Genomic DNA, 72,089 nt, shown 5'->3' on the forward strand with positions numbered 1-72,089 from the left:
CCACCATCTTTATTTCTCTTCTGGCTCTCCCACTATAGCGTGAGCTCCACGAAGGTGATGATTTATATTTATTTTGTTGTCTCCTGTTTGTCTAGTGCCCAGAATTTCTGCCGCATAACACGCACCCAAATACTTGCTGAATAAATGGACAAAGTAATGAAGAAAGTATGTTTACTTTGGTTTAAAGAAAAAAGTTGTAACCATCAGCAAATTAAAATACATCTTGACTTTGCATGCTCTAGATTTCACAGAAGAGTTGCTTCTCAATTAATTTTTCTACAATGACGCCAACAATGAATACGAGTCTCCCTAATCAAATTCCTGCTACCATACTGTGTTACCCCAGCTGCAGGTCATTCCTTTTATTCTACCTGTGACACATACACAACCAGACATGTCGTAGGACCCGCGCAGCTAATTAGCTGACATGGTTTAATCACCACCACACTCACGAAGGCCTGTTAATGAGTCACAAAACTGTTTCTTAACCTAAGTAAAGTGATATTTTATTAGTGTGAACTTTTCACTACCCCTAATGGTGGCTTTTGTTTGTTTATATTTAAAATGTTTAGAAAAAGGAAGCGCCCTTAAGGAAGGCAGCCAAATAAATAACTTGAATGCGAGAACAGAAGGTAACTGGAGCACCCCATCAATCTGTTATCACTGACATATATGAACTACCAACATTCAGAAAGAAATACGTATGTGCAAAAGGAGAGTAGAATACCTTCCGTGAGCTTGAAAGGTCGTAAATTACAAAATTGCCAAGCTGAATGGGAGACAGTGGTTAAAAAGCCATGTATTTCCAGTAATTTTCTACTCTAAAAGAGCCTACAGAATAAGCGTTGGCACTTGAGAAATTTTCTCTGCCCTAAACTGACTACTGCCCTAACTTTTTATTATTCTATCATTTTCTGACTCCCATTAACCCAAGAAACTATCAGCCAAAACTAAACAAAACAAAACCTACATGTTCATTAAACATCACCAATACATTTTGGAAAAGATGTCTAATTTTATGTGAAGTGTTTAATATGTCATGAATATAGCATATAAGTTAATAGGAAATAAATAACATCTCCACTTGGTCAAGGACTTTCTGAATGCAGTCATGATGTAGGACTTCTTCCAACAAAAATTTTTGTGGTCTTCCCAGCAAAGTAGTTTTAAGAAATAAGATACAGATCAAGGCAAATGAACCACAAGCACAGAGTTCAAATTCTAAGTTGACATCATAATCATATATCTGTAAGTGGAGACATAAAGTATCCTTATTTATAACAGGATTTCACTGGGCCATAGGAAAACTCTCAGTTGGTTCTGCCTATGATCAACAGCATGCACACAGCTAAGACAATGAACTCTACAGAGAGTGCAGCAATGAAGGGGACAAAATGGGAACAGAACCTACAAACCTCACTAACCCCATACTTTAATCATCTGTCCCAACAAGCAAATGAGTGTCACAGAGAAATGCAACTGATAAACCAAAAATAAAAGTACTAACTAGTTCCAGGCCTAACCCTACAAATACCAAAATTATTTCAAAATTTATACCATGGATTTTGATCTCTTAATAGAACACAATGAAGATAAAATCAATATATGGAATGAGCAGCATTTTCTTTTATCAGCAATAATCTACTTTAAAACTGTATCTATTCACAGTATTTCTTAAAAGGACAAAAAAAATTCTGCTCAGTCATAAATGGAAGACCATTCAATGCTCTTGAATAAGATAACCTAATATTATAAAGATGCCAATTCTTCCCCCAAATAAGTCTATATATTAAATGCATCCTAGTTGTGCTGTTTTTAGAAACTCAAGCTCTAAAATACATGGAAAAGAGTAAAAATCCACAAATAGCTAAACGAACTTTGAAAATGGACAAAGAATGGAGAACTTGCCCTACTAGATACTTAAATTAACATCACTATTTGGAAGAGGAAAATTAAGACCACAATGAGTTATCACTACACATCTAAACAGCTAAAATAAAAATACAGTGATAATACACAAATGCTGGCAAGGCTGCAAAGAAACTCAATCTCTCCTACATGGCTTGTGGGAATGTTAAATGGTGTAGCCACCCTGGAAAACAGTTTGGCAGTTTCTTCACAAACTAAAGCTACACTTACCATACCACCCAGCTATCACATTCCAAGGCATTTATCCCAGAAAACATGAAACTTTATATCCAAGCACGCATACACAAAAATGTACAAAAATGGTTCATAGCAGCTAGCTGTATTTGTAATAGCCCAAAACTGGGAACAGCCCCAAAGATCCAGGGTTAAACAAATTGCAGTACATATATACCATGGAATGCTACTCAAATTATGCAACAATTTGGATGAATCTCAAAAATTACCTCATGCAACAATTTGGATGAATCTCAATCTCAAAAAGCTTTATGTTGTGTAATTCCATTTATATGGCACTCCTGTACTGATAAAATTATAGAGATGGAAAATCGATTAGTGACCAGGGGTAAGGGATTGAAGGGGGATGGATGTGACTAAAAAGATATAGCAGGAAGGGATCTTCATGATAATGGACTCTGTCTCTATCTTGATCGCAGTGACAGTTACAAGTATCTACACAAGGGATCAAATGGCATAGAACCACTTTCAGGCACTGTACCAGTGTCAATTTCTGGATTTTGCTATTGTACAGTAGTTGGATACAATGTAACCATTGAGGGGAATTGAGTGAAGTTACATAAAATGTAACCATTGGGAGAAATCAGACCTCTTTGCACTATTTTTGCAACTACCCGTGATCTATAGTTATTTCAAAACAAGGCTAAAAGAATATGGGAAGAATTATTCATGTAGGGAAAGAAAAATAATACAAAGCACTGTGTGAAAACCATATGGTAATAAAGCAAGAGGAAATAAATAAACCAAGGGAACAGAATAGAATGTTCAGAGTATGCAAGAGAACTCAATCTATAATAAGTGTAGCATCCCTTATGTAAGGGGAAAAGAGAGAATGCTTCTAGGAAAACTGGCACACGACATGGAAAATAAACTGGATCTCTTCCTTGTGACATATTGAAAAAAAAAAGACGGGATGCACTAAACTTATACATTTCAAGGAAAACTATAAAGTTAGTGGAACATAAGAATAACTTTATGGCATATAATTTAGGGAAAGACTTCTCAAAACCCCCAAAGCACAAACCATAGAGCAATTTTTAAAAATTTGATTACATCAAAATTGAAGCTTTCTGTTCAATGAAACGCATCATGAAAAATGTCACAGACAAATGATAGGATACAAACAGGTATAAAGACCAGTATCTAGGAAATACAAGGAATTTCTGCAGATCAATAAGAAAAGGAATAAAACCTCAACGTAAAAATGAGAAAGAGATGAACAATTTTACAAGAGGGAAAACCAAAAAGATAAAATGCACATGAAGAAATGCTCAACTCCTTAGTAATAATGAAATGGAACTTAAAATGAGATTTTTATTTTGCATCAATAGTGTGGAAAAAGTAGGACATGGGATAACACTAAGTACCTGGGAAGATCTAAGGACACAGACAGGCTCAAGAATGGCCTGCAGGAGAACGGCCCATTGCGGTTTGTTCTGGAATACAATCTAGCAGTCCTTTGATAAAACATGAACGCACTATGATCCGGAAATCACGTTACTGGATACGTATCTCAAAGAAAGCATCATAAGGGCGCCTGGGTGGCTCAGGCAGTTGAGAATCCAACTCTTGGTTTTGGCTCAGGTCACCAACCTAGTATCATGGGATTAAGCCCGTATCAGGTTCCATGCTGAGCCTGGAGCCTATTTAAGATTCTCTCCCTCTACTCCTCTTCCCTGCTCTCTCTCTCTCTAAAAAATAAAAATAAAATAATGAAATAATAAATAAGAAAAAAGAAAGCATCATAGAGTCTATTATAGCACTGTCTATAGTAGCAGGAAAATAAAGGTAAAATGGGTATCCACAAATGGGAGAGTAGATATATAACCGGTAGTAGATATAGTCTCTGAAATACTCTGCAGCAGATGCAATGGACAGTGACACATCTTTAAAACGTGGTAGGAGGAAGAAAAATTTTCAATATACTGTATGATACAGCATAGATGATGTATAATATATAACATATAACATGATATCCCTAAAAATTAAAAATATACGGGCACCCAAACCAACATATATTTAATAACACCCACAAACAGAAGGATACATATCACACACGTTAAAATGGCTTCCTAGGGGTCGATGAGCAAGAAAATGGAATGGGAATCGCAAATAAAAGACAATGACTGGGAAAAAGAACAAACTAGCAGACACACCTTGAACAGCCAATGATGATCACTGAATTGAGAAAGATTAATTCAATCCCCTGCACCTGAGGTCCAAAACAAACTTTAAGGGCTCATACCTAACAGAGCACCCTACTAAAGCTCAATGTCATCCCACCCTCCTCATGACAAAGGCATTAAAACTAGGTCACTCCTCTTTAAGTTTTTAATGTTAAGCCTGTTACACGGATAAACCACTCCACTTACTTTGCTTCAAAACAGAACTTGTATCCAAGATGAAAATAAAAGGAAATTGTAAGATACAAGGCGCTCTACTTGAATTTTAAGTTCCCACAATGATACTCAAATAAAGCAATGCCCAGTCCTTTTGATTTACCTAATTATCAAGATCTTTTAAAGTTCAGCTACATACAGGTGGGAATAAGAAAAAATAAAGTGTATTGTCTAGTTTTTGTAGAGCTTTGGACTGTTTTCAAAATAAAGACAGACATTTAAACAAATGAATGTCTCCATAATAATGAATCTTGCTGAAATTAATAAGGCATTTACTATCTATTTATGTTGTCCTTAGTTTGAAAAAACTAAGACCTGTTATTTTCCATGAAACCAAGGCAGTTTTCGATTCTTTGTAACTTAAGGTATTTCAGTACATTATTTTTACTTTTGAACTGCCTTCCACCTCCATTGTCACAAGTAGCTTATAAAGCAAGAAAATTTGTGTGTTACACCAAAATTTCAAAAAGTCAATCAATTTCTATTAGACAACATGCGATTCTTGCCATCTTATCCATTAAGTGCTAAGCAATAAGCATCTGAAAGTGTCACAACCTGCCTTCTTTGGCTTATGGCAAATGTTGCTATGAAAGCAAGCTGTATCTCTCAATGAATCCTAAAATCAGCAGCATCAACATTGCCAATGCGGCCTATGATGCAACTGTACCTGACATAATTTCAAACTAAAAGAACGATCAAATTCTGCCTAGCACCTCAGAAACTGACAAAGCAAGTGAGTCAAAACATAAAACGAAAGTTTTGGATCAAAGGCAGTGTTGACTCCAAACATCCAGAACGCTGGGACCCAAAAGTAAGTGGGAGTAGAGGGTATCCTTAGACCAAGTCCTACGGCAAAGCAGGGCGAGCAGGTGGCACCTCAAGAATGAAACTGTAACAGACGTCAGTACCTTAGGCAAGAACGAACTAGAGAGGAGGTCCAATAGGTAAGGAAAGGCCGGGCTTACCCCCAAACAAGCGCATTATCCGAAAGCACCGTCAATAACCACCCACCCATCATCACAAACCACCTCACTCCGTTTAGATTGCCAGTGCGGGCAGGGAGGTCCCATCCCAAGACCAAAGCCAGTGTCACCAAAAGCAAAAGTCATACACCAGGTCAAGGAGCCCCCAAAGACCCCTGGCAGAACCCTCGCTCCAGGCAAATGCGCCTAGCTAGGGGCCTGAACCTGCAGGCTGGGCAAAGAACAGAACTTCCATCAGCAGCGCTCCAACAGCTGGCGCCGCCCACGTTCAGATCGGGCTGTGACCCTTGACCCCCGGCCGCCGACCTCCACTTTGCGGGCACATCCCACGCTAGGGCTCCCCTCCCTGGGGTGGCTGGAAAGCCCCCTTACCTGTCACAGCTTCATCTCATGCCGCGATGTGGTCTGTCCCACCGCCCGCGGGCGCCCCAGCAAAGGTGGACAAGGCGAGAACGTTCTGTGGGGAGGACGTGGGGTACTCAAATCAGGGTAGGCAAACCTTTGGGACCGCAACCGGAGCCCAGCCGGCGTCTCCCCACCGAGGCTGCAAGGTGCCGTTGCCGCCGCTGCCGCCGCCGCCGCTGCAGTAAATCAGCTGACACCCAACTGCCGTGACTTTCGGCGCAACTGTCGCAAAAATGAGGGGGAGGGAAATGATCATCATTTCCATACTTGCCTGGCCCAGGAAGAGCCGGAGAAGCTGGCCCCGTTACCATGGAGACCGAACGGCGGCTAAGGCTGTCGACTGTGGGCAAAGACTGCACGATCGCCATTTTGGTCGTGGGAAGTCTGGTCTAGGCTCTCATCTCGCCTCGCATGTCCAGGCTGGGAGGACCAAGATGGAGGGAAGAATGAAATGGCAAGTCTAGGTGTTCCCAGGATGTTGCAAGTTTACTCTTCTGCCCGCGAGACTCCGTCCAGAAACTTAGTGTTAGCTCTGGAACTTGTTTACCGTTTCCTTCTGACCTCGAATTTAGCTGTTGCCCACGACGCAGAAGGCCAGAGGAGGAACTCTGCCTTTCGACCAGGGGAAGTCTGACCTTGTGCAACATTCCTGTAGTGGAGAGGGAATGAATGTACACTCCGTGTGTGGGCGGTAGAGCCTGGTGGAGCGTGAGATCCGCATTCACAGAGGCTTGTATTGGGATCCCGGGTGCTCCACTGCGCACTGTTCGTGTCACCTGGGGCATGATGCTGCTTCTCTTTTTTTCTCCTCGATGTCCCCGTATAAAAAATAGGCATAATCTCATGGGTGTCCAGGAGGTTAAACGAGCTCAATAAATATTAATTATTTATTATGCTTGCCTCTCTTCCTCCCAAATATTTGTTGAATGCATGAATAGTAGCCAAGGAAAAAACTGGTGCAATGCTGGTGGCCCATGGTCAATTATGTTAAAAAGATAGAGAAGCTAATTCATTCCATAGCTTTGTTTTTCCTTCATAATCTCACTAAAGGATTTATAGGGCAAGAATTCTATTGCAGTCCTCACAAGTAAAATGTGTGTAGGAATCACCTGGGGAGCTTGTCAAAATGAAGTTTCAGATTCAGGAAGTCTGATCTGAAGTGAGTCTCTGAGATCCTCCATTTCTACCGAGCTCCCAGGTAACGTCCTTTGCTGCTGGTCCTTGGACTGAACCTTGAACAGCAAAATCCTTTTGGGATGGGTCTGAAGCAGGGGATTAGAGGATTAGAACAGGGCAGAAACAACTCCCTGAGACAGGATCATTTCCTTGCTAATATATCAAAAGAGAGCTAGGGGTTGGTTTGGTCAAAAGGCTTCCTATCAATTTATAATTCCTGCAAATGACAAACTTCTCCCTTTCTTTCCAGTTTAGACAGCCCCCCTCCCTGGAACACATCGCAGACCCATCAGTGTTCTGGGGGGCATACCCCCTTTTCCTTCACTAGGCTGTTTAGCATTCTTTAGGTCTAGCGTGTTGTTTCCTATATGCTGTTTATTTGTATAGACCAGCTCTGCTGCCACTCTGAAAAAAACTAAATTCCAATGTTGACCAGGGAAGTCAATAGAACACTTGAAAATCAGCAATTCTGAAATTGTCTTATACCACAAATTGGGATTCTACAATTTTCCTCAACTTTTGACTACCTGCCTTACAATCACATAGGTGCAAGGGAAGAGCAGGGAAATGATGTTAAATAGAAGAAATTAATTCCTTGGATATCTGGTTCCATATACTCACTCCCTCTGTTGTGATGATGAATACATTTAAACTGTTAAATTCATAATCCCGTTTACAATTTATAAGAACTATTTGGAAATAAAGGAAGCACAGAGTGGTTACCACAGGACGAGCTTAGACTTCATTAAAGCTTGTTTGGTTTGTAAAGGAAATCTATAAAACATCTCTCCTAGATAAAGCTTTTATTCAACAAATATTAATTAAACTTACTATGTTTCAAATACTTTCCTAGGAATACAAAGGTTAATAGGAATATTAGTGAGAAGCTTTCAGACTACTAACACTCTGGCCCCTCTCTACCAAATTTACAAAATGTATTGCCAAAGTCTCTATGTAAGTACATGTGTGCAATCCCCTGAGCCACAGAACTAAAATAAAGATTCAAACATTAATGATTAAAATTCTTCTGGTTCAGAAAAATTCACACATTTTTATATGCACATATATACGTTTCACATGTGTGACCTTCCTGAAAGTTAAGATTTTTACCTTCAGTAAGCTGATCCTGAGTATATTTTTTGAATAAATTATTAATTCCTGTCATTCTGGAGGAATTATACAAAAATCTTAAAAGATTTACAGAAGCAAAAATTGCAGTTCAACATATATTTATTGAACCTTAACCAGAAGCAAAGCTACAAAAGCAAGAGTTTGACAGGTTCGGTTCTATAGAGGGAAATAGGCTCTGCTTCTCCCCAAGGCTCACAAACAAGGAATTCTCTAAACATTGGAAAGTGTTTGGGCAGCTGCAAAGAATGGAAAATCTGCTCCCACACAAGATGTAAGGCTAGAATACAGCACAGTATGAGAAATAAGGAGTACGAAAGGAGTGGTGGTGAAGAGATGAGTTACTTCTAGGTTGAGGTGAGGAAGGATAATCACATTAGACTGCATAGAGGTCTACAAAAACAGATAGGATTTAGAATAGGAAGCACTGGGAACAGAAAACAACTTTGTTGCTAGTTTTGAAGTGAAAACACAACTGTGTGCATACATATATATGAAAAGTAAAACATGAGTGTGAGTATGGGTATATATAACATATATGAAATACAAGCCATGAATATATAGAAACACATATATAATAAACAGAAAGTTAAATTGGAAGTGAAGTACAGGGGACATCAAGTAGATGTAAAGGGAAACTGTGGTATTAAGGCTTAGGTATTTCTGCCCTGTGAGGGACTCCTTCAATGGGTCCATCTTGCCCTGGAATTCTCTCATATGTTGATACAGTCTTTCTCAGATTCAGCCTAAACTCGGTAATAAAAAATGACATGGTAAAAATAGAATAAGGTCAGATAAGGAGAGGCCTTGAATGTCCTTACAGGCTTTGGGGTTTTATTCCAAAGGAAATGAAAAGGTACTGAAGATCTTTGATGGATACATAGAGTGGTGTTTTTCCTAACAACACTGCATTTGCTGTTATTGCTGTATAACAAATTTTCATGAATTTAGTGGCTTCAAACGATGCACATTTATTGTCTCAGAATTCCCATGGGAAAGGAGTTCAGGCACAGCTTAAGTGGGTCTTCTGCTGGTGATCACACAAGGCTACAATTGATAGGTTTGCCAGACCGCAATCTCATCTGGAGGCTCAACTCAGGAAGAATTTAAATCTGATTCATGTCCTCGTAGATAAATGACTAAGGACACTCAGGTCCTATAGGCCACCTACAGTTCTGTGCCACCTGAGACTTACCAAAGGCCATTCACTGCACGGCAGCTTACCTCTTCAAAGCCAGCAAAGAGAAGCTCTCTCTAGTGTGTGCAAGAAAGATGGAGTTACATAGCTATAGACATAGATAAATCTGTAGATAGTGAGTGACAGCCCATCACTGTTGCCATATTCTCCTGATTAGAAGCAAGTTGGAGGTTTTACGTGTGTCCAAGAAGAGATGATTATACAGAGTGTGGCTCACTGGGCGGTTATTGTACGATCTGTTGGCCACAAAAATCAGCTGGCAGCAATGTACCATTGCTGGGAAAGACAGAGAGCTACAAAGACAAATGAGAAGCTGTCATCATTGTTGTTTTAGCCAAAAATGTATGGTTGTTACCAGAACAGAAACATAAATGGAACCCATGGGGTAAGGGTCAAAAATTTCCATGTGCCATGTTTTAAAGTTACGGGCTTAAAAAAAAAACTAACTTAAGTATTACTCTGTCTTTAGAATTTGGTAGTAATTACCCTATAACATACCAATACTTCCTGGACTTCCTAAGTTCCAAGTGAGTTCTCCAAAGGGCAAGGAGATTTGTTCCTCCGTTTTATAAATTTCTATCTAGTGATCTAACAGTGGCTTCATTATTATTGTCATTTCTGGGTTGTTTCATGTGTGCTGCTATTTTTTTTCCTCTAGATTATAAATCTGTGGTTTGGTGTTACCCACAGGACCTAATACTTTGTTAATTCTGTCCTTTCCTTAGTGGACCCATTCGCCTAAAAGTCATGTCCTGATTGGGGGCTTCATGTTAGTACTGGAGGTCTTCACACTTTATCATGTTGCAGCAGAATAGTAAGGTTTTTTTTTAATGTTTACATATTTATTTTTGAGGGAGTAAGGGAAAGCCAGAGAGACAGGGAGACAGAGAATCTGAAGCAGGCTCTGCACTGTCAGCAGATCCTGACATGGAGCTTGAACTCATGAACCATGAGATCATGACCTGATCTGAAGTCATATGCTTAACTGACTGAGCCACCCAGGCGCCCTGAGTATGTGTTCTTTGCATGGTTTTGTGTGGTTCTAACTCTTTTAGGCTCCCCTTTGCACTTTCTTACGTGACACAAAAGTCAGCTGGTGAGACTTGTCTTTTTTTCCTGTCTCATGACTTCTGCTAAATCAAATGATTTCTTCTAAGTAACAGGATGTCTTTTTCTAGAAATATCTCTATTGGCTCCATACTTAACACCTTCTAGGAAAAAGTGAAGGTGTTAAGGTTGGGGGTCCTTGAGCTCCTCACAAATAAGGGTTGGGAGGCCCCTTACCAAGCTACCAAGAGCAGCAAGAGGAAACTAGGATAGTAAAGATGGCGGTGATGACTTGTCACGTCCTGCAGCAACAAGGGCTGTAGTCTGTCCTACTAACCTCTCTCTTCTTTTTCCTGTCAGGATAGGAGGACTGCCAGAGCCCTGGAAGAGTTGTTGCCCAAAACCTGTGCGAAAAAGAGGATCCATGTGTCGCGAAGAGTGGACCGTGGAAGACACAAAGATGCAATGCCCAGATTCTCCTTCCGGGAAAGTCCACTTCCCAGCTCCATGGAGAGAGTTTGCTTCCTGCTCCCGCTGTTAGCTTCTTCAACGTCTCCTCATCTTTTCACCTGGGGTTACCTATTCTTGGGGCCACCTTGGCAAATATCTGAGCACGGCAAGTCAGCCCAGAGCACACTCTTCCTGGGGAGTCCCCAGTCAATGATTAGCAAGATGGTGGGCCCTCCTTCTCACTCTACCACCTTCTTCTTCCTCTTCTTCTACTTCCACTACTACTACATCTCCTGTTGCTGCTGCTGCTGTTGAAATTTTCTGTCCATTTGAATTGTTTCCAATAAAAATTCACATGAAAAAGAAATAAAGTTGTAATTTAAAAAAGGGGTAAGAGACAGATATCAGACACTGCAGTGTATATACCTTTTTGTTGATACTGACTCAAGTAAGCCACAAAATAAATTAGGACAAAATGGGGAATTTTAACAATGAGTGGATATTCGATGATATTAAGGAAGCATTGTTAATATTTTAGGGGTGATAATGGTATTTTGGTAATGATTTTTAATTAGTTTTTTAAAAATGTTTATTGTGGATAGAGAGAGCACACACAAGAGCAAGGGAGGGGCAGAGAGAGAGAGGGAGACAGAGGATCCAAAGCAGGCTCTGTGCTGACAGCAGAGAACACGATGTGGGCCTTGAACACACAAACCATGAGATCATGACCTGAGCTGAAATTGGATGCTTAACCTACTGAGCCACCCCAGTGCCCCACTTACTATTTTTTAAAGGAATCCTTATCTTCTAGAAAGGTAGGCTAAAACACTACAGATGAAATTATATGATGCCTGGCATTTGCTCCCCAATAATCTGGGTGGAGGGGGGGCAGTGGCTAAGAGTTAGTACTTTAACTTAATTTCTATTTTAATAAGATAGTACTTTCTTTTACGTGTCTTAAACATAAATTGCCACGGTGGAAAGCATCATTTATTCAGCACCCAGTGGCATTGGGCACTGTGCTGAGCTGGCCATGCAGGTAGTGCAAAGACCAGGTTCTGTGGTCAGATTGCTCACAGCCCAGCAGGGAGACAACTACATCTATCATAAGTGCGATGCAATGTGAGAAGTGCTGGGCTTTGGTACTTTTTACCAGTTGGGACTGATCCACCTACCTCCCTTCCAATTCTAGTATTCTGAACATTGGTGGGAAATATTGTGTAAATGACCCCTTCCTTAATGTAGAGAAGCTACTAACATACGTTTTATTTTCATTGAATGTCTTCAGTGCGTGGCCCTCAGTGGTACTGAGAGTATGCACATATTGCCACTTAGGAGTGGACTGATTGATGAGGATGTGTATGTTCGGTGTATGTGTTTGCTCAAGGGCATGCCTGAGAAAGGGCTTTGGACACAGCAAAAGGCTTTAGTGGAGGACATTTCTTCCCTACTCGTATACTCTAGCCAGACGATATCTACTATACTACCCCAAGCCAAAGAAGAACTCTCCTTATGAGTGACTAAGTGAACACATAGTTATGTGTAGCCATGTGTAGTTTTGCAGTTTCAAAGAGTTAATTCTAATCCCCAACACATTCTTTAAAACAATAAAAATATGGATTTTTATTCACAGGCTGAAGTGATAGAAATATTTGTCTGCCTAGCCTTCTTAATAGCACCTCTAGGCACTTTAATGACTTCTGAACCTCAGATATAAATTTCAGGATAAAAAACTATTTCCCATTTCCGGGAAACACCCATAACTGACTCAGAATTGCCGGCACCTTTTTCAGGAGGAGATTTATGACAGTGATGGGTCACTTTGTGAGTTCCTAGAAAACTCATTCCTCCAAGACACTGCCTAGTATCCAAAACTAAGGAATATAGTGATGGTGGGACAAATGTCTGGGGACTTGACAGTATTACTTAAAGAAGCATTCGATATCCAAGGGGAAATCATACTCTTTTGACTGAGAGACACTGCGCCACCTAGGGACAGCCATGGGAAATGGTATTCAATTTTCAGTTTCAATAGTCAACACCTAGAAAGAGTTTAGAAATTATGAAGAAGGATGTCCTTTCTATTTAATATTTATATTACATAAATTACATATTTTCTCTCAAGACCTTGGGAATAAAACAAAGATCACCTAAAATAATTTTTAAAATAAATTACCCACTCAATTAAAGAATTAAGCTGATATAAAACATTATAAGATTGCTAATTCTTCAGGAATTAGGTAACAATAAGCTATTAAGAAGATGTTATTTTTATGCAGAATTTTGGGGGAAGTTGTAACTCTGATAAGTTAATTGGGGGATTTCATACGGTTTAAGGAATTCACCAATAAATCTGTATCCTTGGGCTTCTGCAAATAGATATTATTTAAAGTTATTTATTTAAAGAGGTATATTATATTTATTTATTTAAAGATGTATATTATATCTCAGAGGAATTTATGAGGACTTTTTTTTGTGGAATAAACGTTCTTTCTTCATTATAATCTTGCTATTACTTTTCAAAAAATCAGAGTGGTAGTCCCCCAACTTTTTACAAGAAGACTACATTTAAAGAAAAACTAACATCAGAGATCATATGGTTATTGCATTGTGCCTCACCAACAAGCACTCAAATATATATGAAACTAGAAAATTGTGCCTTTCTTTTCTATCATGAGAGTTCTTTTAAATGACTAGAATCAAATTGAAAGAATTGATTAGGGGGCGCCTGGGTGGCTTAGTCGTTTAAGCGTCCGACTTTCGCTTAGGTCGTGATCTCGCGGTTCGTGGGTTCGAGCCCTGCATCGGGCTCTGTGCTGACAGCCAGCTCAGAGCCTGGAGCCTGTTTCAGTCTGTGTCTCCCTCTCTCTCTGACCCTCCCCGGCTCACACTGTCTCTCTCTCTCTACTAGAAATAAATAAAACATTAAAAAAAAAAGAAAGAATTGGTTAGAATCAAATTGGCTCAGAAAAGGTGGATGGGGGATCAAATACACTTAGAAGCTAAACGTATACAACTCTTACGAAAAACATAAGGGAAGGTCTTTCTGGAAGGGAGAAGGGGAGAAGTAAAAATCCAGCGAGAGACGTCTGACCGGTGCACCTAGGCAGATGGGTCCAGAGGCAGCTTCAAACAAATGGTCCCAATGCTTGAGGTAGTCACATGAAACAGAAAGGGCTAGACTTCAAGAGGGTATGTAGAAAAATAGTGCCCCTAGACGTCTACACTCCAAAGCCCCAGTCCCACTCTAACCCAGAAATGTGGTACAATTTCTAAATCAGGCAGAGAGATGAGGTTGTTTTTGTTCTAGTTGGACACAGAAGGAGGATGAGGATTCAGAGTCAAAATGAACTTGAGTTATACACACAAAAGAATTTCTTTTACACCTGAGTTTTGTGGACTGAGTCACACTCGTACTCATTATGCTTCCTAGCCATTCATTCATACGATCAATACTTATTTTGTATCTACCACATGCAAAGGGCTATGGGAGAAAGAAAGTCATGGATGACGTATCTCTATTATATCTATTTGTAAATTTAGCAAAGTGAGCTCATGGCAGCTACAAGTCATGATAGAAAGCCTTCCTCCAGTGACTGACTGAGCCTGATTAAAATGAGTGAGTCTAACGCAAATGATAGTCTTGAGGAGTTGAGAGAAAACTCATGAGTCATTTCTGTGAATGAAGACGTTTATGCATTTCCTTACTATGTTTATCTAGGCCTCAATATTAGAACATATCACTTTATAAAGCATCCTCTGCTCATTCCAGCTGGAAATGTTCTCTTCCTTTTCTCAACCACTATGGTATGTTATCTATAGTTCTTCTTTAGTACTTGCCACATTTTATCTTGTATTTTAAGCTTTTGTATAAGTGTCTTATCTCCCTTTTGTTGTCCCTGAAAGAAAGGTGTTTAAAGCATTATCACAGTATCTTGTACACACTAAATGCACAGTAAATGCTAAATGACAGTAGACAGGTAGCATCAGGTAATGTTTCCCAAAATATGGACTCCTCGCCTCAACTACCCTCAATGCCTGAGAAAATTCAGATTCCTGGGCCATGCACCAACACTACTAAATCAGACTCTCTTGGTCTGAAACTGGCAACCCTCTTTCTTTCTTTTTCTTTCTTTCTTTCTTTCTTTCTTTCTTTCTTTCTTTCTTTCTTTCTTTCTTTCTTTCTTTCCTTCCTTTCTTTCTTTCATCATCAAGTTTGTTTCCATATAACACCCAGTGCTCATCCCAACAAGTGCCCTCCTCCAAGCCGATCACCCCCCTTCCCCCCTTCCCCACCCCCATCAGCCCTCAGTTTGTTCTCAGTATTCAAGAGTCTCTCATGGCAGAAACCCACATTTTAATGGACTCACTACCATTTGAGAACTATGGACTTCTGTATATAACAGTTAGAGTAAGATGTAAGATGGCAAATAATAGGTTTCATCCTGAGTGCTGACTCTGGTAGTGGGCGCTACTGAATGGAAATCTGGGGCTGAGGCTAGATAGACCCTGGCAAATGCTGTCATCTAATCGTGATACCCAAAAAGTGAGGGATGGAGTGGGGGAGCTTATGTGCAGCATATTTGGCATTTATGAATATGCTAACCTCAGGAATGGAGAAAGTGTACCATCCTCTTAAGAATAATCCCATGGGGCATCTGGGTGGCTCAGTCGGTTGAGCGTCCAACTCTTGATTTTGGCTCAGGTCATGATCTCATGGTGTGTGAGTTTGAGCCCTATGTAGAGAGGGCTTCAAGCTGATAGCAGAGTCTGCTTGGGATTGTCTCCTTCTCTCTCTCTGCCCCCCTCCTCTCGTGTTCTCTCCCTTTCTCTCTCAAAATAAATAAACTTAAAAAAAAGAATGATCACAAATCATCCTTGCAGAGGTTTAATGGTAGTACGTTTTTTTCTAAAATTTTCATGGAAATTCCAGAAAATGGGGTTTTCAGGGTGGTATATACAAATTTTAAAAAAATGGGAGGAAATTTCCTCCACCAAAACCTTTTATGTTTTCAATGATATTAAACATTACCTAAATTTCACAGGAGACCAGTTAACTGTGAATATTATTTTTGTTTTATGAATAGGGCAAGGAAGAAATTTTGGCCTTTGTAGAATTGTTGTGTAGCATTTTCCCCCCAGCTGTACTTTCTTTATTATTATTATGTATAGTATTTATAATTATTGACGAGACTTGGAAAATACAGAGGAAAAAAATCACTCAATAGAGCATCACTTTGCAATAACATCTGTTAAAAGTTTCTGTGTGCATATACAGTCTTTTTCTATATAATGTTGGGTGCAATGTTTGAGGGCTAAGCAACCTCACAATTGTATAACTAAGAGTTACACACTTGTCTGAATGTTAGCCTTGTAGAACAGGGAAAATTGTGTTCCTGGCTTCAATTTTCACCCAAACTAATGACTCTCGAGTCTACAACTTTAGCCTACTTGTTTTCCTTTAGTTCCAGACTCAAGCTTCCTACTGTCTATACCTCTTACCTAGATGTCCTACAGGCATCTTAACTCAGTACAAAAGGCCACAAGATTGAGATACATGAGCTATTCTTGACTACTTCCTGTCATCTCGCTAAATTGGTCCAATTGGTCACAAAATCCTATGATTTTTGTCTGCTAATCGTTTCTCAGATACATCATGTCCTCTTCATTTCCACTTAGGCTGCTCCCACAACTCACTTCCTAGATCACCATAGTAACCTCCTAAACTGTCTCACTTCTCCTCACTGCTACCTCAGGGCTTTTTCTAAAGACATTTTCTTGTAATTAAAAAAAAAATTGTCCTCCGGTGATTACTGCGTTCACGTTAAAATACGTTCCTTAGCTAGTCATGATCAGACCTCCACTTTGCTTTTCGGTTTCATCATCCCAGCTAAATCCAAAAGCAAATCATTTGTTACCTACTCTGACATTTAAAAGAACACGCTGGTGTTAGACTACCTTACCTTAAACGCAGATTTGACTTCCTATGAGGTGTGTGAACTAAGAAAAAATTCATCTATCCGTGAAATAATAGAATCAATTTCACAGGGCTGTTGGATTAAATGAGCTAATGTACGCAAAGAGCATGTATCTTGTCTAGTGCGCAATTGGTTAGTTATCAACTATTATCAGTCCCCCCCAACCACAAATCTGCCCCGCTGTTCTTCTGCCTGTAATAGCCCCGTCACCTGTCACCATCTGGCTATCTTTTATCAAGATTCAGTCCAGGGGCCACACTTGCAGCAAGTTTACCCTGGCCCATCCTCCTGTCCGATTCGGCCCACCATTACCTTTGTAACCTTGATATCGTTAACTACTGCTGGCGTCTATCACGAGACTCCGTTTCTAGAAGAAGGATGGTGCTTTCATTTTTTTTTTTTAGGCAGAGCTTAAAGACAGGTGCGTGACATTTTGTGGATGACTGCACAGAGATCACCCTCGTGTCACGAGATCCGTAAATCAAGGTCCCTAAAGTCTATTTTGTCTAGTGTGGCGATTTTCCCGGAATAGGAGACAGAGTATTTCCGCAAGCACTTCTGAGGAGCGGAGGCTTAAAACCTTAGCCATTGAACCTCGAAGACAAAAAAGGAGCTCCCTTTTTACTTTTTCCACGCCTGGAAGCGCGGAGGACGACCCGAACCTGACTCACGCCGCCTCTGACTCTCCCGCGCCTGCGCCGCTCCCGCAGCCGGGGTCCGGCTCCTCCGTCGAGGGTGGGGCCAGGGGTCGCGTTTTAGGATTGGACGCTGCGAGCTGAAACGGACGACGCGGAAATGACGCCACCGTGCGCAGGCGCCGGCGGCCCTGCAGCGCGGTGGCTGCTGGGTGCCGCACGCCTTTCCTTCCCTCACCTCTCCCCTCCCCCCTCCCCGTCCCCACCCCCTCGGCCGCTCCGCTCCCTGGCGTGACTCGGCACTGAGAGTCCCGGAGAAGACGCCGCGGTCGCCACCTCCTGCGAGCGGGCCTCGGCCTTCCTCAGCCTCCCTCTCTTCCTCTCCCGGGTCGCCTTCTTCAGTTTTGAAGCCGGTGGCGTCGCGGCCGTTCTGCCGGGCTGAGAATGGTGGGAGTGAAGCCGGTCGGGAGCGACCCGGATTTCCAGCCGGAGCTGAGCGGCGCGGGCTCCAGACTCGCCGTGGTCAAGTTCACCATGCGAGGGTGAGGCCGGGCGCGAGCCCTGTGGGCCCCGTGTGTGCGCGCCTGCTTTCCCTTCACTTTTCCCACCCCCCTCCGGGTCCCGACTGCTTGCAGTCTCCTGCTCCGGAAGGTCCCGCGCCGGCCGCAGCCCCAGGCCGCTGCCCGGTTAGGCCTCAGCTCCTCTGCTTGTGCGCAGGAGTCTCTGGAGCGCACGGAGGCCTGGCCAGCCGCGAAGCCCGGTCCAGGAGATCTCCGCCCGCCCCTTCTGAATCCTCGGACGAGGCCCCTCGGCGTGGCCCGCCTCTGTTCCTTCTAGGCTGTGGGAGATCAGCCTCCCTACAGCCTCCCCTGCGTTAGCCTGTTCCTTCCCTTCCGGGGAGCCAGCTGTCACTTGCACCGTAGAAACCCTAAAATCCTAATTTTCCCAACACTTTGGCTTTCTTCACTACCTGCATTTCTGTAAAGCCTTTAGAAAATCCAGTTGGGGGCTCTCCAGCTAACCCACGTAGCTCTCACTTAATGCATTTTAAATCAATGTTGGGTCCGGTGCTTTTTAAGTTTCTTAATGGTTTTGTCATGCGTTTGGTTAGGAACTTTGTAACTTAGGCTGCATCTGATCACAGACGTTACAGTGCGGGTATCCAGACATCTGGGTTTGGCCCCCAAAAAAACCATTTTTGATTTGATGGTTTGAGAGGACAGAGATCTTCTTGACTTTGGTAAATGTCAACATAACTTACTGGTCATAGAGCTGGTGGATTTTCCGTTTTGAGTGTGTGAGATTTCAGCCCGGGTGTGTATTTACACCTGACCTCCCCTTGTGTATGTTAGTGCCTTCTAAGAAGAAACAGAGGTTTCCATTTGACTTACCTTGACCCACTCCCCCCACTCCCGGATTTATTTATATTTACACTGAGCTGGAGAAATTTACTTGCTGGTATTACTGTTTATGTAACCCATTGAATTTGTCCAGGTAACTATATAAACATAAGGCAGTGTTTTGAGTGAGGGTAAAGAGTGATTCGTGGCTATTGAACATGATTCAGTAAATGTTGAGTATGTAAGGGGTGGCATTGGGATTAGGTAGTTGTAGGGCTTCGGGGGATGCAGGTGGAGATAAAAGTAATTAAAGACTTATTACTAGATCAATCTCTCTCATACAGAATTCAAAAGGGACAGTACATTGGATTTTATAGGGTGGTGTAGAGTACCACTTTGACATGTAGACTTGCACATTTATTAAATTGGAGAAGATAAAGATTTCATTATAAACAAGTGTAAAAGGAAAGTCAAAATTCTGTAATTGTATCTTCCCAGCTGTAGCAATTTTGCAATGTCTGTATTCTTTTTTCTTTTAATGTTTATTTTTGAGAGAGAGAGAAAAAGAGAGTGTGAGTGGGGAAGGGGCAGAGAGAGAGAGGGAGACACAGAATCCAAAACAGGCTCCAGGCTCTGAGCTGTCAGCACAGAGCCCCCACGTAGGGCTTGAATTCACAAACCTAATACGTGAAATTGTGACCTGAGCTGAAGTCAGATTGAGCCACTGAGCCACCCAGGCTCCCTTGCAATGTCTGTATTCTTAAATGGAGGAATACCTGTACATTTATTAAGTGCCTAGGCCAGAGTTGGAAAAGGGAAGAGATGATTTTAACAGTGAATCTTATTTTTAGTTCACTTTTCTAATTCTAATCCGTTGGAGTGTATAGACTTTTTTTTTTTTTTAATTTACTTCTGAGAGAGAGAGCATGAGCAGGGCAGGGTCAGAGAGAGAGGGGGGTACAGAATCCGAAGCAGGCTCCAGGCTCTGAGCTAGCCATCAGCACAGAGCCCTACGCGGGGCTCAAACCCACGAACCGTGAGATCATGACCTGAGCCAAAGTCGGACGCTTAACTAACTGAGCCACCCAGGCGCCCCAGAGTGTATAGACTTTTGTCCCTCAATGAAATACTCTTTTTTCCCCTTGCTGTAGCAGAAGAGATGACAATGATAAATAATTTATTAGTTGAAGTGAGAAAAGTGTGGAAACATTGCTATTTAGGAAACATTTCCATTAACAATGAGGTTTCATGTAACCATAAACAACTGCAGACATCAATTGGCAAAGCACTGTGTTAATTTACTTTCAAAAAGGTATTTTGATGCAATGAAATTATAATTTTTTTTTGGTAAAAACTGAGAGCAAAAGATTGAATTTAGAGAACTTTTAAGTTCCAAAACATATTTAGGTAAGTTATAAATCTGATAAGATTGCATTTGCCTTAAAGTTCTGCGATATTTTGGCCATTAATGTATTCCTACACATACTCTATGTCGTCGTGACCTCAGTTTCCATAACTCGACCTTGGTATTAGATCCTCAAGATAACTATATCCAGTAGGTCGTATAGGAAACCTGTTAGATCAAGAGTTAATGTCCCCGGGCGCCAAGGTGGCTCAGTTGGTTGGGTGTCTGACTTCCGCTCAGGTCATGATCTCACAGCTTGTGGGTTCAAGCCCCACGTCTGTCTCTGTGCTGACAGCTCAGAGCCTGGAGCTTCTCTTCAGATTCTGTGTCTCCCTGTCTCTCTGACCCTCCCCTGCTCACGCTGTCTCTCTCTGTCTCTCAGAAATAAATAAAACATTAAAAAAAAAAAGTTAATGTCCCATGTTACACCAAGAACTTAGTTTTCTCTAGCACCAATATTTTTTAAAATTTCATTTCCAACCCTACTTTAAGCCTTATTTCTTTTTCTCCACTTCCCCATATTATATCTAATGTTAATTTTCCTAAAATGTTAATACAGAAGGTCACTGTTTTGTTTAAAAATCTTCAGTGGCTTTCCAGTATTTTAGTGTTTTTAATTGCAATAAAATATATGTAACATAAAATTTACCATTTTATCCATTTTTGAATGTACAATTCAGTGGCATTAAGTACATTCACAATGTTGTACCACCGTCACCACTATTTTCTAGATTTTTTCATTATATCAGACAGAGACGTTAACCAATAACTGATCCCTTTAAACAGTAACTCCCAATGCCCCCCAACCCCCCACCCCTGGTAACTTCTGTCTTTTTCTGTTAATTTGCCTGGTCTTGATAGCTCATGTAAGTGGAGTCATATTTGTCTGTTGGTTTCTGGCTTATTTCACTTAGCATAATGTTTCCAAGGTTCATCCATGTTGTAGCATGTATCAGAATTTCCTTTTTGAAGTTAAATAAAAATTCATTGTATGTTTTTACCATGTGTTGTTTACTCATCTGTTGATGGGCATTTGGGTTATTTCCACCTTTTGGCTATTGTGAGTGATACCACTTATCAACAACATTGGTGTGCAGGGAAATATTTGAGTCCCTGCTTTTAGTTCTGGGTATATATACCTGGGAGTGGAATTTGGTTGCACCAAATAGCCATCCTAAATGGGTGTGGAGTGGTTTTGGTTTGAATTTCCTTAATGACTAATGGTGTTGAACGTTTTATTTCATGTGCTTATTGGTCATTTATTTTCTTTTAGAGAAGTGCCTGTTAAATCCCTTTACTCATTTTGAATTAGACTGTTTGGGTTTTTGTTCTTGAGTTATAGTTCTCTTTTTTCTTGTAAGATTTTATTTTTAAGCAATTTCTACACCCAGCGTGGGACTTGAACTCAATACTGACTTCAAGAGTTGCACACTCCACCAGCTGAGCCAGCCAGGTGCCCCTGTAGGAGTTCTTCATATATTTGGGGATCAATTCCTTATCTGATATATGATCTGTAAATATTTTCTCCCATTTGTTGCCTTTCACTTTCTTGATAGTGTCCTTTGATGCACAAAAATTTTTACATTTTAATGGAATCCAATTTATATATATTTTGTTGCTTGTGCTTTTGATGTCATATCCCACAGATCATTGTCAAATCCAGTGTCATGAAGATTTGCCCCTATGTTTTCATCGAGAAATTTTCTAACTTTAGTTTTTAAGTTCTTTACCCATTTTGAATTAATTTTTGTATATGATGTAAATGGCCTCCCTCATTGTTTTTTGTGTTGATACCCAGTTTTTCCAGTACTATTTGTTTAAAAGACTGTTCTTTCCCCAGTGAATAGTCTTGGCACCCTTCTCCAGTATTATTTTTTAATAATTAAAATAGACATTTACATTTTATTTCTTTTGTAAGAGGCTTGTTTAAGAATTTACATTGACTCATTCAATCCTCAAAATAATCTTTGAACTTATTCCCATTTTACAAATGAGGATATTGAGTACAGGTTAAATAATTTAAGGTCTCATTGCTGACTGCACTGTAGGGAGTGTAAAGTGCTGTCCTTATTTTTCCCAGACTAAATAGAAAGGAAGGGCAGGTCCATCCCTGTACTGCACACAGTCAGACGTTTTTTTTTTTTTTGGTAATCATTGCCTTGAGCTATTTAGCCACAGCTCCACTTGCAATGTAATCTTATGACCTAGGACATTTCAGTTCACTTGGTGATATTCTTTTCCCAACCCATAACATGGGGATAATATGTAACCTACCAGTATTATTTACAGCATAAAATTATATAAGTGAATTATATACCTTGGTAACCTGTTTTTGTAACCGTTATTTCTACACAGTTACTCTTTAAATATACTCAGATACATGTAGTAGTTATAAGCAGTGGCAGTTTTGTTAATCACTGGTGGGTAAGCCCCAACGTTGAAAGAATATGCATTTTTTTCCCCACATAAAACTTTGTATGAATGATTTATTTTTAAAAATTGAAGCATACTTGGCATAAATATTATATTAGTTTCAGATGTACAACATAATTTGATAGTTACGTACTTTACAAAATGCTCACCATGCGATTGTCACCATTTTCCACCATAAAAAGTTATTACAATATTATCCATACACTGTACTTTTCATCCCCATGACTTTTTTTTTTTAATAACTGGAAGTTTCTACTTCTTGATCCCTTTACTTATCCCCTCCCCACCACCACCAATTTGTTTTCTATATTTTGAGGCTTTCTGTTTTTTTTTTTATTTGTGTGTGTGTTTTTATTTAAATTCAAGTTAGTTAACATACAACGTAGTATTGGTTTTAGGCGAATTTAGTGATTCAGCTCTTACATATAACACTCGTGCTCATCACAAGTGCCCTCCTTAATGCCCTTTGCCCATTTAGCCCATCTCCCCACTTACCTCCACTCCAGCAACCCTCAGTTTGTTCTCTGTAGTGGTCTCCTATGGTTTGCCTCCCTCTCTGTTTTCTTTTTATTCTTCTTTCCCATCCCTTCCCCTGTGTTCATTTGTTTCTTCCATGTTTGTCTTTGGCTGACTTTGCTTAACATACACACTGTAGTTCTATCCATGTCATTACAAATGGCAAGCTTTCATTCTTTTTGATGGCTGTGTAATATTCCTCTCTCTCTCTCTCTCTCTCTCTCTCTCTCTCTCTCTCTCTCTCTGTGTGTGTGTGTGTGTGTGTGTATACGTATACATACGCACGCCATGCCTTCTTTATCCATTCATCAGTTGAATCACATATGGGCTCTTTCCACAATTTGGCTATTGTTGATAGAGCTGCTATAAACTTTGGGGGTGCATGTGCCCCTTCAAATCAGTATTTTTGTATCCTTTGGATAAATACCAATTAGTGCATTTGCTATGTTGTGTGTGTTTTTAGATTCCACATCTAAGTGAAATTATGTGGAGTGTAAATGATTTTTATCTTGAATTCATAAATGTATCACTTTTATAAATGTGTTTACCATATATTCAGTTTTGTTAAAGGAGGTCCTGGTTTGTAGTTGGTTAGGTGTTATGTTACCTTCCAAGAATAATGTTAGTGTACTTTAGGTGTTGAATTCCAATGGTTATGATAGCTTGTCCAACATATACATTATATAGATATAGATGGTGTTAATTACATGTTTCAAAATTGCTGTAGACTGAATTACAAAGGTAGCAGGCCCGGCAGTCCATAGGGATCTAGCAGATAATGAGAGATAACTAGGGCATGAGGAAGTCTCAAAGAACATACAGAGAATTTTTCTTAAAAGCATACTTTTTAATTGAAGTATAGCATGCATGCAAAAACGTTCACAAATCATATGTGTATACTTTGATAAGAAATATTTAAAAAACAATTTTTTAATGTTTATTTTTGAGAGAGAAAGATAGAGATCGCACGCGCGAGCACAGGTGGGGGAGGGGCAGAGAGAGGGAGACACAGAATCCAAAGCAGTCTCCAGGCTCTGAGCTGTCAGCACAGGGCCTGATACAGGGCTCGAACACACAAACCATGAGTACATAACCTGAGCTGAAGTGGACGCTTAACCGACTGAGCCACCCAGGCACCCCTGTGTATACTTTGATAAATTTTCAGAGTGGTTAAATCTTTAACCAACCTTTATTTAGATCAAGAATGCCAGTGTTGTAGACCACCCCTGCCCCAGGAGTGCTTTCTGCTTGTTTTTGAATTCTTTTTTTTTTTTTTTCCTTTTTTTTCTTTTTGGAAGAGAGAGAGGGAGGCAGAGGATCCAAAGCAGGCTTTGCACTGAGAGTGGAGAGCCCGATGTCGGACTTGAACTCTCAAACTGTGAGATCATGACCTGAGCTAAAGTTAGCTGCTTAACCAACTGAGCCACCCAGGCTCCCCTCCTTCTTCTTGAGTTCTAACATTAATAGATTCGTTTTGCTTGGATTTGAACTTTATAAAATGGTATGTATCTGGATTTTTTTTAAAAAGAACATACTAGTTTTAATCTTGGCAATTAATTTGGAAATAACAGCAGTGTTTTAGCCACTGATTTGGGGTATTTGGAACAGCAGTTAAGAGTTGGGTTTTGTAATCATATTCTAGCACTATACTGCATTGTTCTTGACTTTGAAATGAGGAATTGTAGGGTTTAAATGAATTTAAAGATTTTGTAAATTGTATAACATTTAGTAAATGCTCAATGAATGCTAGCCATTTTGTGTTACTGATAGGACCAATTATGATTATGTCTGCCTAATTAAAATATAATTAATCTTTACCTACTTTAAAGTTGTGCCCTACAGAAAAAATAGACTTTTAAAATATCTCTACAGAAAGCACATACATTTTCCTTACCATTTATCAGTAATGTGTTTACACATGTTATGGCTCTAGGCAGAACACTGACAAGTTTAGCAAATAGGGAAGAACAGCATGTTCATGGAGTTGAACTTATTTATATAATGGCTGTAAACAAAAATCATACTTAGAACCTAACTTGGTGCTTTCAAAGAAAGTTGTGGCCCTGACATTGTCTAGTGTCTGATCTTGAGCAAGTCATTTAGCTTTTCTCGTCTTCAGTTCTCACTTACTGAGTAATTGTACTAAGTTAGGTCAGTTTTAAAGTTTAAGTTTTATGGGTTTGGATCTTTATGTATTGCAGAAAGCTGGAGAGTTGTCTACTTTATTCTTTTTCTCAAAAAGCATAAGTCAGGATCCTTCTTAACATACCCATTTTACATATTTAACAGATAAGCTTTCTGTCAAAGAGAGGATCAGAGGTAGGAAAAGAATGCTTTTTTTTTTTTTTTTTTTAAATGTGTGGACTAGATCTCTGGTCTCTTTTACAAGTTCAGAGGTTCTGTGTTTATATACTTAGATACTATGTAAGGACTGTGAATCAAAGGCTGAATGAGAGGAAAAAAGTAAGATCCTGGGATTCAGGCATATTTGAGGTATAATATTTTATTTAGGTATGAGAAAGGTCCTGGAGAATCTAATCCCTTCTCATTTGACACGGGAAAATCAGGTGACTTGTTCTGAGCTCAGCTAATAGAAATTTATACTCTTAAGTGCTAATGTTAAACAGGCAAACATCTTATTTAAAATAACTGGTCAATTCATTTGAATGATTATATTGTGAAAGTATGCCACTGTATTTATTTGTTCTTGTGTGTTCTGTGACCTGTTTCGATTTTTGACTAAGGTTGCTAACTACAGGGGGTCTAGATAAGGTTAAATTTTGGAAGGGAACAATATCGTAGTACAGTTCTTTTAGCTAGAAGTGTTTTTTGTTTTTGTATTTTTAACACCGGTTAGCTCATACCTGACTGGTGAATAGAGTGATGTCAGTATAATGAGCAAATCCTGTTGGTTCGTATTCTATTTTTCCTAGGTAGTGAGAAGCAGAAATAGAAATAGAATGTTTAGCAGGAAAGAGAAAAGCCCTCAGCCATGCAGGCAAGCTCCCTTGCAGGATAATTTTAAGAGAGTTAAAGTTAATAAAACACAGGCACTTGCACCCAGCACTTGTTTCCCTCGGGCTCATCCTCAGAGCTCCACTTCCTCTGTGCAGCCTCGCTGGCTCAGAGCTCCGCTTCCACCTGGATCGTCATGGCACATCCAGTCCATCGTTTTTATTCAGTTTAAATATACCCTGAGGTAGCCTGTAGGTCTGAGTCACCTGCCTGGCTGTCCAAGTATTTCCTGAGTACGTTATTGTTTTTTTCTTAGGGACATTTATACAAGTTGCACGGGTTTACATGATTTGCTTTAATCTTACTGTTCCCATAAGTCATCTTACTTTTGAGTGCATGCTTTTGCCGAAGGGAGATTTCTTTCAGGAATGAATATCTTGCATAGCATAAATCGCTGTGTTTCATTTGGGAAACCTGTTTAAATGCAATTAATGTTAAATTCTGTAATCTCAAGTTACTTAATGTTTTAAGATAAAAGTACCTGTTCATCCTAAAAAAACAAAAAATGGAGAAGTATGAATAACTTTAAAAAGTTTCCTCTAATCTCTCTTCTCTTTCCAGTCCCACTTTGCAGGAGTGATAAACTGATTATTGTGTGGTGCACCCAACATGTATATGTATGTACCTTTTTCGTGGGGTAATAGAGAATTTTATCATGAGACTTAGTTTTCTTTTAAACAATAAATTTACAAATTATCCTTATCATCTGGTATGAATGTGTCATGACAGTTTAAAGTGTTTTTCTGTTGATTGCCACTTAGATCGTTTCTACCTTTTTACTGTTGATAACATTGCATTGAACTTTGTTATACATACTGCAAAATTCAGTAGCTGTTAAGGTAGGATTGATGTATAGATGTAAGATTGTTGAATCTTGGGTTGTGTTCATTTAGACTTGACAGGGTGATTAACGGCCTTTCAAAAAGGATCTAACAATTTGTACTCCCATCCATAGTGTTGAAGACTTACGGGTAACTAGAAGTATTTTGCTAAACCGAACACAGGCTCAGTGACTGTAAATGATTGTTTCTTTATAATTTGGTCTCAGGGCCTATTTGAGGATTGTTAGATCCAAAAACCTACTTTCAGCAGCCCCAGTTTTATTATTTAAGAACTTAATCGGTTATTAGCTTTTTGGTGTAAGGCTTACAGATGGCACAGGATGAAAATACTGATGTTAGCAGTGGGGAGACTGTCACAGCTTAAGCATAAACATTTGTGAGTTTGAACATTTTGTGCTTCAGAATTTGCCTTTCCTCGTGTTCCTGTCTGCTAGTGCTAAGATTTTTCTCTGAACGTTTATTGAGATATGACAGTGCATAATTATAAATGTGTACCCTAATGAATTTTCACAAACTGAACACACATCCCCATGTGATCAGCTTCCAGACACATAGAACATAACTAACTGTCCTTTTGAAATCTCTGTCATAAACCCAACCTGTCATTAACTCTCAAGGTAACCTTTGTCCTAACTTATAGAACCATTGATTTGTTTTGCCTGTATTTGAACTGTACATAAATGGAATCATATAATGTACTACTTTTCTCAGAATTATTTGTGAGGTTAATCCATGTTTTGCATGGAGTTTTACACTAGTCATTTTCATTGTTGTATAGTAGTCTGCGGTATGAACAACCGCAGTTAATATCCTCATTCTGTGATATACTCATTCTGTGTTGATAGGACTTTGAGCAGCCTCCACTTTTGGTTATTAGAAATGTTACTGCTGTCAGTATTTTTTCAAATGCCCTAAAGCAAACATATGTAGACATTTCTGTTGGTTATGTAAGTCAGAAATGCTCATAGTTAGGCATAAGTCTTGGTTTAGTAGATACTGCCAATTTTTTTTTCTGTCCCCCTAAAGAGGTGATACCATTTTGCATGGTCAGTAACAGTTCAGTTGCCCCACATTCTTTTTTTTTTTTTTTTTTTTTTTTTTTTTTTATTTATTTCTCAGAGAGAGAGACAGCTTGAACAGGGGAGGGTCAGAGAGAGAGGGAGACACAGAATCCGAAACAGGCTCCAGGCTCTGAGCTGGCTGTCAGCACGGAGCTCGACGCGGGGCTCAAACCCACGGGCAGCGAGATCATGACCTGAGCCGAAGTCTGATGCCCAACCGACTGAGCCACCCAGGCGCCCTAGTTGCCCCACATTCTTGACAATACTTTATTCTTTTCTGTGTTAGCTATTTTTAAAAATGTTTTTTTATTTATTTCTGAGAGAGAGAGACAGAGTGAGCAGTGGAGGGTCAGAGAGAGGGAGATACAGAATCTGAAACAGGCTTCAGGGTCTGAGCTGGCTGTCAGCACAGAGCCTTATGCGGGGCTTGAACCCATGCACCATGAGATCCTGACCTGAGCCAAAGTCGGACGCTCAACCGACTTAGCCACCCAGGCGCCCCTGTTTTGGCTATTTTGATGGGAGTAGTTTTAATTTTCATTTCCCTGGTTTCCCTAGTGACTAATGAAGTGAGATATCTTTTCATATTCATTGGCTGTTAGGAAGATAACCTCATTTGTCAAGTACCAGTTTAAGACATTACCCATTTTTCTTTCGGGTGTCAGTCTTGTTCTTACTGATTTGTAAGAATTCTTTACATATTAGCAGTCTAAGTCCTTTGATATGTTTTACAGATTTTTTTTTTTTACCACTCTTTGGGGTCTTTTCACTCTGTAAATGGCAGCTTGAAGAAAAGGTCTTAATATACTTTCTACCTTATCAAGTATATTACAACATATAAATTATTTCCTTTTTTCTTTAATGATATTTGTGTTTTAAGAAATCTTTGTTTACTCCAAAGTTTTGGAAGTATTCCTTATATTTTTTCCTAAAACCCTTACTGTTTTACCTCGCACATTTAGACCTGTAATCCATCTGGAATTGGGTTTTTGTATGGTGTGAGGTATAGGGGTCACAGTTCATTTATTTTCCCATATGAATATCTAGTTGACTCAGCACTGCTTATTGAAAGATCATCCTTTCCCCACTGCACTGCTGTGTCAGATGTTTGATAAATCAGGGTACTGTGTATAGGATGGGTTTGTTTCTGGACCATTCTTTTAACATTGGTCAGTTTGTTTATCATTGTACTAGTCCTGTACATTCTTAATTTATAAAACTTTGTGATCATTCTTAATATTCAGTAATGGAATTTTCTCAGCTTTGAACCTCAAAATGGCTGGGTCTATCTTTGGTATTTCCCTATAAATCTCAGAATTTAAACTTGTTAACTTCTGCAAGAAAACCGACTGGGATTTTACATTGACTCTAAAGATCAAATTTAGGAAAATTGACATTTTGATGCTGTTGAGTTTTTCGGTTTATAAGCATAGTATATTCTTTTATTTAGATCTTTAATTTCCATGAGAATAAAGCTGGGAGACTTAACATTATTATATTTAAAACTTAATATAAATCTGTAGTCATTAGGACAATGTGGTATTGATGAAAGCGTATCTAAATGAATCTAGTGGAAAAGACTAAAATGACTAAAGCCAGGATGATCAAAGTTCATTTAATTTCGTATTTTAATTGATAAGTTCTTCAGAGTATAAATTAATACAGTCTTTGGTGGTGGTGGGTTTTTTTGTTGTTTTTTTTTTAACCAAGCATGTGTTTTACTTTCTTATAGGTGTGGACCATGTTTAAGGATTGCCCCAGCATTCAGTTCTATGAGTAATAAGTATCCACAGGCAGTTTTCCTGGAAGTAGATGTACATCAGTGTCAGGTAAGGGAAAGGAGTCGTTTGTTTATTTTGAAAGAGAAGGAGTGTAAGCAGGGGAGGGGCAGAGAGAGAGAATTCCAGGCAGGTCCTCTGTCTGCACAGAGCATAATGGGGAGCTTGAACTTAACTGCGGGACCATGACTTGAGCCAAAATCAAGAGTTAGATGCTTAAACGACTGAGCCACCCAGGCACCCTGGAAAGGAGTCCTTTTTAAAAGAAAAAATTACATTGGTTTGAAATTCAACATTGATGTCATCCTTCATTTGCTTATCTCTTTATGCACCTAGTACTTACTCCTTTGAAGGTAGGCAAATGTTATATTGACATGAATTATTACAAATGTCATTGTGGCTGCATTAGTTAAAAAGGGCAGTCCAGTATTAATTGCTTCTGGGTTTGTTTATGTTAATATCTTTCTAATGTAAAACTAATAAGTTCCACTTAATAGCTCACCTGGCAGTTCTTCATTTTATATTTTTTGTTTATCTTTCACAAATCAGGAATATCTTCTACTACTTGCTTATAGTTTGATTTGAATTGATCATTTTTGTAATCTTAACTTCAAAGCCCCATACTTAGCAGGAACTGTAAAGTGTTGATTACTGTTGATTGAGCCACAGTGTTGTGGGGATTCCCTGATTATTTAGTTGGAATGGCCACGTGGCCATTCGACATTTCATAAGTGGGAATATGGAGGAGGAGTTAGGGGAAAATGTTTTGAAGGTTCGTTCCATCACGAAAAATGTAGTCTTTAGTTCTGACTAAGGAATAAATATGTAGCTGCTCTTTTTTGGTGAGGTTTGGTCTTTGATACATTTCTGAGTGTGAAAAGTTTTTTTTAAATGTTACCTAGTTTGTAGTTAGTATTTGCGGTTTGGTATAAACCCTGATTAGTGCTCTACTTCTGTCTCGTACTGGTGGACTGTAGCAGTGGCCTGTAGTAGGCTCTGTCTCTAATCTAGAAGTGCTCTCTTCTGGAGCTAATTGTCCAGTATAGTAGCCACTAGCTGCGTGTGGTTGTTGCACACTTGAAATGTGGCAAGTCCAAATTGAGAACTGCTGTAAATATACACATAGGATTTTGAAGGCTTAGTATGAAAAAATATAAAATACGTCATGAACTTTTTATATTGACTGTGCTGAAAATGCAAATAGTGGATTCACTAAAATACATTATTAAAATTGATTTCAGTTTTTTGTTTTGGATATGGGAACCTTAAAATTACATAGATAGCCCACATTTGTGTCTAATTTTGGACAACATTGTTCTAAAAAGGTCAATGATGTTTTTAAGCAACATAGTGGTACCTTTTCATAGTATTTGAATATGCAAGATGACACGTTTGCTTTACTATTTCCTTTGTACTTATGAAAAGTTTAAACCACAAGTCAGTGATTAACTGATATCCACTCAGTACTTAGTTTTATAATATTGTGGAGTTGGAGCAGAATTTTAAAAGGTAGATGTTGCAGTGTAGGAAGCCAGAAGTCATTTCTATGAGTAGAGTTGGGTGAGGATGTTACTTCATATTCGTGGAGAGACGGGCTACTGTTTGTCAGATCGGTACTTTTTCCTCATAGCAGTGGTTTGTGTTGACTGATCAATACTGTTTTTGGTTTCTCCGCTTAAGAAACAGCATGTACTTATGAGAGAGCTAGCTGGTGTTGTAAAGCACAATTTCTGTATTGGAAACTATTTGTTCTGCTGGTTGGGTGAAGTATTTACTACTAAAATTGATAAAAATACAGGTTTTTATTGGGAATGTAAGGGTCATGTAGTTGTACTCTCAGTAATAGGCCTGCTTTCTCTTAAATAACAATTGGGAATACGTTATTTTATATGCTTTTTTGTTTATGCTTGTGATATTTATAGGTGATATAAAATGAATTTTCTAAGTGGTTTAAAAATGATTAATTTTAATTTCTTAACATTTAACCTGCCAATTCTAGGGAACAGCTGCCACCAACAATATATCAGCAACACCTACATTTCTGTTTTTTCGAAACAAAGTGAGAATTGATCAATATCAAGGAGCAGATGCTGTTGGATTAGAAGAAAAAATCAAGCAGCACTTAGAAAATGACCCTGGAAGCAATGAGGACACAGATATTCCAAAAGGCTATGTAGGTAGATTTAAAAGTGAAATCAGGATATATTTTCTGTCATTGTTTGGTTAAAGTGAAATTGACTGTGATCTTTTGCTAGTTAAGAATACTTTCAGATAAGAACTTTAAAAATAATTAGCTGACTGTGGATTTTTGTCTCTGTTGTATGTACTATAACCTTTAGCTCTCATCAAAAACAATTTTTCCTCAATTTCCTCTGCTAATTGTCTTTGCCGCTTGTTTTTTTTAAATCTGTTTTCTGAATTGTCTTAATAGCCAGTTTTAAACATTTACTCATGTTTAATGTATATATATTTACATATATACATTTAATTTTTATTTTATTATTGTATATAAGGTATATGTTCTGTTTATGTGTACTTTTTAAGTTACATATTTATATGTTACCCCTCCCAAATGTGAACAAATGTGCATTGGAAAATGTTTCCATTTTTCAGCAATTGTGTAAAATGACCTTTAAATTTTGAAGTGTGATCATTTTATGCTGAACTCCCTTTCCTGCCATTTCCTATAGTTTTCTCTGTCTTTTTAAATGTAGCCCCTCTTTTCTGGCACCTCTTTTTCTGTTAAAATATAGTTATTTTAGGATCACATGTGACTAGTTATTTTAGGATCTAGTTATTTTAAGATCAGTAGTAATTGGGTACATTTTTCTGAATTTTAAGAGTTACTATTCAAATAATAACTTGAAGACTTAGGAACTTAAACGTGTTTGAAAATTAAACATAATAAAATTGTTATAATTCAGTATCTATCATTTGAGAACTATTCGGGCAGGAACCAAAATTCAGAAGTAGCACTTTGTGGTAACTGACTTGTGATGCAACTTGGTTAATCCTGCATACCAAAATATATATTTGTATGTATCTTCCCTAATTTTTTTTTGTTTTAAAGTTAATGGTATTGGCAGATCAAAAATGAACTTTTTAAAAAATAATTGTTACCTCAAGTTAAAGCTAATATGTGAAAGAATATGTATCAAGTACATTAAAGCAGATCAATGTCATGGGCTACAAGTCCTTTCTAGAAGTCTCTTAAATTCACACTGAATAAGGAGACTATAGTTACATAAATACGAGAGTCTTTGTTTTGAGAGTGGGGGTGGGGGTTGTATCTTCAAAGAGTGTCCTTAACATGTGGTACTGAAGTTAATTGAAGTTAGGGAGGCACAATTAGTATCTATTTAAAACAGAACTGTTATTTAATCATTTGAAATTGTGATACCCAGTTAGAAAGTATGAACCTGTTGTGTAAGTCAGAGTTGTAACACCTTTTGGAAAATTTTGGAAATTTCACCTGTAAACTGTTTTGTTTACATCTTTGTATTTCCCCCCTAATTTACTAAGGGTTTTTGCATGAACAAGTCTTAATGAGAGCGGAATAGTCCTGCTGCTTAGCTAGAGGGCCACTTCTTTATACGTCAGCTAAGTGTGATATCAGTGTTTTGGCCTCAGGTAGGAAGTAAGCATGAAAAACTGAAGTTTTAAGAAATTAAAAATGTCTCATTTTCATGCAAATGTTATGAATGCAATGTGAAAAGCTATTAAAAACATTTTCATTTTTCCATCAGGTGTCAATCAAGACTTTAAAAGTTTTGAACTATTATGTCTACAAGGTTATTATTTAAGATCGGTAATGGGTTTCTAAGAATGTCATCATTCTCACAGCACAAATAGCAACTTAACTGGAGTAAGAATCAGGGAATGAAAGCCTGTGTCTTAAGCAGATTTAAGTAATAAGGATTGAAAAAATGTATGAGCAGTTTTAAAATAAAATTTTGGTTTTAAAGACTTTCAGTTATCTTTTAACACAAAGAGACTGTATTATACAGTTACTGATTTTATACATCCTAGTTTTGGAACTCCAGATTTCATTGAAGCCAGAGTCAGAGAGATAACGTGCATCCCTTTTAGAGGGGATTGAAATATTGCAATAGATGTAGGTTAAGAATCATAATAGTTCTTATTCAGAAGTAAGACAATGTTCTTGTGAATATAATGACTTCTAGTTTACAAAATATTTATTGAAGCATTGGGATATTTAAATTAGGAAAATTTAAATAATTCTATCTTTTCTCTTTCATATTTGTTAAGAGTAGCTAGTATCGCTTCATAACGGTAGGGCTATCAATAAGTCTTCCTCTCCACAAGTTTGAATTCTAGGCACTCTGGGATTGAACTTGGATTTGCATAATGTTCTGAATCTTGAGGCTTGTTAGTGTATTTCTGTGTTCTGACCACAGAACTATAGATTTTGGTTTACACATTTTGTCATCATTCATCAAATTGAAGTGAAACCTTTAGTGACCCTAATTTGTGTAGTAAGACAGATCTTTCTTTAACTAAAATTGGAAGCATTGAAAAGTTTTTCTAACTTCCTGTGTGTCTTGTGTTAGATTTTCTCGCCTCAAAAAAAATGGAGGGTGAAATTTATTTATAAAATGAACATTCAATTGACAGAATAGTATAACAAACACATATACCATTCACCTATGTTCATCAGTTGTGAATATTTTGCTGTTTTTGCTTTCTTGGTGGGGGAAGGGGGGAAGGGTGGAAAGACATAGAGAGAATCCCAAGCAGGCTCCGTGCTGTCAGTGTAGGGCTTGATCCCAAGAACTGCGAGATCATGACCTGAGCTGAAATCAAGAGTTGGATGCTTAACCGACTGAGCTACCCAGTCGCCCCTATTTTTACTTTCTTGATATGTATTTATCTACTTTTATCTCTTGCAGAGTCATTTAAAAAGTAAGGTGTAGACATCATGATGGTTCATCTATAAATATTTCAACATGTAGCTTCTAAGAACAAGAACATTCTTTTACGTTACCATGATACCATTGTCACTTCTAAGAAATTTAACAATGGTGTACAGTATCTCTGGTATTTACAGCCTACGTTCACATTCTTATAATTATCTCCAAAATATCCTTTGTAACTGTGTTTCCCCCATCTAGGATCAAGTCAAGGATCATGTATTGCAGTTAAGTTGTTTCTCTTTCGTGTTCTAGAAACTTCTGTCTGCTCTTTTTTTCTTTCATGACTGCGTTTTTGAAAGTTTAAACCAGCACCAGTCTAATATAATAGCCACTAGATCCACGTGGCTATTATCCATTTGTTACGTGACTAGTGCAACTGAAGAACTGAATTTTAAGTTTTATCTACTTTTAATTAATTTAAATTACCACATGTGGCTAATGGCTATCTTATTGTACACTGCAGGTTGACACCATCTGTCTTATAGACTGTCCCACAATCTGGATTGGTCTGATTGTTTTCTCATTATTCTTTCCTCATTGGCAAGTTGATTACATAGGTAGTGATATTTATTTCCAGCTTCATATTTCCAGAATGTGTCCATTTGCAGTTAGGTCAGATTTAATGCCAGTTTGTCCCAGACAACATTGTATATAGCAAAGCACATTAATGCAACTGTTTGAATGTGATACTTGTTTTGTGTGCCCCACTGTAAATAAATATAAAAAACAACTTTAAGTAAATCACCTATTTAGTTTATTTTTCATCATTAAGATATTACAAGTATGACTGCAATGTTGTCTTCATGCCTGGGATCATAATCCTAGATATAATATAGAAGAGGCATGTTGGTAGGATGGAAGATATAAGTGTTTAAAAGATTTTGTTAAAACTACCCTTTCAAGGGAAATGTTCTTAAAGTTCAGAGTAATTCTATAATAGTAGAACTTTGCTTTATAGTGCCAGCATGCCAACCCCCGCTGTTCTTAAGTTGGCTACTGTATGTTACCCTGAATAATACGTGTATTATTCATCTAATGCAATATAACCTTTAATATAATTCAAAATAGCATTTTGGCTTAAAGGCATTTAGCCCACTCTGAATAATTAAGGATCTATTCTAATAACTATTGATAATTTTGTTGATAATTATTTGACATGTAAAAAAGTTATACACTTTGTGATAGAAAGGTGAACATGCAGTCAGCTATAGTCTATAATACTTGGTAAACTTAAAAAATAGTCCTTGTTTAGTAGATAAAATGGATATTTTTCTAGAAAAACAGTTCTCAAAATCAACTCCACTAGAACCATAACTCCTAAATAGACCAGTCACCATAGAGGAAGTAAAGGAAATAATTGAACACCTCTGCCACAAAGGGCAAGGTGGCTTCACAGGGAAATTCTACCAGATCTTAAGATCAGATCGTCTAGTGTTATTCCAGACTAGTTAAGACCATATAGAAAGAGAGAAAACTCTCTAAATTTCTTTTTGAAGTAAATATGACCTTCATCCCAAATTCTGACAAATTTGCACACACCCCCCAAAAAAGCTACTAACCAGTTCTAATTAGGACTGATTATAAAACTCTTAAATTATTAGTAAACAAAATCCAGCAATCTAAAGGAGAAAAATTATAATCTCCTAATATGCAGAAAAGGCAGTTGGCAGAATTCAACACCCATTTATTTCTAAAACAATCTGTAAAATCTAAATGAGAGAGCAGAAGAGGCACTCCTTCTAACGTCAGAAACAGTGCCAGGTCGACCACGGTCACAGCTCCAACCTTGTGTTGGAAGTATTAACCAACACGTTCACGGGAGATGGAAAGATGTTAAACGTTCCCACGAGGAAGCAATCAGCAAAATCCAGAATATTGGAAATCCATAGACGCTAAATGATCACAGATTAAAGGAGTTGAGAGACATTAACCAAATATGGCGTGCTTTGTTTGGATTCTTATTTTGAGTCTAACAGTTCAACTATAAAACATTTATGAGATAAAGAAATTTGGACATGGATATTTGCTGTTAACTAAAGTACAACTCATTTTAGCTGTGATGATAATATTGAGGATTTTTTTTAAGAGTCTTTATCTCTTATGCTCATGAACACTCTGAAATGTTCATAAATGAAATGTGTAAGATTTCTCTGAAAACAGGAGGGTAGGGACTGCTTGCTGGGTAAAGATGAAATAAGAGTGGCCATGAGCTGATTATTGTAGCTGGGATGTGACTACCTGAGGTTGACTGTAGTGTTCTATTTATACATGTTTGAAATTTTCCATAATAAAAACCATTTTAGTCCTTATTTATTTATCTTGAATGTAAACTCTTTATGGATATAGGTTTAAAGAGCACATGACCACTAGAAGAGGGAGGTAGGCTTCCTTTGGATCTTATGGATATTTTAATTTGCATATTTCCCACTACAAATCAGTAAAAAATATTAGTCAACATTTTATAATCTTAAAGACTTGGTTTTTGATACTTTATCAAATGGGCAAAGCCTAGACTTGGCTTTAATGGTGATAGGTCTCAGTCAGAAATTCAAATGAAAGCTTCATTACAAAAGTTTTAGTCTAGGCTCTTAAAAGATATCTATCTTAAGGTTTTTTTTTTAATTGTCTAATCTAGAGAAACTCATGTATTTACGTTTCTGATGAAGATTATTAAACCAAATCCAAATTCTTTGCCTGAAGTCTTGATTTAATTTTTTTCAGATGGATTTAATGCCTTTTATTAACAAAGCTGGCTGTGAATGTCTTAACGAAAGTGATGAGCATGGATTTGACAACTGCTTACGAAAAGATATGACCTTCTTGGAATCTGATTGTGATGAACAGGTGATTGAATACTTCCCAGTTAAAGCTTATAGGGATCATCAATATTTATGCCGTCTCTGGGTTACCATGTTTCCACCTCATGGTTTTATGTTTCTCCTTCCCAGTGGCCACTTCTTTTCCTTTTTGTAAGTTTCAGTTTCTTTGACGGTATAGACCCACCTCTTTTCTCTGTTCTGTACAAGCTGCCAGGATCATTATACAGAATCTTAGGATGCTTGGATTGGCCCCACTGCTGAGTTGCGTCTTCACCACTCCATTAGTCCTTTTGTTCGTTCTAGACCTGTCTTCCCTATTTTTTTACCCACCCAGATGAGTTGGTACCTGAGAAATAGAGACTAATTAGATGAGCACTCCCTAAATGTCTGGTTCTCACACCCAGCTGTAAACTTGTATTGTACTTCCCTATCCCTGCATTGTCATCACAGAGGAAGTAGTGTAGTCCTGCCTTGATCAAGTCATCATTACCTTCATCCTGACTGTTATTTTCCTTAATTTTCTTTCTTTTTTTAAATATTTATTTAAGAGAGAAAAAGCATGAGTTGGGTAGGGGCAGAGAAAGAGAGAGACAGAGACAGAATATCCCAAACAGGCTCCATGCTGTCAGTGCAGAGCCTGACACAGTGCTCTATCCCATGAATCATGAGATCATGACCTCAGCCAAAATCAAGAATCGGATGCTTAACTGAGTCACCGAGGAACTCCCTTAATTTATTTTCTAATACGCTGTCTCTGATTTGTTCCCCATTGCAGTTCATCCTTCTGTGTGTTCACAAAAGTTCTTCTTCTTCTTTTTTTAAAGTAGGCTTCAGCCCAGTGTGGAGCCCAATGCAGGGTGGGGCTTGAACTCACAACCCTGGGATCAAGACCTGAGCTGAGATCAAGAGTCAGACTCTTAACTGGTTGAGCCATACAGGAACCCCCAAAAGTTTTTCTTCAAAAATATAAATGTGATCATGCTTCTCTTTCTCAAGAGTTACATGATTCTTCTTCACAGTCTTCAGAAAGAGGGTCAGATTCTCGATCTCTTTCTAGGTTTCCGTTTTCATTTCCTCCTCACCTGTGGTTCAAGTCTCTAAATATGTCATGTTTATTATTTTTTGACACATGATTACAGATCCAGTATAAGAAGTATATTTATATAACCAGAGGAAATGGTCTGGGTGTTTTCTTAGGCACACAGATGACAATGATCATGAAATCATAAATCCAGATTCGATCTTTCTTCCCACTACAGTTGCCTTACTGAACAGTTTTAAGAATATTGTTCTTGATCATGTTGCTTGTAAATGGTGCCGTGAGTAAAACATGGTGATGCATATCAATGGAACTGACCACAGCTTCCATGAAACCTTACTGCCAGGGAAATCTTCCTCTTAGGGTAGAAGCAGAGATACGTACATCATTTTAACTGGGAAGAAGATTGAGCAGATGACGCTTGGTTTCTTAGAGATCGGCATCCTGACAATGTTTCCTATCCTGGTTTCCTTATGTGGCCTTCTAAATTCAGTAGATTAAATTTAGGATGGAGGTTTGGAGGTTACCATAGAGCTATTAAAATTCTTTTTCTTCTGAGTTGCGGATCATATGCAGTGCATTTGAGGACTAGTTTCTTCACATAATCTGCATTGTCTCCAAATTGTCAGATGATAGGGGTACGTGCTTGACAAACCATCCTACAAAATGTTCAGCTTATATTCTAAGCTATATAGTGGAATTTTATTTTAATTTGGGGATTTTATTTAATTTTTAGGAAGGCAAAATGCCAGTATACAGGTCACAAGACAAGACCTTAGGATCTTAGGCATTACCTACCCTCCCCGTTTTTTATAGGTTTTACACCCAACATGGGGCTCAGACAACCCTAAATCAAGAATCACATGCCCTACTAACTGAGACAGCAAGAATCTTCCCGTATGCATATTTTTAATTTAATTTATTCCTTTAAGTTTTGTCATTATTCCCTTATGTGAATAATTGATGATTGTATTTCTCAAATGTCAGTCTAATTAAGTTACTTTCGACTTACTAATTTTTCTTATATTACATTGGTTTTGTGAAATGAGTTAAATATTTTCTGCTTTTGCATTAATCGTATTAATTCTGCTTAGCTGTTGTGTATATTCAAAGTGTTCAAGAGCCCTTTTAAAATAAAACTTGTTATTTTCTTCACAGCTACTTATTACTGTGGCATTTAATCAACCTGTTAAGCTTTATTCAATGAAATTTCAAGGGCCAGATAATGGTGAGTAGTGGACAGCTCTTTAACTTTCTGTTCTAGGGGCGCCTGGGTGGCTTAGTCGGTTAAGCGTCCGACTTTCGCTTAGGTCGTGATCTCGCGGTTCGTGGGTTCGAGCCCCGCATCGGGCTCTGTGCTGACAGCCAGCTCAGAGCCTGGAGCCTGTTTCAGTCTGTGTCTCCCTCTCTCTCTGACCTTCCCCTGCTCGCACTGTCTCTCTCTCTCTCCTAGAAATAAATAAAAATATTAAATAAAAAAAAAAAAAAAAACTTTCTGTTCTGTGGATCTGTTAGTGCATATTTAAAAGTAATTAAATAATAGAGGTAGATATTCCTTGTTTTGGGAGAGAGTGAAATTGTTTCTGGAACAAAGCAAGGAGATAAATGAATGTGCAAATAAGGTAAGATTATTAGGAACTGATAAAAGGACAATTTTACCTTATTTCTAAAATTTTTTATTGTAGAATTTAAGTTCCCCTCTTAATCTGAAAACAAAGGAACTCTTCCAATTATTATTCTGAAACTTCAGGTTTGAGGTAGCCATTTTTTAGGATCACAACTGGGAGAAATTTATTTCACATTCTTCCTATTATAGATGATAAAACTGAGGGTCTAGATCTTCCTACTTTTTTTCTAAATAACAGATGCGCCAGTTGTTGGCGACTACAAGACCCAGCTCAAATGTTAAGTTCCCTTATGAAACTTGTTGTTAACCTGCGTATAGCGTTAGACTCTTGTCACCTTCCCTGCATCTCCTCACTAGTAGTTGTGCATTCCTGACAGCATGTCTTTTATAGTTGAGAGCAAGAAGTCTGTGTATGTGTATGTGTACGCATAGGTACATATGTGTTTTAATCTAGTATTCTCAGTTCTTAGTAAAAGGCTAGCAGGCCAAGGATACACTAGTACGTGTCTATTAAAAGAAAAAAGAATGGCTATGAAAATAACTCAGAATTTCTTAAAATTCCTAAAGACGCATGGAGGTATGTGCACATATTTGAATGTGTATCTGGTTGTGTAGTGTGAATGTAATGGTGAAATGAAGAAAGTATTGCGGATTTGGTTTTAGCCTTTAATTTTATTCTACCATTTTATAGGTCAGGGTCCTAAATATGTAAAAATTTTTATCAATCTACCCCGATCTATGGATTTTGAAGAAGCAGAAAGAAGTGAACCAACTCAGGCTCTGGAACTCACAGAGGACGACATTAAAGAAGATGGTATTGTCCCACTTCGTTACGTTAAGTTTCAGAATGTTAACAGTGTAACTGTAAGTAGTATTTCAACTATGTTTTATGGGTTTGTGGGTGACAGTCCGTGCTACCTTCAGTGTCCCAGGTGATTCTAAATGATCCTTGAAAGTAGGTTTTTGTTCTCTTGATTTGAAATGATTGAAAAAAGTATAATTGAGCTAATTAAATTTTCTTTTAGTTTATCTGTGTGCTCTAAAGAGGAAGAACAGGTTGATTTTTTTTTTTTTTTAATTTGTGAATTTGTCAGTTACTTTATATATATTTGGCAGCTGTTGTTAGAGGTTTACTATAGACCCTTTACATTTAAACTGAAGATATTTGTACATTATCTTTCATACCTGGTAATGAGTGATGATAACAGTTGTATAATCCAGTTTACTTTTCTAGGACACACAAGTTTTAATAGTGTAGTGGTCATGATCTCCATACAAATGACTTTTTAAAAACATAATTTTACGTTATCTTAATTTACATTAAGAAGTTAGCTGCTTCTTTGCAGTTATTGATTGCTTTTGTGAAGTATTGTAAAGAAACCCAGGATTTGTTCTCCTAGCCACCTCCTTCTCCTTCCTGCCCTCCCAGCCCAGTCCTTCAGAGGAGGGAGGAGGAGGGTTTGAGAATTGTGGAATGAATACCTAGAAAACCAGTGGGAACCAGCACAGAGTCACTGAGAACAAGTTGGGGCAAATTAGTGTAATTTCCTTGGTTGAATGAAATGATTCTGGTTTTTGTAAGTTAGAAGAATGGTATAGTGTTCATTTTAGGAGGTTTTTCACTGGAGTCTCACAGAATGTTCTTAGTAGTAGGCTGAAGGATTGTGATTGAGATTTCGGTATTTGGAATATTCTGTCCAAATGAAATCAAAGAAAATGATTATATTAAACTAGAATATTGGTTATCACATATCTTCCTGACCTACATTTGTACCATATCCTCAATTAATACCTGTTGCTTTATTTTAATTAGTGATAGAAGGAAGATATTTGTTTATTGGAAAAGCCCTTTCAACCCAAACATCCTGTTCTAATCTTCTCTGCCATTGAGAATCACTGTACATAGTTATCTTGTGATAGGCTCAAGTCTTTATGTACTGTGTCCTATCTCAATCAGACATTTAGTCAGTAACTTAAATCAAGACACGAAAGCATGCTTATCAGTTTTTTGGTGATAAATTTGAAATCAAAATGACAGTTTAGATTGGAAAATCTAATCAAAATAAGATGAATTTTAAAAGCAGTGAATATAAACTGTTGTGCTTTGTAAGATCCAAAGAGCATTACAAGTAAATGGAGAGCTGGTTTAATAGTCTACCTATTATAGTCTTGGAATTTTTAATTTATAAGCTCAGTTTGAGATGAATCTGTGTTTGCCTATAAACACCAAAAACTGATTAATGCCATCAGAGAATGAAAGAAAGATGTTGTCTAAATCAAGAGAGGCAAAAAAATTTTTTTGACGTTATATTCATTTATTTTAGAGAGAGAACCCCCACCTGTGCAGGGGAAGGGCAGAGAGAAGAGGGGGGCGGAGAGAGAATTCCAAGCAGGCTCTGTGTTGTCAGCGCAGAGCCCAACACAGGTCTCCATCTCCTGACCCATGAGGTCATGACCAGAGCCGAAATCAAGAGTCGGACACTTAACCAACCAACTGAGCCACCTAGGCGCGCCTAGAGAGGCGATATTCTTAAGTAGACAGCATGTAATGTGTTTTGTTTTTTTTAAATACTTCTTGGAAATGAGAGAGAATGAAATCTTCCATTTACAACAACATGGATGGAACTGAAGGGTATTATGCTAAGTGAAATAAGTCAGTTAGAGAAAGATATCATGTTTTCACTCATATGTGGAATTTGAGAAACTTAACAGAAGACCATGGGGGAAGTGAAGGGGAGAAAATAGTTTAAAACAGAGAGGGAGGCAAACCATAAGAGACTGTTAAGTACAGAGAACAAACTGAGGATAAATGGGAGTGAGGGGAAGGGGAAAATGGGTGATGGGCATTGAGGGCACTTGTTGGGATGAGCACTGGGTGTTGTATGTAAGCAATGAATCATGGAAATCTCCTGAAACCAAGAGCACACTGTATATACTGTATGTTAGATAACTTGACAATAAATTATATTTTTAAAAAGTAAGACAATNACACATATAAAGAGAAGCCAGTATACTGAAAAAGGACCTGTGAGTAAAGCTGCTGTCTACTATCATGCTGAGGGGAGTTTTTAAATAGAAAGTATAAGGAGTCGGGGCGCCTGGTGGCTCAGTTGGTTACAACAGCCAACTCTTGATTTTGGCTCACGTCATGATCTCATGGTTCGTGAGTTCGGGCCCTGCGTCGGCCTTTGTGCTGACAGCATGGAGTCTGCTTGAGATTCTTCCTCTGTCTGGATCCTGTTTGGGATTTCCCTCTCTCTTTGCCCCTCCCTTGCGCGCTCGCTCTCAAAATAAATAAATTTAAAAAATATACAGTCAAGGTTAATAAAATATGCAGGCTATATAGTATAGTGTAATTTTAGAAGCAGATTTCCAATACTGTTTTTTTTCTTTTAATATTTTTAGGAAATAGAATGAATGGATGAGTATCATAGAGAAAATAGCTGCAGAGATTTTCCCCAGTCAGAAACTAATTTTCATAAAATTTCAACAGCAGTCTGCCCGCTGTACTGAATTTCATACTCTTTCAGCATTCTCTGTAAAGAATTTAAGTGTGACTCCTCCACACCGGCACACTAACTTATCAGAAACTTGTGTATGTGGGCGTCCTGCCATGACGCCCTGGAGAAGGTGGGGCTGGCAGGGCGAACAGCCGAGGTCATAATCCTGCACGAGCGCTAGTCTAAGTGTAGTTTGGATTGGTCCTTGCAAAGAGTAGGAGGTATGTTTATTAATAATCTAACAAAATCAGTTAAGTTGTAAAGCATGTATATGTGAAAAGGATTATCATTAATATAAAAATTCTTTTTTTTTTCGTTGGGGGTAGATATTTGTTCAGTCCAATCAAGGTGAAGAGGAAACAACAAGAATTTCATATTTTACTTTTATTGGTACACCAGTCCAGGCAACAAATATGAATGACTTCAAACGAGTAAGTTTACTTAATTGGTATTTAGGGGAAATAAAAATACAATTTTAAAGAAATAATACAGAGATCAAAATCATACCATGTCATGATATTTGGGGTTAGACTAGAACAGTAGGTTCCCTTAATCACATTTTTGATATCTAACTAAAAGATATTTCTAATAAAAATAAGTCCTACTGATAAGCATCTATTAGTAAATGGTATCCAAATAAGAGGGTGAAAATATTTGCTGAGCATAGTGTAATGTAGAACTGTTGAACCTAATATAACATTGTATGTCAGCCATACTTCAAATTAAAATCCCCAACTGTAATGAAGTAAAAGATAAATAAAAGGAAATTAAACCAACTAAATAAATGTTTGTTGGTAGAAAGTAGTTAGGAATAATGTCAAAATAGGAGTAAGTTAAAATCATTGTTATAAGTGAATTTTTAAGAATTTTGCTGATATTAAGATTTTGATTATATTATTTCTCTCGAAAACTTTTTAAATCACTGAATAATTTTAATCAAAAAGAATGGCCTTAGTTCTACTACACGGAGATGCTTTTAAACCGTGTCTGTGTGCTGAAAGACCTCGTTGCATAGGCAAATAAGTATCAGCAGGCAGATTACATACGTATGTATGTATATTTTTGTTTTATTTTGTGGACACAGTCCTAAGCTTTGCAAAGAATTTGTAAGCTATGTAGGACTCTTAGGGATGAGAGCATCTTGTGCATTCATGGAACTACTGCTGCTTGGTTTCTTCGGGTGACTCTTAAAGTATTACAGCCACAGACCACGGAAGTGCCACTGAGAACTTTATCAGAACAGGATCCAGTGGCTGTACACAGATTAAATGTGCAGTAGCACAGGCGGTGGGGGTGTCACTGTGTTTCTGATGGCTCCTGGGCAGCCACGTAGGACGGGAAGTGATTGTCAGGAGGTCATTATATGACGGGAGTTTCCCCAGGGCTGCCAGTGCCTGGAGGAAGAAGCGCTCTGCTGAACAGCTTAGACCCCCATTTAGGGAATTGAAGCCACGGAGTACCTCGAAAACTTTTACTCTCTTTGATGGTATCTACAGATCTAAGTTTAATTCAGTCACAGACAAAGTCATAAAACTGTGTGATTGTGGATAAGCTTATAAAATTGTATGCTGTTTTTACAAAAGTCAACCTTGACCATAGATATTTTAACCAGTCACTTTTCAACTATTATATCTTCCTGTCTCATAACATAATTAACTTTTGGGAGCTGTAGGACAATTATGTACTTAGACCAGTCATGTCAAATGTTTGACGTATGTATAATGACAGGTCAGAAGAAGCAGAGATTAAACATCTCCGTTTTTGTGATGTGAGATATGCTGTACTGGGAAAATGTGTGAGCACCAAAGACATTGGCTGCCTGCTTTGTTACTCTGCCTATGTGGATTGGGTGCCATTGGATTTGGCTTTAACTGCCTTGCATAGTTTGTTTTTAGCCTAATTCCTTCATGAGATTGACTCTAAGCCATACTATTTCCTCATACCATTAATCCAGCTCACGTTCCCTGCTTTTCACCTCAGCTCATGCTGTTTGATTTCCATTTTTCTCTGTAAGTAACCACTGCTCCATCTTGACCCTCTTCCAACCAGCCTGCCATTCGGTCAGTTTTTCTAATGTGCGTTATAGTTGTCCGTCTCAGACTCGTCTCCACTTTGGTTTTAACATCCTCCCTCTCCTGTGTCTTCTAGTCTGGTTCCTCTCGCGCTCTCGCTCTCTCTCTCGCTCTCGCTCTCGTTCTCTCACTCTCTCACTCTCTCACTCTTTCACTCTCTCACTCTCTCTCACTCTCGACTTACCAGACTACCCATTTGGGACTGTCCTTAGGATATAGCAAAGGCACTAGATTTTTCTTGCTTGAGAGTATTTGTGTTTGTTGTATAATTTCGCTATGTGATCATTCAACTAAATACTTTATCACTTTATTTAACATTACTGTAGAGCAGTAGTTATCAAACTTTTTGGCCTCAGGACCGTTTAACACTATAGAATATTATTAAGCAGCAGAAAGAGCTTTTGTTAACGTAGGCTATATCTAGCTAATATTTACCCTTTAAGAAACTGAAATGGAGAAATTTAAAAATTATTTATTTATAAATAATAAACTCATTGTTAACACATATAATATTTTTAAGTTACATGCTTTCCAAAATCCAATTTAGCAAGAAGAGCATTGTTTTATGCTTTGCAAATTTTTTTATCATCTGGCTTAATAGACCCCTCTCTCATTCTCTCTTTGTCCATGTAGTCAGATTTGCCATTATAGGTCATGTATCCTCTAGAAAACCTCCGTACTTGTAATACAATGAGAGTTAAAAAGGCAAATGATAATTTAGCATTATTTTGAAAATAGTTTTGACTTTACTCCCTGAAAGGGTCTCAGGGACCATCAGCCTAGATTGCACTGAGAACTGCTTCAAAAATAATTTAATATTGCTGTGGACTCCTTTCTTGGGGTTAGTCCCTTGCTTTTAATGTTTGATAAATTTTAATTGGTTGAATGATTTTCTTATGTATGTTAATATTACATTTCCTTTTAATAGTTTCTGAATGAGACTTGTGTCATTCATTGAATTGTTTCTCAAAAGTAAGCTAGTATTTCAGTGCTTTTTGCATTACGCTAGGACAACAACATCAGTGTAGGAAAATTGCAATACTATTTGGCCATTTTAGATTTTGTCTAGATGAGTTGCTTATTAAAACTGATAAGTGAGTTTCATTTCTAGAAAAGGAAATGATAGATACATGGTATAGTACTTGCTGTCCCTGTAATACTGTGCTAGGTGTAATCATAGTCACCTTGTATAGCAAGTATATTCTTAAACGATAATGCACAAACATTTGGAAAGTTAATCAGAATTAATCAAAGCTTAGGTCAAGTCTTTTCCTCTACAGAATATTCTCATACTTTCCTAGCCCAGTGATACTTCCTCCTTTCCAAGAATATCTACGAGAGGAATGAGAATGTTTTATGGAGGAAGAGGGTCTTGAACTAAACTGTGGGAGTAGAAATGGATACAGGAAAAGATAGCAGTGGGCTCTCCAGGTAGATTAGAAAATTAGGAACTTGGGCATGAACATGGGAAGGTGCAGGACTTTGTTTAGTTAGTCTGAATTTCAAAGGGATTACATATAGTAATTAGAATTCAAAATTTCAAAATAGATTTGGCATGCATTTTTATCAGCACAGAGACGAACATTTTGATACTTTGTGTAGTAAAAAGAGCTATATAAAATGGCTTAAAGAATGATAAAATAGAATTGTTTTGCATTTTCAGCTTACATTTTTATATTGTGTGAGTTGTTTCTAGATAATTTTAGTTTTCAGTGTCATTGGTCTTCTCCTTATATCCCTAAGATGACAGAAGCTCAGGTAATGCTGATGGATCTTGGATGTTGGGTGGAAATCTTAAACCACCTTGCATGTTACCTCAACTTTAAAGGTTGTATACTTGCAGGATTTGGTAGACTAGAACACACCTCCTACTTGTATGTTTTTGGCTATTATAGGCATTGTACACACATTATAATATACACTTGGGCTGTTTGTTGTTGTAAATGGATTTTTTGTGTGCAGCATGAAAAGCTTGCCATCTTAATTGGAAGGATTTTCCTTGCTAAAATATGCACTATATGTGGATTGCTTTATTTTAGTACCAAAGTAATAACATATAAGTGTACAAAAACGAGCAAAACTAAAGGGGCTTCTGCTTCTTACGGAATGAGGTGCATGTGAAAAGCAGAGCAGATTTTCTATCACTGTAATACAAATAGACTTTTCTAAACTGGCCATTTACCGTATCAGCTATTTTTGTAACATTTCTGTCTGTTTATTTTTCAGCTTTTTTAATGCAACTCAAATGAACTAAAAACAGAAGATTTTTAAAACTGAAGTAATATAAAGATTGACCTTATCTCACCCTCCTCCCCCCTTGCTTCTCTGCTCATCTGTAGCACCTGTCTGCTCTCACCCTTCCCATGTTCTCGCCATTGTTGGTGCAAGATTTCTACAGCTTCTATCATCTGGATCAGCCTTCTTACCTAGATTTCCTCAGCCATCTCTTTCTTCACGTCTTACCCTAGCCATGCTCTGTTGGCCTTTTGTTTTGGTTTTTATTGTGGGCTTGCAACTAGGTGCTTTAATTTCATTATCATACCATGTTGCCCCCCTGACTTTTATTTTTTTTTTTTACTTTCTCCTGTCTCATATTTCATTTTTGTACTACATTTTGAGAAGTAATATTGCAATAAAGTGTTATAAATGCTTTCAGACTTTACTAGTCGTTGGATGCTTTAATCCAATTTGAAGTTTAAATTTTATTTTTTGAGAATATAGAATCATTTTGGAAATCAAATAAGAATAGTTTCATATGCTTCTTTTATACTAGTACTAGCATAATATATTGCTTATTATAATATATTGCTTTTCTTTACCCAATGGAACTGTGGCCCCAAAGGCTTTTTGCTGATTAATTATGGGCACGTCCTCTGCTTTTCCTACACAAGTGAGCTCAAGGTGTTGAAAGACGGACTGAATGTTAGGCTGGGTTAAACTATTCACATAGAAGATCAATGGACTCTTTACTTGAATAAATACTTTTGACATCTAATTTTGATGTACCTAGACTATTGTTTGAGGTGTAATATAAACACTTAAAAATGAATAAAAGAGCTTCTTTATGTTTGGGGTGAGAAAATCCATATTGGAATGCTGAATTTCTTCTTTTTTACAGAGAATACACATTGGCAAGTTGAGAGTTATCAACCTGTGAAACAGTATGCAGATTTGTGTCTTCTACTGTATCACATCTGCTAAAATTTTAATTTTTAATATTAGTTGTTTTCTTTGCTTAATCTAATAGCTCTGTGTTTTGCGTGTTCCCCAGTGATAATGATGATCAATAATGCTTTCAGTGTTTATCTGCTTAAATTCATTTGTGATACAGATAGTGCCACCTCCCCTTCTTTCTTAAGAAGGCTCCCCTTGGCTCTTAAATCCTGAATTTTTTTTTTACTCGTATCCACTACTTTTACGAGACTCTAGCATTTTTCTGGCTTTTTGGGCTTTCTAACACGTGGTTTTCGTAGATCAGAGAGGAGATCTTTTAAAGTAATGAAAGTGGTTTTCCTCAAGGTCAGAAAAACTGCATGTTTAACATCATATGATTGAGAATGAAGTGGGTTTTTATAATCTTCTCTCATGAATGACATTGACCCAGCCACATTCTGTTTTAGACCAGGCATGTACAGAAGACCTTTATGAGTTTTGTTTGATTCAAACTACCGTTTGGAACAGAACCAATTTAAAATAGGAAAATGACACTTACAAATGTACATAGAAATCTTATATACAAATATATATTCAGTAGCTTGCAATTAGATTTCTTTAGAGGTGTTTCTGCTATGAGAATATATTATCTAATGATAAATTTCAGGTTTTAACTATTTCAGGTTTTAAGTAAATTATTTGCTTAGAACTTAGTTGTAGAACTTTCCCACAGAGGATTTGTTTGCTGGCACTGGTGGTAGACACCTAGTTCATTCCTGCATTTTCATGCTTCTGCATTTGTGGCAAATAGGACATTTTTAAAGCCCTCCAATAGAAAAATTTTTCTGATCATTGACAAAAACAAGATTTATTCTTTACATTTTTTATAGTACATTTGTAGCAACCAGGGTTTTTTTAAAAATAGAAACTAGGCAAAACTAGTCATTTTTAATGTGTTTTTATTGCATATCTACATATTGAGAGAAAGTCTAGAAACCTGTCATCTTGGGCATTTAGGCATAAGTTTAGTATGCTCTCTAATTCTAGAGTATTTTGTGATCGACATTTGATTTCTAATTGCCTAAAAATAGTTTGCCAAATATATTTCACTCATAAAGCATCATCCTTTTATTAACTTCTCTAAACTGTCAACCTTGTTTTGAAAAATTGCATTACTTTTCCTTTAAACAGTGTGGGAAACCAAAAATAGCCTGCATGTGTTTTATTTTTAATTCCTTGAGGCTGGGAGGAAAGGGAAGGTCACAGTGTGCTTCAACAATGAAAATACACTGCATGCCAAAGTAAAATGCAGGGACAAAAATTCACGCCAGGTTTTAAAGATGATTACCTGTTAGGAATATTTTGAAAATAACACCTATTCCTAAATCAATAAGATGTACATGTAAAGTTATTTTTGTTTTTCTAGGTAGTTGGCAAAAAAGGAGAAAGCCACTAAGGTACAAAAGACACTGGAAGACCATATTGCAATCAGATCTACAGCTCCTGGATAATTGCTTGATTCTCATCAGAGACTGTCAATATTCCATTCATTGCCATTACCAATAAATCATTGCTTTTGTTTGGATGGTATCACTAGTGTTTTTATTGTAATCTTGATACATGCAATTGTAAATAAAAGTCACTACTTTTGCCAAGCTTAATTTTTGTCATTTTAAAGAAGTATTTTCTCTCTTCATTTGTTTGAAAATTGTCACACTTCTTATTTTAGAAGGGACTTACGTGTCTGCTAGTGTATTGATTGAAAACCAGTTTCTTTCTGTAGGGGAGCAAGAGTGCTTTAGGGAATTGGGGAGTGCGTGTGCACTCACGTATACACACACAGCAAGCGATTTTGATAAATGAACTTGGAACAGCTAAGTATGTTAGAATGAGTACTAGCTCCTATGTTTATTAAACATTGGGTATCTGAGCTATAGAAATTGCTCAAGTTATAACCTACTAGAAACAAATTTAACGAGATTTAACAGTTCTCACTTTAAACTGTTAATGGGACCAAATCTTAATCCCTTCTGGGTGACCTTTAAAAGTTTGGGTCCGCCATTTTCTTTACTAGAAGAGGTATGTCGAAATCTGACCATGGGGAAAAATACAGTACTGTGAGTTCATGCAGCAACAGGAATTAATACTTTTAAATCAAATATTTATTATCTTAACTATGAAAAGGTACAGTGTTAATATACAGAGAGCGTGATTTAAGGTTGTAAATGAATTGGCCAAATAATGTGTTTGAAAGGTGCTTCTCAAAAGGCTAACAAAACATCTGTTACTTATTACTGTTTTTAATCTTAAAGCTAATCTAGAAAGTATTGGTAAATTTAATATTTTAATTTCTCTGTTTTTAAAATTAAATTTTAATTTTAACTTCTGAATATTAAAAATTCAGTGTTTGAAAAGTACACAGACGATTAATTTTGATTCAGTTAATACCTTTGAGGGCATTTTTGTCTAGAAGATTGGTAGTGAATAGCATTTTGCCTTTGGGAGATCAATGTATACATGTTTATGAAAAAATTATGCAGAAGTTTTTGTGTTAAAACAGTCACTTTCTAAAACCCCCAGTGTCGTTGGATCGTGTTTTAGTTCCTTTGTATGTAAGCACATTAACTGGTCTGTGGTAATGTCTGTGTATCTTATGTATTCATACTTACGTTGCCTTGGGCTGAGTAGGGAAAGTGCAAGAAATAAAAATTTATAACATTCCTTAATATAGAGCATCTCAGATCAATCACGTCTGAAATTAGGGATACGATTAAGAACAAGTTTTGTTTGACACTTTTGTATACTTTTTTTGGGTAATTGTTAAAGTGCCTCATCTTAAGTATTGCTGACCTCATCCTGTTTCTACTTAACACTTTGAAAACCCAGTGAAAGTAACTTCATACTTGTAAAGGTTTAGGATCAGATGTACTTTGTGTGAGTTTTCTATACCAACAGGTTGCACTATACAAACATTCCATGATTATTCAAATTGTAAATAGTGAAAGATGAATGTTTATAGGTAACTATAACGTTTCATTATGGGAAATTTTACAAATAAACATACGTAGTTGACATTACTTAAGTCACCAAGCTGAAATGCTCTTTTCTCCTAAAACAGTATGTATGTGTGTGTGTGTACACACACACGTATATACATATATATTACATATTTATACACTGAATTTTCCAGATGAATAAAAAGAGCATTTGAAAAATGTAACCGTAGTTATTTTAACCAAAACCATCCCTGAGATAGTGTTTTCTAGGAAACTGATACTAGGTTTATTATTTTTTTTAAAGATTTATTTATTTTGAGGGAGAATGCACCAGTGCAGGAGGGGAATAGAGAGGATCCCTGCACTGTCAGCATGGAGCCCAGTGCAGGGCTTGAACCCACAAACTGAGGTCATGACCTGAGCCAAAGTCAGACCCTTAACCAAATGAGGCACCCAGGTGTCCTTAATATTAGGTTTATTATTTGTTTTGTCAGACATAGCAGAAAAAACAAAAACACCCCCCAAAACTTTTCCCTTGAGTTTCCATATTACATTTCACATCAGGATGCATTATCTGATTTGAAACAATAATGAAATAATCCATAATAGAATACTCGAGTACAGTCTTGCAGCATAAGGCTGAGATCAAGGGTAACACACGCTCTTGTGTCCATGGCAGACCTTTATGATCTGTTTTGGACAAAGTATCCCCCCAGTCTCATACCAAAGGTAGCTAATCTATAGGAATTGACAGGTGAATTGAAACTGTCTTCCATCTTTGTCTCAAGACTTGAGGATTATACTATAGTTTTGTCAGTGTTCTTGGGGGTGCTGGTATTGCCCGTTTGGCCTCAGCATTTTATATGTGGCTGCTATTAACATACCTGATATGGAGGGTGGGAGGCTTTTTTACCTAAAATAGTTCAGCAGATCTCATGTTCCTCTTAATGTCTAAAATAAATCTTTAGTTCTGAAATAAAGCACTGGAGTAAGTTAGGCAGCATAAACCTTCTCATTTGTAAGTATTAGAGAATGAAAGAATTTTCAGAGTTTCTGTGTTGCTTGTATTAATATTTATAGACTTCGAATTGGTAGATTGGGTTTTGTGTGTGTTATATATATGGAATTGGTCTTTTCTAACCTTAGGGTTTTTTTTTAATGAAAAGTAACTTAGAATGAAATCCACTCACTGAACAGGAAAGGGACACCTTGAAGGAACATTGCTTCCACTTAGTTTGAACACTGTTATTAGAGGGGTTCTGTTTTTAGACGTTCTCTTTTTAGAGGTGTTGTGTTTTTCAGAGTTTTCCAAAACGTGTATGTTCTATAACATACATGCAGCATGTTTGTTAGGCAAATGAATTTTAAAATACTGAATCTTTTATTCCCCATTTAAGCCTATATTGCTTAAGGAAGAGTATTGATGTCATTTTAAACATTTTCACTTTGTTTTATTTTTAGATCAATACTTTGTTTTCTACATGCTCAGCACTGTAAGTTGGCAGAGTGGAGGTTTTACAGGTGAATAAGATTACTTTTAAACCTTGTGGCCCATACAAAATTATTAATTAGGAGAATGTGTAAATTATGTCCATAAAACAACTTTAGATTTTGGATATACTACTAAAATTATAGATACCCCGGAATAATACTAAAATCTTATGTAACCCTAGACTTGATAGAGTCTATCTCCTTCTTGTGCACTTGGTAGGCTTCTCTATGGGAAGAGGAAGTTTATTTAAGAATTAATTCTGATAAATTGAATAGAGATTTCGTTGTGAAAATGTGATTTGTTGATTTATACTTGGACATGCATTTGAGATACTGGCCCATTATGCTACTTTGGAGCCCGGATATTTAAAGTTTGAATCTGCCCCTGCTACTTGTAAGCTGTGTCATCCTTAACATGTAACATATTCGGAATTTGAGGTCCTCCTGTGTAAAAATAGGAACATTACCTCGTAGGCTTGCTAGGAAGATTAAATGTGTGGTACTTTGGACCTCCAGCAAGGGTAAGCGTTTCTTCCGTACCCTTCTGTCCTGTCTCACTGCCGCTGCTGTTTAAAGGCTGTCATTTCTTGCGAGGCATAATGCAGAAGCTCCTAATTGCCTCCTTGCCTCTGACCTGGCCTCTGTAATGTGCCCTCCATATGGCTTGGTTATCTTTCCTTTTTGAGGTCTTCATAATGTGATCTCTCCCTCCAGCCTTCTACCTTACCCCTTCATTTCCATCTGCTTTATGGCACTAGTGGTTATGAGAAAGTACCTTGATAACTAATGGCTTTTTCTGACCAACTGGTCCACCTGACGAATTTCTACTTATCTAGGAGGCTCAGTCGATGCAAAACTGACAGTGGTTAACAGTGATTGTATGCCTCCTTTTTGCTGCTATAGCATCCTGTCATTATTTCATCCTGGTACTTAGCAAACAACATTGTAATTATTTGTAGTCTCCTTTGCTCTACTCACTTAGGAGCAGTAATGCAAGGATTTTTCCCTGTCACCAAACCAAAGTTACTTTGATCTGTGTCACCAGTAAACACAATAGTGAACAAATTCTTGGGTTCCAAGAAGAGAGATGCTTGAGATCTGAGAGACTGTAGGAATTTGCAGTTTTGTAAGGTAAGGAAGAGAATTTAGCAGTAGTAAAGGAAGAGTGCTTATTTGGTAGATGGCACAATTTATGTGCAATCTATGTGCATAGAATGAGAGTTAAATAAAAGATTTCTTAGGGTCAAGAAGGAGGAGATGAAGCTGGAAGAGCAAGTAGAGACCATGACCGGAAGCTCCTGTTGTCCTGACAGAGAGATCAGACTGTTCTTAGTTTATGGGAGGAGGAAGGTAGTGGAGAGAGGAGCCCACGCAGACAAGTGTGTCACATTTATAATTGGATGTAGAAATACTGGTTCCGAGGAAAAGCAAGTTTGGAGGAGAAGATGAATACGGGGTTTGCCATAGCAATATATCTGAAATGCTTTTTTGGCTTCCCAGTGGAGATGAAGGTTCACAGGCAGGAATGTGGTTTTAGAGCCGAGGGCTAGAAATAGGGAATTAGGAGTCATTTAGCTATAGGTGTATGAATGGGAGTATCTAGAGAGAATATAAAGGGGAAGAAGAAAAGAGGCAAATACTAGGGAATATGAATAGATATTAAGGAATTAGAAGAGGAGCCTAAAAAGCAGAGTATTCAGGAATGTAGAAGGGATCACAGGAGGAGTCAGTAAAATGGTGTTAAATGAATTCAAGAGGGAGTAAGTCATCATTATATGTAGAAATATTGAAATTAGTAGACCTTCAACCCATGAGGTTGTGGAACAGTCTTTTGTAGTGCTTAATTATTAGAATCCTTGATTATATTAATAATCCTATGTTGAAGGGGGCATCAGCAGGCAGAATGATTCTGAAACCCTTCTGGCAAAGAGATTGAGAAGCTTTCATAGTCTACCATTGAACACAGTTTTACATGACAATTAGCAAGGTGTAGTGATTGATGGCAACATTCCATAAGAGAATATGAAACGCTGCTTTGAAGTTGTCATTAAAGGCTTTAGTACTTCCTTATAATCAGGTGCCTTTTTTCCTGTTTTGTTTGTAGTTATAAATTTTGTCCCAGCTGTCATCCTAGAACATTATTTCATGACTACTTTCATTCTCTTAAAAGTTCCTTATTTCACAGAGATCATTCTTTTGTCAGACTCCTGGATGGGTCATTTAGGTTTCTTAGTAATTAAGGTTTGTAATTTTATAGGGTAGTACTGAATGCATACGTTGTATAATTTATCCAACTTTCTTCTTTTTTTTTTTTAATGTTTATTTATTTTTGAGAGAGAGAGAGACAGCAGGGGAGGGGCAGAAAGAGAGGGAGACAGAATCCCAAGCAGGCTCTGCAGCTGTCAGTGCAGAGCCTGATGTCGGGCTCAAACTCAGGAACCATGAGATCATGACCTGAGCCAAAACCAAGAGTTTGAGGCTTAACCGACTGAGCCACCCAGGTGCCCCAATTCATCTTTCTTAATCAAGATTTTTGTTGCTGTTAGTCTAGATTCTTTGCATTTTCACTTCAGAATCAGTTCATCAATTTCTAAAAAAGAAAAAGGTTTATGATTTAGATTTCCTTAAATATAACATCTAAATAGTAGTAAGTCTTCCATTTTATGAACAGTATATACTTATATAAATTTGCATACACACACAATCTCCATTTATTTAGATGCTCTTTAATTTCTAAAGCCAAAACTTTATAGTTTTCCATATGGAAACCCTTCTTTCATTACTAGATTTACTGTCAGCTATTCGATGTTTTTGACATTATTGCAGATGGAATTTTAAACATTTTATTTTCCAATTGTTTGTTACTACCATAGAGTAAAACTGTTAATTTTTGTATATTGACCCACTAGTCTTGGCACTTTCCTGAACTCTTTATGGGTTCTAGTAGTTTTTTAATGGATTTCTTGTGGTTTTGTATGTAAAGAATCAGCATATGCAAATAGAGTCCATTTCAATTATTCCTTCCCAGACTTTGTATCTTCTTTTTTTCCTTTATTGCACGCCCTAGAGATTTTAGTACAATATTGAATAGAAGTAGTGAGAGTAAACATCCTTGCTTAATTTCTTGAGCTTCGGGGGAGAGAATTCAGTGTTCACTGTTAATATTAGTTGTAGATTTTTGAACAATGTCCATTATTAAATTGATGAGGTTTCTGTTTCTTATCTGCTTGAATTAAAAAATACCATGAATGGATGATAAATTTTGCCAAGTACCTTTTCTGCATTATTGAGATGATTATGTGTGTTTCCTTCTTTATTCTGTTAATATGGTGAATAATATAAATAGATTTTCAAATGTTAAGCCAGCCTTGCTTTCCTTGGATTAACTGCACTTGGTCTTAATGTGTTATTATTTTCATATATTGTTGGATTAAATTAGCTAAATTAGTTTGCTGAAGATTTTTTGTGTCTATACTTATGAAGGATATTATTTTATACTCTTATGTTATAATTTCTTTGTCAGTTTTTAATATCAGGGTTATGCTGGTTATTGTTTAAATGTGTGATAGAACTCGCCAGTTTTAGTGGAGAGTGTGTGAGTGAGAGGGACAGAGGGAGAGAAAGAGAGAATCTTAAACAGGCTCTATGTTCAGCACAGAGCTCGACATAGGGCATAATCCTATGACCCTGGCATCATGACTTGAGCCGAAATCAAGGGTGTGATGCTCAGCTGACTGAGCTACCCAGGCGCCCCTGACGGAATATTTTAAAATATTTGTTCAATACATACTACAGTTATTGAGCTTTTCTATTTCACACCATGTCCACTTTATTCCAAGAAATTTGCTTTTCATTTAAGTTGCCTAATTAATAGCATGAAGTTTTTCATAATATCCCCTTGTTACCCTTAAATGCCTAAAAGATCTGTCTAGCCTTTTTGCATTTTCATTACTGGTAATTTTTTTCTTTCTCTCTTTTTTGTAACCAGTCTTGCATAGAGGTTATAAATTGTATTAATCTTACCAAGAATGAACTTTTGGCTTTGTTATATTTTTAATTTTATTTATTTGTACACTTCTGTTTATTGTTTCCTTGTATCTACTTAATTTGTATTTAATTTGCTTTTTTTCTACCATTAACATAAAAACTTTGATCATAAATTAGAAATCTTTCTTCTTTTCTAATATAAACATTTAAAATTATTATAAACTTCCTGCTAAGCTGTGCTTCAGGTGAATACCAAAATTTTTGGGTTTTTTCTTACTGTAATTCAATTCAAAATATTTGAAAGTTCTCTTATAATTTGTACTTTGATTCACTTAGGGTAATTTAGAAATATGTTGCCTCATTTCCAAATATTTGGGGATTTTCTAAATATCTTATTTTGTTGATTTTTAATTTAATTCTATTTTTATAAGAACATACTCTAAGATTTTAATCATTTGGCATTTTTTGGGGGACTTGTTTTCTGTCCCAAGATAATAATCTATCTTGATGAGTATCTTGTGTACACTTCAAAACAATATATATTCTGCAGTTGTTGAGTTTGGTATTTTTTATAAATATTAGTGAAATCAAGATGGTTGGTAATGCTGCTCATCTACAACTCTCCTAATTTAATTGTTTGTTATTCTATTAATTACTAAGAGAGTAGTGTTACAACCTCCAACTGTGATTGTATGTTTGACTTAAGCACATACACATTATGTCTTTCCGATGAATTGACCCTTTAATCATAAATGTTTCTTTAAACATTTTTTTACATTTATTTATTTTAGAGAGAGAGACAGACAGACAGACAGTGTGAGCTGGTGAGGGGCAGAGAGAGAGGGAGAGACAGAATCCGAAGCAGGCTCCAGGCCCTGAGCTGTCAACACAGAGCCTGACACAGGGCTCAAACCCACAAACTGTGAGATCATGACTGAGCCAAAGTCGGACACTCAATTGACTAAGCCACCTAGGCACCCCTCATAAATGTTTCTTTATATATTTAGTAATACTCCATGTCTTGAAGGTTTATTTTGTCTGAAGTCAAGATAGTCACTCCAGTTTCCTTCTGATTGTTTGAATGGCATAGATTTTATAACTTTTAAACTTTCAATGTATCTGTATTTAAAATATGTTTCTTGTAGAACATATTTAGTTGGGTATTTTAAAGTCCTGTCTGACAGGGGTGCCTGGGTGGTTCAGTTGGTTAAGCGACTGACCATTGATTTCAGCTCAGGTCATGGTCTCATGGTTCATGGGTTCACCTACTTCTTTAGGTGTTAATGAAAAATTTTATAATTCAATTTAAATTTTTCTTTCTTTAGTGGCTACTATAGGGAATGCATTATGTGTCTTTTAAGATCCCCATGGATGTAACATGGTGCTTCACAAAATATAGGAAAGTTGAAGCACTGTTCTCTTTAGCTTCCATCATTTGTGTTGGTGTTGTCACATTATATTATATTTACAAGTTATAAAGCCCATAATATGATACCATAACTTTTACTTAATGTTTTTTTAGCAGTTGTAAACTTTATTTGCCATTACCTCTTCAAATATTGCTCCTGTCCATTTTCTCTCTCTTGTTCCTCTTGAATTCCCTTTGTACATTCCAGTCGTTTCACTCTGTCTTGCTGTTTCTTCTATATTTATCTTTTTACTTTCTGCACTGCAATCTGCATATTTTCTACTGACACTTCTTCTGGTTGTTTTATCCTTTCTGCTGGCATCATGATTCCCCATTAAACTTACCAAGTTCTTAATTTTAGTATTTATATTTTGATTCTTAGAATTTCTATTGGATTTTTCTCAAAAGATGCTAAATCGCTGGTGATAATTCTCTATTTTTTCATCTCATTTAAAATATTTTTATTATTTTCCTCTAACATAGAAGTTGTACTTATTTAAACAAGTTTTTTTTTAAGTTTATCTATTTCTTTTGAGAGAGCATGAGCAGGGGAGGGGCAGAGAGAAGGGGAGAGAGAGAATCCTAAGCAGACTCTGTGACAGTGCAGAACCTGACATGGAGCTCGAACCTACAAATCATGAGATCATGACCTGAGCTGAAATCAAGAGTCAGATGCTTATCCAACTGAGCCACCCAGGCATCCCGAAATTGTACTTATTTTGAGGTCCTAACTCCACTATCTGAATAATTTGTCAGTATGTTTCTGTTGTTTATCCTTTTTTCTTGGGTTTCAGTCATTTGGTCCTATCTTCTTGACATAACTGGTACTATTAATATTTATTTAATACCTGTTGCATGCTAGACAATGTTAATGAACAGTTAGTAAAGCCTCTGGATGATGCTGTCACCCTTCAGAGTGACTTTACAATTTCCTCGGTTAGGCAGACACAGTGGGGCAGATTACTTTATCCATGGGCTTATCCAATAAACTGAGTTCGGGCAGCCCAATAGATTTACTGAGACACCTCCCCTTGGAAGATTTGAATTTTTATTCTTTCCTCCTTAACACTGTGAGACCAATGAACACTCTGCTTTCAGAGATTCTCTAACTTCTATCTCTAATTCCATGTAGCTTCATAATTTGGCTAAAGTCTTGGAAAATTCAGCTGTATGTGAAGATTTATTCTTTGTTCCTCTTTTCTCACTGGGATTGTGGGTCCTTAAATCTTTGTCCAGTTTTGGGAGTTGGCCAAAAGCTGTTCTGGTTTCTCTGCTTCCCAGCAAGATCCTTTGCTTGTAACCTGTCCAGACTTGCAGCCTCGTGCAGCAATTAAAAGTGTGACTAGGTTGTTGACACTCCTTTCCATCTGTGACCGTAGCCGCTCAAGTCTTGGTTGCCTCAAAGGCTCTCCAGTGTGGATGCAGTCACATTTTATCTGGTTTTCCAGTTGTTTTCATGGGGGCATTGGTTTGCTACAAGTGACTCCATAAAAGAGATGGAGTCTATAGGTAATAAGTATAAATGGAGCTATTTTAAAGTTTGTGTCTGATGATTCAATTATCTAGAGTTCTTGTGAGTCTGATTCTATGGACTGCTGTTTGTTTTCATTTTGATTCATGTACTTGTTCTAAAAAGAACTTTTGGTCTTTTAAATAACTTTAGGTATAATTGACACACAATAAATTATACATAGTATACAATCTGATATGGTTTAGCATATGTATATACCTGTGAAACTATAACCACCATGAAGACAATGAAATATTCATCACACCCCATATTTTCCTTGTGCCCTTTATAACCCTTGTTACCCTCCCCCTCAGCCATCCACCAATCAACTATCACTATAGACTAGTTTGCATTTAAAAAAATTTTTATTATGTTTTTTATTTACCTTGAGAGTCAGAGAGAGACAGTGCGAGCAGGGGAGGGTCAGAGAGAAAGGGAGACACAGAATCCAAAGAGAGGTTCCAGTCTCTGACTAGCTGTCGCACAAAGCCCGACACGGGGCTCGAACCCACGAAACGTGAGATCATGATCTGAACTGAAGTTGGACGCTTAACCGAGCCACCCAGGCGTCCCTAGTTTGCATTTTTAAAGAAGTTCATGGCATACATGTGGCCTCTTTTTTTCCCTGACTGTTTGTTTGCTTGTTTGGCTTATCAGCAATGATGGAGCTTAGGAAGTGTAAGACCAAGGTGTCCACCAATTCAGTGTCTGGTAAGAGTCTGTTTCTTGGTGGCAGAATGCTTGACTTCTTTAATTCAAACTATTATTAGAGTCATCCATGGTATGTATACTTACAGCATTTTCTTTTTCTCATGCTGAAACTATTCTACTGTCTATATCAAAATGTATTTGCTCATTCACCTGTTGATCAAAATTTGGGTTGTTCTTAGTCCATATAAAGATTTATAAAAAAAACAAAAAGATTTATCAATTTTATTAGATGTTTGAATGAAATAACTTTGGTTTTATTAAATCTCTGTATTTTGCATGTTTTTTTCTGATTAAATAATTTATATTTGTATCTTTATTTTTTCTTTCTAATAGATTTCTTTACATTTATTTTACTTTTTTCCCTACTTTTTGTAGTGGGGATTTATCTCACTAATTTTCAGCTTTGTTTTTAAAATACATGCTTTCTAGCTATGTATTCCTAAGAACTGGTTTGACTGTATTCCACAAGCTCTTGTTGTCTAGGCCAAAATATTTTCTATTTTTTTGACCCACAAGCTGTTTAGAAGAGTGTCTGTTCATTTGCAAACAAATGGGATGTTTTCTAGATGTTTGGTTTTGATTTCTAGCTTGATTACATTGAGGTCAGAACATATTCTATATGATGTAACTGTTGAAATCTGTTGAAACTGACTTGTGACCCTATGCATATTATAATACATACATTTTAGTACAGTTATTTAACATAACATATTAATTAACATAAATTATTATGTTAATTAATATAATGATGTAATTTTTGGTAAATGTTTTATAAATGTGGTTTTTGAAAATATGCTTGAAAAGAATGTGTATTCTTTATTAGATACAGTTTTTGTCTATTAGATCAGCTTTGTGTGTTTCTCCTTGAAGTTTTGTCAGTTTTTAATTTTTAGCTTTGCTATCACATTGTTAGATACATACAGACTTAGCACCGCTCTATCTTCCTGGCAAATTGAACCTTTATATTTAAGAAGTAAGTTTAATTTCTAATCATGCTTTTTGCTTTAAAGTCTAGTTTGTCTGTTTAAAAAATTTTTTTCTTTTGAATATTTATTTATTTTTGAAGGAGAGAGAGACAGAGCATGAGCAGGGGAGGAGCAGAGGGAAAGGGAGACACAGAATCCAAAGTGGGCTCCAGGCTTGAGCTGCCAGCACAGAGCCCAGTGCAGGGCTCAAACTCAACAAACCCTGAGATCAGGACCTGAGCCAAAGTCAGACGCTTAACCAACTGAGCCACACAGGTGCCCTTAGTTTGTCTGTTTTTAATGTAATGTATTAGCTTTCTTTTGTCTAGGGTAGGTTTGCTTCAATTTCATGCCTTCTTTCCTTTTCTTCCCCAAGGGGACTATATCTTCTGTGGTTCCTACTCAGGTCTGTGAATGGTTTCTTATTGTTCTTGTCCGTGATATGCCCTTAGGGTTCATAGCTACTTCCTCAGGCGGGTACAAAAATGCAACTCAGTTACTTCTCCTGACATTGACAGATGCCCTCAGGGAAAATTAGTCTTGCTGATTTTGGCTAAACTGTAGTTTTCAAGAAGATTCTAAACATTTTTTCTAGCATATTTAGTCATCACCAGTGAGTGGCTAATCTGAATTACCTATAGTGTCATTATACAAAGTGGAAGTTTCAAATGAATGCAATTGAATTTATGGGCTGTGCCTGAGATTGTTTAGTCCATTGTAAAAAATAATTTTGAGTCTAAAGTCAGGTCCATCATTTAGGTTGATAGAGATATGTGTTCATGAAAATTAAGGTTTTAAAATACTATAAGAAAATGTAAATACTCAACTAAGAAAGATACATGTTACTTAGTGATAGAATGCATTGGGATAGGAGAAACTTATTTTTAAATTTTTTTAATAGTTTATTGTCAAGTTGGTTTCCATATAACACCCAGTGCTCATTCCAATGAGTGCCCTCCTCCGTGCCCATCACCCCCCTTCCCCTCCCCCCCCCATCAGCCCTCAGTTTGTTCTCAGCATTCAAGAGTCTCTCAAGGTTTGCCTCCCTCCCTCTCCCCAACTATTTTTCCCCTTCTTCTCCCTCATGGTCCTCCATTAAGTTCCTCCTAATCCTCCTATATGTGCAAACATACAGTATCTGTTCTTCTCTGCCTGACTTATTTTGCTCAGCATACCACCCTCGAGTTCTATCCATGTTGCTACAAATGGCCAGATTTCACTCTTTCTCATTGCCATGTAGTATTCCATTGTATAGATAAACCACATCTTCTTGATCCATTCATCAGTTGGTGGACACTTAGGCTGTTTCCATGTTTTGGCTATTGTTGAGAGTGCTGCTATGAACATTGGGGTCCATGTGCCCCTATGCGACAGCACTCCTGTATCCCTTGGGTAAATTCCTAGCAGTGCTACTGCGGGGTCATAGGGGAGTTCTGTTGTTAATTTTTTGAGGAACCTCCATACTGCTTTCCAGAGGGGTTGCTCCAGCTTACATCCCCACCAACAGTATAGGAGGGAGAAACTTTTAAAGATCACCCCATTCCCTATAGCAATCAACCTCTTACCCCTCCATTACCCCACTCCTACATAACTACTAATTTACTTCCTGTCTCTATAGATTTCCAATTCTGAATATTTCATATTAATGAAATCACATGATGTGTGGTTTTTGAGTCTGGCTTTTAGTTTTGTTATTTCCTTTGCTGTGCAGAAAATTTTCATTGTGATGTAGTCCCAATAGTTTATTTTTGAGTTTATTTCCCTTGTCTCAGGAGACAAATCTAGAAAAATGTTGCTATGGCCAATGTCAGAGAAATTACTACTTGTACTCTCTTCAAGGATTTTTATGATTTCAAGTCTTACATTTAGGTGTTTAATCCATTTTGGGTTTATTTTTGTATACGGTGAAAGAAAATGGTCCAGTTCAATTTGTATGTAGCTGTTCAGTATTCTCAATACCATTTGTTGAAAAGACTTTTTTTCCCATTGTATATCCATTCCTTCTTTGTCGAAGATTAATTGACCATATAATTATGGGTTTATTTCTAGGCTTTCTATTCTATTGCATTGATCTATATGTCTGTTTTTATGCCAACACCATACTGTTTTAACTACTACCACTTTGTAATATAACTTGAAATCTGGAATTCTGATATCTCCAGTTTTGCTTTTCTTTTTAAAGATTGCTTTGGTTCTTTGAGGTCTTTTGTGGTTCCATACAAATTTTAGGATTGTTTGCTCTAATTCTGTGCAAAATTCTGTTGGTATTTTGATAGGGATTGCATTATATGTGTAGATTGCTTTGAGTGGTATGGACATTTTAATAATATTTGTTCTTCCAGCTCATGAGCATGGAGTATTTTTTCATTTCTTTGTACTGTTTTGAATATTTGTCATCAGTGTTTTACAGTTTTCAGAGTATAGATCTTTCATCTCTTTGGTTAAGTTTATTCCTAGATATCTTATTGGTTTTGGTGCAATTGCAAATGGGATTGTTTTCCTAATTTCATATTCTGCTGCCTCATTATTTGTATATAGAAATCAAATCAGATTTCTGTACATTGATTTTGTGTCCTGCAACTTTACTGAATTCATTTATTACTTCTAGTAGTTTTTCAGTGGAATCTCTAGGGTTTTCTATATATAGTATCATGTCATCTGCAAATAGTGAGAGTTTTACTTCTTCCTCACCCATTTGGATGCCTTTTATTTCTTTATGTTGTCTAATTGCTATGGCTAGGACTTTCGGTACTATGTTGAATAAAAATCGCAAGAGTAGAAAATCCTTGTCTTGTTCCTGACCTTAGGAGGAAATCTCCCAGTTTTTCTCCATTCAGTATGATATTCACTGTAGGTTTTTCATATAAAGCCTTTATTATGTTGAGGTATCTTGCCTTCAGACCTACTTTGCAGAGGCTTTTTATCATGAGTGGGTGTTATACTTTGTTGAATGCTTTTTCTGTACCTATTGAAATGATCATATAGTTTTTATCCTTTCTCTTATTGATGTGATGTATCACACTAATTGTTTTGCAAGTATTAAATCATACTTGCATCCTGGAAATAAATCCCACTTGATTGTGGTGTATGATTTTTTGTAATGTATTGTTGCATCCAGTTTGCAAATATTTTGTTGAGGATTTTTACATCTATAGTCATAAGAGATATTGGCCTATGTTTCTCTTTTTTTGTGGTATCTCTATCTGGTTTTGGTATCAGGGTTATACTGTCCTCATAGAATGAATTTGGAAGTTTTCCTTCTATTTTTTAGAATAGTTGAGGATAGGTATTAACTCTTTTTTAAATATTTGGTAGAATTCATCTGTGAAGCTGTCTTCTCCTACACTTGTTTTTGGAGGGGAGTTTTGTTTTGTTTTTTTTTTTACTGATTCAATTTCATTGCTGGTAATCAGTCTATTCAAATTTTCTATTCCTGCTTTAGTGTTGGTAAGTTGTATGTCTCTAGGAATTTATCCAATTCTTCTGGGTTGCCCAATTTGTTGGCATATATGTTTTCACAATATTCTGTTATAATTGTATTTCTATAGTGTTGGTTGTTATTTCTCCTCTTTCATTAGTGATTTTATTTGGGTCCTCTATCTCTTTTTTCTTTTCTTTTCTTCTTTTCTTTTTTTCCTTTCCTTTCTTTTCTTTTCTTTCATGAGTCTGACTAGAGGTTTATCAATTTTGTTGATTGTTTTAAAGAACCAGCTCCTGTTTTCATTGATCTTTTCTATTTTTCTTAAAGTTTCTATTTCATTTATTTCTGCTCTAATCTTTATTATTTCCTTCCTTTTGATGGGTTTGGATTTTGTTCTTCTTTATCTGGCTCCTTTACATGTAAAGTTAAGTTGTTTGTCTGAGATTTTTCTTGCTTTTTGAAGTTGGCTGGTATTGCTATAAACTTCCCTCTTGGAACCACTTTTGCTGCATCCCAAAGATTTTAGACTGTTGTGCTTTCATTTTCATTTGTTTCCATGTCATTTTTGGTTTCTTCTTTGATTGCTAGGTTGATCCTTATGTATTTGTGAGAATTCTTTCTAGTTTTTTCTTGTTGTTGATTTCTAGTTTTATAGCATTGTGGTCAGAAAAAAGATGCAGGGTATGACTTCAGTTTTTTGAATTTGTTGAGACTTGTTTTGTGGCCTCATATGTGATCTATTCTGGAGAATATTCTGTGTGCACTTGAAAAGAATGTTGAATGTATTTGTTAAATCCATCTGGTTCTGTGTGTCATTCATAGCCACTGTTTCCTTGTTGATTTTCTGTTTGGATGATCTGCTCATCAATGTAAGTGGGATGTTATAGTCCCCTATTCTTTTATATGGTTGAATGATACTCTATTGTATAAATATACTACATTCATTTATGTATTAATTTGCTGATGGATATTTGGGTTGTTTCTATTTTTAGTTGTTATAAAACATGCTGCTATAAATATTCATATATAAGTTTTGGGTTTATTTATTTGTTTGATTTTAATCCATATATAAGTTTTATATATGCATTTTCACTTCTCTTGGATATATACCTAGGAGTGGAATCACAGTTCCTATGCTACTTCTATGTTTAATCGTTTGAGGAATTCCAGATTCTTTTCCTAAGTGGCTACATCATTTTACATGCCCACAAGCAATGTATAAGGACTCTTGTTTCTCCATATCCTTACCAAAACTGTTTTTATATGACTCTTTGATTCTAGTTATCCTGGTAGGTATAAAGTGATATCTCATTGTGGTTTTGATTTGCATGTCTTTGATGGCTAATGAGGTCTAACATCTTTTTATGTGCTTATTAGCCAGTTCACTGAAGAAATGTCTTTGGTATAAGATCTTTTGCCCATTAAAAAAATTAGTTCTTTTGTATTGTTATTGAGTTGTATGTGTTTTTTTTGTTTTTTAAGTTTGTTTATTTATTCTTGCTGTGGGGGGAGGGAGGGGCAGAGAGAGAGATAGAAAAAAATCCCAAGTAGGCTCCATGTTGTCAGCATGGAGCCTGATGCGGTGCTCAAATTCAGAACCATGAGATGATGAGCAGAGCCAAAATCGAGTCAGATGCTTAACCAACCACCCAGGTGCCCTAAGTTGTAAATGTTCTTTGTAGGAGTTAAAATGACATTAGTAAAATGATGGCATAGGAGTTTCTAGTGCTCATCACCCCCCAGAAACCTCAATTTGAATAAGCATCCACATTCAAATATACCTTAGCAAGAGCAAGGATTCCAGGTGAGGGATTATAGCCCCGGGGTGATGTACAGACATAAGAAAAGATGCACCAAGGAGGGTAGGAAGAAGATTGACACTACTCCCATCCTGCCTCTCTCAAGTCTGGGCAGCCCAGCATGAGAGAGACACCCTCCTTGTGGAAGTGAGAATGAAGTGGACCCCAGAGCCAGCCCACCCCAGCACAAGGCCAGCTCTGGTGACTCCCATCCCACCCCAGTGCCAGTCTGGCCCCATGGACCTAAACTACAGAACTGCCGCCCCACCAGATCAGTACCCATGGACCCAGAGTCCTGAGGCATCCCAGTGCCAAAGCAGCCCATGCAGATCAAGATCCAGGCTGGCTCCTTACACCCCAGGTTATACAGGCCAATGACCATGGCCCCAGGCTCCAGGCTTGTCCTTGCACCAGGCCCCTTGGCCCCAGCTTCCAGCACCACTTGAGTGAAACCAGGATTCAGGCCCATTTCAGTATTAGACTGGTCCCCACACACCTAGATGCTGGCCGATCCCGATGGTCCCCAGTGCCTGGTTGGCTCCTGTGGACCCAGGATCTCAGTCTACCCCCGTATACCCAAGTCCCAGGCTCTTCACCAGAGGCTCAAACACCAGGCCCGACCCAGTGACCCCAGGCACCGGACTTCCCATCTGCTGACCAGGCACCAGCCCTGTCTACCCACAGGCTCTAGCAACAAGCCCCTCAGAGAACAGCTACAGACAGCCCACCCAGGATCTCTGGAAGAGCTGATTGGTGAAAGGCTTTGTCATTTAATTAAATACATATAGTTAATTTAAAAAAATTTATTAGGTATATATTTAGATATACAAACACCAGAATAAATAAATCCTCTTTGATTCTGAGGTAGTGATTAGATAAATCTTTTCATGATTACTCTCCTGTTTACCAGAACCAAGAAGTGAATAAACTCACTTCGCCTTTACTACCAGGGTGAGGATCTATTTCCATCTTACAAGGGGCTCTGTAGGTAGAGAGCCACAGTCCTGATGCTGACAGTGCTCACATCAGAGCCTCAGTTTGCCAGTGTGTCATCGCTGGCATGCCCTGTCCCCCACGCCCGGGAAGCCAGTGCGGAGCGGGGATTAGAATGCCAGTATCTGATACACAGCGTTGCTTCCTGCTCCCCCTTGGAGTCCTGACAAGAAATGACCTTGTTCAATCCCGCTGAGCTTCCTAGATTTACTGGGCTTATAGCAACACATGGGAAGGAGATTATGTTTATTTTTAAAACGTAAAAAAATGCAACCTTCCCAAGGCCTTTGTGGTGTCTGTGTGCAACAACACAAACACACACACACACGCAATGTATGTATAATCACTTCTAATTAACTTCAGCTCTTCCTGCAAAACTAAGTGTGAAGTCTTAAAGACTTGTCAGCTTCTCTGCCTGTGAAATTTATCTACTTCTAATTGTGAATAACAATACATTCAAGGTTAGCTATAAATGACTCAGATTTCGCAGGAATCCAAAGTCTTAAAACCGCATTTGAAGATGAATACATTTATGCAAAAACATTTTTGTAATATGCTTCCCGATCAAAATATAGTTATTTATGCTGATCCAAAATGGCTTTTTTTCTAAAGGAGATGGTATGTTTCTCTGACATCTGTGAAAAAAGAGATTTGATTGATTTCAAAGTAAGCTCGGATATAAAAGGTATAAAGCAGTAAAGATGCCTAAAATAAGGAGGAGTATATCATTACAGTGGATTGAAAAATGAATTCAATTTATGATTTCACAAAATAAAATATTCAAAGAGCAGATATTAAATAAGATTATGATTTTTTCCTCACGTTCTCAGTAGCTCTTAGAGTACCGTACACTCTTCCAGGCTTTACCACTAGATGTCATGAAGAGCCCAGTGAAATATGGTAGGCAGTTTCCTGAGTACAGTCTGTTACAGAACCTTTAAAAGTTTTCCCCAATTTTGTACTTACTTTGGATAGGAAGCAATTTCCTTTGAGGTTTTGTGTCAAAATATTCATTGTGGATTAATTTTAAGTAAGATATTAGAAACTATTATAAAATGTGATCCATTATTTAAGCCTGAGAAAAGCACACATTAAAAGCATTGGGAGTATCCACCTCCAGGGAGAATGTGGTCTGCATCGTGGAATATCTAAGCTGTGTTTCAGGTCTGCTCTGGACTAAGGTTAGCGTAGGATCCCCAGCCATCCTTTCCTTTAGAAATAGGCACATGCTTGTCACATGTGCAGTCACCAAGACTTAACAGGATTTTTCATAAAATTAGGTCAGTGAAAGGAACAATAATGTGAGGGTGGGGGGACCTTGATGATCATGTGAGGATGTTTGAATCTATTAGACTCTGAGATCCACTAATCAGAGTAATTCTAGAGGATAACAAGTGGATGTGTGGAAGTCTAGAGAGAGAGAACTTGACTCAATATAAGGAAGAACTTTTTTTTAAATTTTTTTAATGTTTTATTTTTGAGAGAGAGAGAGAGAGACAGCGTGAGCAGGGGAGGGTCAGAAAGAGAGGGAGACACAGCATCTGAAACAGGCTCCAAGCTCTGAGCTAGCTGTCAGCACAGAGCCTGATGCGGGGCTCAAATCCACGAACCGCGAGATCATGACCTGAGCCGAAGTCGGATGTTTAACCGATTGAGCCACCCAGGCGCCCCAGAAGTTTCTAACTAGAAATAGCCTATCATTTAAACCTAGAGCTCTGTAAAGCAGGAGTGTCCCTTGTCGCCGGAAAGACTTAAGCACCAACAAAGTGGCCCTCGGTGGGCCAGAAAGAATCTCTGTTTGGAGCAGAAATTTGGACTACGTGACCGCCAAGATTCCCAGACCCACAATCCCATACTCAGGGATATCCATCATTTAACGACCAAGAAGGGAACAAGGAAAGAGCTGACAATGTGTACTTCGGTAAGTACAAATATAACTCTGAGTTTACTTAACCTGGGAAAACTGGGTTCTGGAAGCCACACAGGGGAATTATGATCGGACTGCCTGGGAAAACATGGCAGGAAGGCACTGTTGGGCTTTGGTGCATCCAGCCTTCGCTTCCTGAATCCTCTCTGTCCCAGGGGCCCCTCCCTTCTCTCCCAAGAAAACGTGCTGTCAGCACTTGCTCCTCCTCTTCTAATCAAAAGCTGATCTGAAATTTGGGAGTGACTTCAGCGACAATCTTAATGTGTTGCACTTTCTTAGAGAACAACACCTCAAGGCTAAGCTAAAGGAATAAGAGTCAGTCTGGGAATGGAATGTGTCAGCTGTCCTGCAGGGCCCGAAATGGGCCTTGATTTGACCTCCTAACAGTTGCTTTTTCTGCCAAGACAGTCCGAGTATGGCTGGCCCTTGAAGTACATCACTTTAGCTCCAGAGATTGCTAAAAAACAAAACAAAATATGTCCCTGTATTCTTTGCTCTTAAAGACAAAACAAAACAAATTACAGCTGAGCTATGACTTAAGCCCACCCAAAGACCTTGAGGTATAGTTTATGACCCCAATATACTTCAGGAGTATGACTCAACTATCACATTCATCCAACAAAAGGCAGGTTTTGTAACATCTTTCGAATCTCAGAGTTTGGGAAAACATCACCACCGTTAGCCTGTAAGATGGATGTATAATATCCTTCGAACGCCAAGACTGAGAAAGAGTTACACGTGCTCACGTTTTCTAGGTGCACAAAAGAGCTAAGTGCTGAACTGTTTTCCTGGATTCTTGACCGGATGTGAAATGAAATCCTTTCTCTTCCATTCCTCGTGGCTAGAGGCCACCCACAGTATCACAGACGCTTAGAGCCNTCTTAATTCCACAGATGAGGAAACTGAGGCCCAGAGTGACTTGCTCTGACTGGCAGCACACTGTCCCTCCATCATGCTGTTTCCTTCCCAGAGGGTGTGTGCTGAAATTCAGCCCCACTCTTTGCTACCCCAGGCACAAACCTTCATCTGCCTCGGGGACCAAGAATAGAGATGGCTGCATGTGTGGGTTGGAAAGGGGGTCTCCATTCCAGTGGTTTATCCCCGAGAAATGAACGTATTAACTGCCACGTGGAGTGGGCCCCATGCTTTGAAAAATCATGTCTACAAAACGAACCCCATTTGTTAAATATTCGTTTATTTGACTACTGATAAAAATAATAAAGACCGGCATTGCCCTTCCAATCAGCCTACAGAGCCAGGGAGATGCAAACCCAGCTTGTTGCGAAGCAACGCGGTGTCCCAGCCTGAGCAACCTTCCAAAAGGTTTCTTATAGGGCTGTTGACGTATAGGAACCTGTTGAGGACCCCCAAAAGTCTAGAAGCTCAGGTTGGTAATACTGGCATAAAGGATTCTCCCAGGATTCCTTGGCCTTGACTTCATCAGCGTCGCTGCCTGGGTTAACTGTGGTTCACCATGGAAGAAGCGTGAGGTGAGGGCGCCACCCGAACCGCCATCATCTTGCACCTGGATTAGAGAAATGGCTCCTCGCTGTCTCCCTGCTTCTGCTCGGCCCATCCCCTCGGAGCCCATGCTCAACGGAGCAGCTGTTAATGTCGTTTAACACTCCAACTGCTGCAAACCCTGCAGTGGCTCCGCATTTACTCGAGCAAAAGCAGATCCTGACAGTGATGCACAAGCGCCCCTCCCCCTCCCCCCTAGTTGGGCTCCTGCCCACCCTGCCCCCGTGGTCTTCTGACTCTGCCTCCCACTCCTTGCTTCGAATC

The 72,089-nt window shown here is 37.7% G+C and overlaps 2 protein-coding genes across 4 annotated transcripts in view; one reads left to right on the top strand and one right to left on the bottom strand.

Moving 5' to 3' along the window:
• The window catches only part of WDR7 (WD repeat domain 7), a 357,113-nt gene extending 350,989 nt beyond the window's left edge, over positions 1–6,124 (bottom strand). For all 3 annotated transcript variants that reach the window (XM_077777568.1, XM_077777567.1, XM_077777570.1), the window contains exon 1: positions 5,918–6,124. The gene's annotated coding sequence lies outside the window, so the exon portion shown is untranslated. The remainder of the gene's footprint in view (positions 1–5,917) is intronic.
• An 11,683-nt stretch (positions 6,125–17,807) lies between these two features.
• Positions 17,808–50,757, top strand: TXNL1 (thioredoxin like 1). The gene is made up of 8 exons (XM_077777596.1): positions 17,808–18,104; positions 29,907–30,003; positions 31,952–32,125; positions 37,608–37,730; positions 39,903–39,972; positions 41,063–41,235; positions 44,198–44,302; positions 50,523–50,757. The coding sequence occupies exons 1-8, from the start codon at positions 18,007–18,009 to the stop codon at positions 50,550–50,552; spliced, it is 870 nt and encodes a 289-aa protein (XP_077633722.1). The 5' UTR covers positions 17,808–18,006; the 3' UTR covers positions 50,553–50,757.
• Positions 50,758–72,089: the final 21,332 nt, after the last annotated feature.

The sequence above is a fragment of the Crocuta crocuta genome, unplaced genomic scaffold (genome assembly GCF_008692635.1).
Source record: "Crocuta crocuta isolate KB4526 unplaced genomic scaffold, BGI_CrCroc_1.0 scaffold36, whole genome shotgun sequence".
Classification (NCBI taxonomy): domain Eukaryota; kingdom Metazoa; phylum Chordata; class Mammalia; order Carnivora; family Hyaenidae; genus Crocuta; species Crocuta crocuta.

Coding starts and splice junctions, on each gene's coding strand:
- TXNL1 (XM_077777596.1), top strand. CDS start 18,007: ATGGTGGGAGTGAAGCCGGTCGGGAGCGACCCGGATTTCCAGCCGGAG. Junction 37,731..39,902: donor AATCTGATTGTGATGAACAG/GTGATTGAATAC, acceptor TTTTCTTCACAG/CTACTTATTACTGTGGCATT. Junction 39,973..41,062: donor ATTTCAAGGGCCAGATAATG/GTGAGTAGTGGA, acceptor ACCATTTTATAG/GTCAGGGTCCTAAATATGTA.